Genomic DNA, 72089 nt, shown 5'->3' with positions numbered 1-72089 from the left:
TTATTCAAAAAGGGAAGGAGATAGAAATCGGGAGATCACAGGCCAGTTGACTCAAGATCTGTCATTCAGTACATGCAAGAAGCTAAACTTTTAAAAAGCTATAGCAGAACAGTTAGAAAAATTCAAGATAATAGGCAGAGTCAATATGTTTTAGGGAATGATAAAGCATTTTTAATCAACTTATTGGGATCCTTTCAAGAAGTATCATGTAGATAAAGGAGAACTGGTTAATCTATTGTACTCAGATTTCTGGGATGTATTTGATCAGATATCACATCAAAGGGTTTTAGCTATTCTCTCACAGTACAAGGCATATATTTATTGCCCATCCCTAGCCACGCTGGAGAAAGTGGTGGTGAGCTACCTTCTTGAACCTTCGCAGTACATGTGCTGTAGATAGACCCACAATGCCCTCAGGGAGGGAATTCCAGGATTTGATGCAGTGACAGGAAGGAACGGCGATATTTTTCCATGTCAGGTTGGTGAGTGGCTTGGAGGGGGAGCAAACCTAAAGGCTCATGGACTGGGATAACATATTGGGTAGAAGATTGGAAACAGAGAGTGGGCAAAACTGAGTCTTTCTTTGGGTTGGCAAGATGGAATATGAGGTGTATCATAGAGATCAGAGTTGAGGCCTCAATATTTTACAAAGTGATATTGAAATTACTCAGACGTAGGGACCAAGGGAGTATGGTTGCTGAATGTGATGATGCCAAGAAAGGTAGAATGACATGTTGAGTTAAGGAACTAAGGAGGCTATGAATGGATATGATGGTTATAAAGTAAGCTAGTCTGAAAACTCTGTAACTGGGAACATTAAGACACCATATCTGTCCTTTTTAAAAGCCATATTCTAGTAACAACTATGATCTCAATCTGCCATCATTCTATCTGTGCTCTCAGCTGGTCTGCTTTATTTGCTAAGGTCCTTGCATTGGATTGTAAATCCTTGACCATTGACAATGAGATCTTCTTGTGGTTAAATGAGAAATTCCTTCTAGAACATAGAACATTGCAGCGCAGTACAGGCCCTTCAGCCCTCGATGTTGCACTGACTTGAGAAATCAATCTAAAGTCCATCTAATCTACAGCATTCCAATATCATCCAGTTAAAGATTTACTATTTATAGTTGTTTCAAACAGATAGCAAAATGAAATTACTTTGTTAATCATTTTCTGAATGCGTTGCATTGGAATATTCAGTTCACAGGCATGCCAACTGTTGTAAATGACTCTGATATGACAAGCAAACCGCTGCATTTCATATCAAATGTTATCGACAATTAACACTTAGGAAGTGCCTCCAGGGTCAGTCTAAAACCAGCACAGAGAACAGTATCATTCTGCAGTTCACAGCTTCTGTCCATTAACAAGTGAAAATTCAATATGTTAGATATTGCTCCAACAGAACATCCATTGTCTATGTAACTTGAAATAAAGCTGCTTCCAGCTATGGCTCCCCACTCTCAGCCTTTACCAACAACATCTGCCTCACAGGTCCAAGTCTTAGCTCCCAGTTAATCACTTGATCGCCTTATTCTCAGACCTCAGGCCCTAATGTTTATAGTTATTCCTCCATTGCCAGAACCAACATACCCTGCTCACTGCTCCACCAACCACTGAATAACTGCATCAAACTAACCCCCAGTTAAATTAAAAAACAGAAAGAACTATGGAAGCTCTAAATCAGAAACAAAAACAGAAATAGCTGGAAAGGCTCAGCAGGTCTGGCAGCATCTGTGGAGAGAAATCAGAGTTAATGTTTTGGGTCGAGTGACCCTTCCTCAGTTCAGAGTTAACCCTGATTTCTCTCCACAGATGGACCCAGACCTGCTGAGCTTCTCCAGCTATTTCTGTTATTGTTTCTAACCCCAAGTTAGTACGTGTATCATGCATAAATGATGTAATAATTCCACAAATACCAACAAACCAATAATTTCAGTGTCAGTAAGGATGATAATATACAGAATCAATGGCTTTACAGATTCTATTGCCAATATTAGATTAGATTCCCTACAGTGTGGAAACAGGCCCTTCGGCCCAACAAGTCCACACTGACCCTCCAAAGAGTAACCCACCTGACTAATGCACCTCACAACTATGGACAATTTAGCATAGCCAATTCACCTAACCTGCACATCTTTGGAATGTGGGAGGAAACCGGAGCACCTGGAGGAAACCCACGCAGACACTGGGAGAATGTGCAAACTCCATACAGACAGTCGCTCAAGGCTGGAATCAAACCTGGGACCCCTAGCACTGTGAGCCACTGTGCCGCCCTATATTTGATCACACCTAATTACTTAAGTAATGAACAAAGATGTAGACTTCTGGATATTTTACTGCCTTCACATTGATCACCCACACGTGCACCAGTTGCTAAGAAATGTAGCGATCCTTGGACAATGGATATGCATTAACTATGTTTATGCGGGGAGTAGTAGATAGATAGTCCCAATATCTGTGTGAACGAATCAGGACTGACATATTTGGGATGGATAGAAAAAATTAACTTAAATCAGTTACTTTTCAGTAAAAGCTACAACAAACTGCATTCTTCCAAAGACAAAGATGACTAGGCATTGAAAGGTCAACTTCCTCCACAATGACGTGGTTGATAAACATAACAAGGGCTTAAACCCCATTATCTTGGGCATCCTTGGGATGAAACTAGTATTAAGGTGCAATACTAGTTCAGATAACTAAACCCCTACCTGATATAAGAACTCTGGGCTCCAAGTCTTATTTCTCACACTGGTTTCAGGGTCATTAACCAATATGACTATGATCCAGAACTGGTTTTCCAAGAATAACTTTTTAAAAAAGACATATTTTGCAGAATAAATAGACAACCTAATTATACTGGGAAGGCCCTCTCACCCAAAATGGTAGTGATTAGGAATGGCCTATCATTCAATAAATAGTATCCCACATCACTTTTTAATTAAACAACACAGGAAAAATGACTTAGAATATCTCAATATAACTTAAATGATCGGAAGAGTTATTGATCACCTCTGGTTGAGATTCATTCTGAAGCCTCTAATGGGTCTCACACTCAGGTTTTGAGGTAATCCTGCTTTGATGTTTGATGGATATCCTCGCTCTTTTTCAAAGTCTTGTAGCTGTATTATGTAGAGGTTGATGTTTGGACTCCCTCTTAGAAATAAGAACAAGTTATCTATTCTTTCCAGCTTATGATTTAACTTTGTGATTCACACTCTTCCTAGAAGCATCAAAACTGCATGATTTCTTATAATATTGAATTAACACATTTACTTAAAATTTTAATTGTCTCATTCAATCTTCTGAATCAAGATCTCAGCGAATCCAATTCCTATTTCCTTTAGTGGGGAACATTTTCTGAGGTCTCTCACTTAGACCCTTATGATCTCCCAGAAATTACAGTCTAGCTATAAACGGTCAGAAGAATCCTTGACTGGCTTTTCTCCTTTGTGTGGACAGATAAGTGGCTCAGCAGACCCAAGTTACATAGAAATTGAAGGAAACTGGTTCAGAAATCTTCCTGATCCTAATAGCTCCAATTAAGGAGTTACAATTGTTAAAAAAACTTACACAAATAGACTAATTTCTCTCAGACACACACATACACACGAGTATTCTCCCCTTTTTCATCTGAATTTGTTGGATCTTTGCTGGTTTCACACTTACTTCACTTCAGTGGACATTACATATCAGCAATCTTGATCAGCAATGCTTGCATAGAGGCATCAACAGCTATGTTCCATCCAACCCTTACCTAAATGCACTTATAACAGAAGTTGCTGAGCCTTGCTGAGAGAGAAGCCTCTCTTTCCTCTTTTCCTAATTTTGTCTGCTTTATGCACAATGGTGCAAAGGTGAATAGCACTCTAACCTACCCACTGCCCCAGACAAGACCAGATAATCTTGAACTGAACCCTAACGCAGCAAAATCTATAACTGGAACTGAGCGTTTCTCACATGTATAAGTTTAACTTATATGTATAAGTATAGTGTAAAAGTTTATACCATTGAGGAGTCTTTTTCATAACAACGCACTGATTATTCTACAATTTCTGACTCATTTTACTTAATTACTTGAAAAATGCATGTTTAAATTTTGTCTACAGGATGTGGGTGTCACTGTCGAGGCTAACATTTATTGCTCACTCCTGACTGCCCTTGAGAAGGTGGTGGTGAGCTATCTGCTTGAACTGCAATAGTCATTTGAATATAGGGACACCCACATTGCTAGTGGGAAGGGATTTCCAGAATTTGACTCAGCAGCACTGAAGATGACGTGTTTGCAATGCAGCACAGTGAGTGGGTTGGAAGGGCCCTTGCAAGTGATGATGTTCCGATATATCCACTGCCACTGCCCTTCTAGATAGTAACAGTCAAGGGTTTGGAAGATGCTGTTGAAAGAGGCTACTTGAATCTTCTAGATGGTATCTCCCAGAAAATAAGTTTGTCGGATGCAGTATGTGATTTGACTTGTGGCTGGGTAAAATGTTTAGAAGAAGCAGGTGACTTTCAATCTATGACTCCTAACCTCCTCACTACATTGGTTGCCTGATGGAATCCCTGAGTCTGACTAGACCAATTGCCAACAGATGATTGCTAAGATCAGTCAATGACTCCATTACCATGTGACCATGTGATGACAGGATAGTAGAAGATGGAATGGATGAACACTGTGCTCATCAAACTCCCTCTTCCTCTCCTGCTGCTGTTTACAATACTCCAAAGAAATTCCATCAACAACATGCAAACATTTAAGGCAGTGATCACGGAAGGCATTAGCATAGTGGTATTATCACTAAACTATTAATCCAGAGGCAAAAAACAAGGACTGCAGATGCTAGATATCAGAGTCTAGATTAGAGTGGTGCTGGAAAAGCAAAGCAGGTCAGGCAGCATCCCAGGAGCAGGAAAATCGACGTTTCGGACAAAAGCCCTTCAACAGGAAAAGAGGCAGGGTGCCTGCAGAGTGGAGAGATAAATGAGAGCGGGGTGGGGGTGGGGAGAAAGCAGCATAGAGGTCAATAGGTGAATGGGGGTGGGCATGGAGGTGATAGGTCAGAGAGGAGGGTGGAGTGGATAGGTGAAAAGGAAGATAGGCAGCTAGGACAGGTCATGGGGACGGTGCTGAGCTGGAAGGTTGGACCTGGGGTGAGGTGGGGGAAGGGGAAATGAGGAAACTGGTGAAGTCCACATTGATGCTCTGGGGTTGAAATGTTCCAAGGCGGAAGATGAGGCATTCTTCCTCCAGATGTTGGGCGGTGAGGGAGCAGTGGTGAAGGAGGCCCAGGACCTGCATGTCCTCGGCAGAGTGGGAGGGGGAGTTGAAATGTTGGGCCACAAGGCGGTGGGGTTGATTGGTGTGGGTGTCCTGGAGATGTTTCCTAAAGCACTCTGCGAGGTGGCGTCCAGTCTACCCAATGTGGAGGAGACTGCATCGGGAGCAACAGATACAATAAATGATATTGGTGATGTGCAGGTAAAACTTTGATGGATGTGGAAGGCTCCTTTGGGGCCTTGGATGGAGGTGAGGGAGGAGGTGTGGGCGCAGGTTTTGCAATTTCTGCGGTGGCAGGAGAGGGTGCCAGGATGGGAGGGTGGGTTGTTGGGGGGCGTGGACCTGACCAGGTAGTTACGAAGGGAACAGTCTTTGTGGAAAGTGGAAATGGGTGGGGAGGAAAATATATCCCTGGTGGTGGGGTCCATTTGGAGGTGGCAGAAATGACATTAGATGATGTGATTTATGCGAAGGTTGGTAGGGTGGAAGCTGAGCACCAGGGGGGTTCTGACCTTGTTACGGTTGGAGGGGTGGAGTTTGAGGGCAGAGGTGCGGGATGTGGACAAGATGCGTTGGAGGACATCTTTAACCAAGTGAGAAGGGAAATTGCGGTCTCTAAGAAGTAGGCCATCTGGTGTGTTCTGTGGTGGAGCTGGTCCTCCTGGGAGCAGAAGAATTGGGAATATGGGATGGCATGTTTGCAGGATGTAGGGTAGAAAGAGGTGTAATCCAGGTAGCTGTGGGAGTCGGTGGGTTTGTAAAAAATGTCAGTGTCAAGTCGATCGTTATTAATGGAGATGGAGAGGTCCAGGAAGGGGAGGGTGGTGTCAGAGATGGTCCAGGTAAATTTAAGGTCGGGTGGAATGTGTTGGTGAAGTTGATGAATTGCTCAACCTTCTCGCGGGAGCACAATGTGGCACTGATGCAGTCATCAATGTAGAGGAGGAAGAGGTGGGGAGTGGTGCCGGTGTAACTACAGAAGATGGACTGTTCTATGTAGCCAATGAAGAGACAGGCTTTAGAGACCGCAATTTCCCTTCCCACATGGTTAAAGATGCCCTCCAATGCATCTTGTCTGCATCCCGCATCTCCGCCCTCAGACCCCACCCCTCCAACCGTAACAAGGACAGAATCTCACCCGGTGCTCACCTTCTACCCTACACATAAACCACATCATCCGACGACATTTCCGCCACCTCCAAACGGACCCCACCACCAGGGATATATTTCCCTCCCCATCCATTTCCACTTTCCACAAAGACCGTTCCCTCCGTGACTACCTGGTCAGGTCCACGCCTCCCTACAACCATCCTGGCACCTCCCCTGCCACCGCAGGAATTGCAAAACCTGCACCCACACCTCCTCCCTCACCTCCATCGAAGGCCCCAAAGGAGCCTTCCACATCCATCAAAGTTTTACCTGCACATCCACCAATATCATTTATTGTATCCGTTGCTCCCAATGCGGTCTCCTCTACATTGGGGAGACTGGACGCCTCCTAGCAGAGTGCTTTAGGGAACATCTCCAGGACACCCGAACCAATCAACCCCACCACCCTGTGGCCCAACATTTCAACTCTCCCTCCCACTCTGCCGAGGACATGCAGATCCTGGGCCTCCTCCACCACTGCTCCCTCACCACCCGACGTCTGGAGGAAGAACGCCTCATCTACCGCCTTGGAACGCTTCAACCTCAGGGCATCAATGTGGATTTCACCAGTTTCCTCATTTCCCCTTCCCCCACCTCACCCCAGGTCCAACCTTCCAGCTCAGCACCGTCCCCATGACCTGTCCTAGCTGCCTATCCTCCTTTCCACCTATCCACTCCACCCTCCTCTCTGACCTTCATCCCCACCCCCATTCACCTCTTGTACTCTTTGCTACCTTCCCCCATCCTCCTCTCTGACCTATCACCTCCATCCCTACCCCCATTCACCTATTGTACTCTATACTACTTTCTCCCCACCCACACTTCCCTCTCATTTATCTCTCCACTCTGCAGGCACCCTGCCTCTACTCCTGATGAATGGCTTTTGCCCTAAACATTGGTTTTCCTGCTCCTCGGATGCTGCCTGACCTGCTGTGCTTTTCCAGCACCACTCTAATCTAGACTATTAATCCAGAGACCCAAGTAATGTTCTGACCACCTGGGTTTGAATCCCACTATGGCAGATGGTGTAATTTGAACTCAGTAAAATTTGGAATTAAGAGTCTGATGATGGCTGTGAATCCATTGTTGGAAAACCCATCTAGCTCATTAATGTCTATTAGGGAAGGAAACTGCCATCCTTACCTGGTCTGGCCTATATGTGCCTTCAGACCTCAGCGACGGGCAATAAATGCTGGCCCAGCCAGTGATGCCCTCACCCCATGAATGATTTTTTTTTAAAAAGTCAGGTGGTTTTATTTTCCTCATTGAGGGTCATGAATCTTTGGAACTCTCTTCCTCAAAAGGTGGTGGAATCAGAGTCTTTGAATATTTTTAAGAAAGAGCTGAATAAATTATTGACAAGCAAGGCTGTGAATGGTTATGGGGGATAAGTAGGAATGTGGTCTAATCAGACCAGCTAGGATCTTATCAAATGGCTCAGGGAATGAGTGACATTCCCCAGCTCCCGATTCAATAGTTTGCACATAGTTGTATTTGTTTGCCAACTGATTTATCTACTGTGAGACCGTGGAAATTTTCAATAAGGGGAAGCAGGCATCACCTTATCCAATTCTGCTAAAAGTCTCTTGTTTTCCAATTTTGTCCTTCACACTTGCTTATTCAGGCTGAACTGGAGATCTTTGGAAAAGCACCTAGAAGGGTTGGAGGATTGGTGTGGACTGGTTGGGCCAAAGGGCCTGTTTCCACACTGTAAGGAATCTAATCTAATCACCATGGTCATAATGGAGGCTGAATGGCCTAGTCTTGTACTTTTTCATGTAATTCCTCTGAGAAGGCACATACATTCACAGATAAAAGTAACTGAGGAGATTGGTCACTGTTCTATTGTGTCACTCACTTCAAGCATCCTTCACCCTTGTTTGCTCTAGGTGTACAGTTTATGAGAGCATTTCAGCTCGGGCTCAATAAATAGAGGAATGTCCTTCATTGTGTCTCGACAACTATGTGCTTTGTCCTCCCCCCACCCTATGATCATAATCTCATGTTCTATTTTAGATTTTTTTTTAATCAGTCTCTTAACTTCCCAACATGCCATTTAATTGTACTTTCTGTTTTACAAAGACCTTTGGCTTTGTGTGCATGTGGTCATGAATTTGGAGACCAAGGTCCAGACACTAAGTGAGGATCCTTGTCAAATCCTGTGCTCAGGTGTAGAGATGGAGAAGGTGTGGGAGCTATAAGTTGAATGTGACAGCAGACTGTAAACCACACTGGAGGTGGAGCAGGTTTTGGGGGAGAGAAACAACAGTAGCCACAGTGTGCAGGAAACTAGAAAGAAGCGAGAGATATAAGTTATGAGAACCACAAGCATAGCCGTGTGGTGGCCTTTAGAAATTCACAGCCAATGAGCTGCAGGCAACCAATAAATTGTGGGATTCATCACCTTGGTTTAGCTGCATTCTCTTCAATGGGTTTTTTTGTGAAACAATAGTGTGTGCAGAAGGTGACTGAACTGGAAACCGCTGTAAAGCATTAGATGACATGGAAAATGCAATAAAACACTTCATAAAGGGAAAATCTCTTTTTACTGTCTGTTGATTAGTGGCATAACAGTTTAGATGTTGATAAGCTATTGTTAAAATTGGATAAAGAACCTAGCAAGTTTTATCAATACTGTTTGATTTTATCAAACTATATTCAAGTCATCAATCTAACACTGTCTCTGTCTTGACAGATGTTGCTAAATTGTATTATTTCCAGCATTTTCAGTTTGTAAAGTAGAGGAAATGAGGCAAAGGTTTTGTTTGCAATAGAAGTGAGTTGTAACATTAAACTATGAAAAGGGAGGATATGAAAAATCTCTGCAATTATTCCTATGTCTTTGCTCTTTCCCCATAACCACATCATTTTTTTTTCCTCAGTATTTATTCAATTCCTCTTTGAAAGTTATTATTGGATCTGCTTCCATAATGATCTAGCTGTCAGGCATCACAATCTGTGTGAATAAAATTATCCTCATTTCCCTTTTTGTTCTTCTGTCAATTATCTTCAATCGATGTCATTCGATTAATGATCGTCCCAGCAGTGGAAACAATCTCTTAATATTTAGACTATTTAAATCTATTGTAACTCTGAACATTTCTACTAAATTTTCCCTGAAACTTTTCTGCTTTAAGAAGAGCAATTCCAGTGTTTCTATCTCCAACTAATTCTGATGCTTCACCCTCTGGACTTCCTCCAAGGCTTTGACACACCATCTATCAAGTGATGCATAAAATTGGACATAAGAGTCCAATTGAGGTCAAACTTGCATTTTATACAAATTTAGCATATCTTCCTTGCTTTTATATAATACACCTGTTTACAAACATCAAAGATTTTGTGTGCTTTTGTTTCAACTTGCCCTGTCACCTTCAAGTGTGTGCTTCCTATTAATCCTATTGGACTATAACCTGGGGTTGTGTGATGTTTAACTTTGTACACCCCAGTCCAACACCGGCATCTCCAAATCATGACCTTCAAATCATAGAATTGTAGAGTCCCTACAGTGTGGAAACAGGCCCACGGCCCAATAAGTCCACACTGACCCTCCGAAGAGTAACCCACCAGGCCCATTCCCCTCCCGTATTATTCTATATTTACCCTGATTATTGTACCTAGCCTTCACATAACGCATGTGAAGCCACAGTTCTCTCTACTCCTTCGTCCCTTTCAGTTAATTCTGCTGACTGTATCCCCAAATTACCTCATGTTTCATTCACAAATCACCCTCTGTATTCCCTGATTTACATTTGCTGCAGTCAAGAAAAGTGATTCTGAACTTTCTCTTTGATCCTTCACCCTTCCGTGTTATCTCCAACTCCAAATACTTCCCAGAATGCTGTGCTCCTCTAGTTCCACCCTCTTAATCAGGCCTGATTTTAATCAACCCATCACAAGCAGCTGTGCCTTCAGCTATCTTAGCCCTTATCTCTGGAATATTCTCCCTCAACCTCTGCATCTCCCTCTCTCCTGGGCTTCTTAAAATCTACCTCTTTAACTAAGCTGTTGGTTCCCTTCCATATTATCTCTTCATGTAGCCCAGTGTAACATCTTGAGTGAGTTTTGTGCCTGTGATCAACATATGAACATGGAAATTGAAGTAGGACAATTAGCCCAGCATATCAGCCCCTCATACAGTCATACAGCATGGAAACAGACCCTTCGGGCCAACTCATCCGCACTGACCAGATGTCCCAATCAGACCTAGTATTATTTGCGAGCATTTGGCCCCTATCTCTCTAATCCCATATCTTTATGTACCCATTCAGATGCTTTTTAAATGTTGACAAGTGTGGTGCTGGAAAAGCATGGTAGGCCAGGCAGTATCCAAGGAGCAAGAGAGTTGATGTTTCAGGCATAAGCCCTTCATCAGGATGCTCCTTGGATGCTGCCTGACCTGCTGTGTTTTTCCAGTGCCACACTTTTCAACACTGATCTCCAGTATTTGCAGTCCTCACTTTGTCTCAGCCTTTTAAATGTTGTAATCATACCAGCCTCCACCACTTCCTCTGGCAGCTCGTTCCGTACACACAACACCCGCTGCATGAAAGTTACCCCTCAGGTCTTTTTAAAAAACTTTTCCCCTCCCTGGACATGCAGGGGAAGAGACTATTTTCTATTCTCTCTTTCTGTGCAAGGAAAAATATTTTGGTAAACTGAGTGGCTGAGGGCCCCCCTGGACTTTCAAATTGGCACAGATTAATTATGAAATGTATTCCCCTTGACTTCCCTACAAATCTGGTGCACCGAAAGACCGAGTTATTTTATAAAATATGGCAGCCCTTCTTGAATTATATGAATACAGATATTTTGGTTATCCTAACAAGGGCTTTTATTTAATTGAGATTACGAACCTGGCTGGTCCGGGGCCCCTTGGGAGAGGAATCCCGCATGAATACGGGTTTTGTTACATTTGATGTTAACACATTCCGAGCATGTATCTCACTACCCAATTTCTATGTTATCTGCTGTTTTTTTTCTCTTTCTCTTATTTGAATAATGTAAGAGACTTAAATATACACTCTGGTTAGTTGTAGGTTAGATTAGTAGTTAGTTGAGTTTTGTTTATTTTTCTCGGTATTTTTCTTTTGTTAAATTTTAGTTATTATATATTTAAGATTTAATTGTATATCAATGTTTGTACTTGAGAGTTTTGTTTATTTTTGTAAACTTGTAAAAATTTTAAATTTCTAATAAAAATATCTATTAAAAAAAACTTTTCCCTCTCGTCTGAAATCTTTGGACTTCCCTACACTGGAAAAAGACATTGGCTATTCACCCCATCTGTGCCCCCCCAATGATTTTAGAAATCACAATAGGGTAACCTCCCAGCATCCAATGCTCTATGGAAAAAACCCCAGCCTATTTAGCCTCTCCCTAAAATGCAAACCCTCCCATCCTGGCAATGATCCTTGTAAGTCTTTCCTGTACTGTCTCTAGTTTAACAACATCCTTCCTCCTAATCATGGTTTGGGACCATGTTAAAGCCGCAAGTTAAGGCTGATAGATGAAAGGTAACACTAAATAAAATAAAATTTGTATTTACATAGCAGTTTTCAGTAACAATATTCATCTGAACACCTTACAGTCAATGAAGCACAGCTGCCTCCCTCAGAGTCAATGTCGATCAATCAGCAGATGGGATGGGAATTTGTGAAAGTTTAGACATAGGCAATAGGGTTATCTTAAAGGGTTTCAAGAAAACGGTTTCATATTTGAACATGATGAGACTTTGGAGAAGCAAATTAAATCATTAACAACAGACATGAAGCAATTAGGAACACTCTAACTCATAAATTTCACATCAACTCTAGAGCGGAAACCATGCGGCATTTTAAAAACCAATTTGTTGTGGCCATTTGCTGAAAACTGTTTCAAACCTGATCTTGTTCAAACTTTGTATCCAAATTAAGAAAAAAAATCTTAAATAGAGAATAATTCTTCAAAACTTATTTTGTGGGATGAGCATGCAATCATTGCCAATCCCTAATTGCCCTAGAAAAGGTGGGGTGGTGAGATTTGCTACACAGAATCTCGACTAGATGGAAACGTGCCTTTCAGTCCACACTGACTCTCCAAAGAGTAACCCACCCAACCCCATTCCCTTAACCTATATTTACGCCTGACCGATACACCTAACCTACACATCCCTGAACACTATGGGCAAGTTAGCATGGCCAATTCATCTGACCTTCACATCTTTCGACTGTAGGAGGAAACCAGAGCACCCCGGAGGAAACCCACGCAGTCACGGGGAGAATGTGCAAACTCCACACAGACAGTCGCCCGAGGTTAGAATCTAACCTGGGTCCCTGGCGCTGTGAGGCAGCATGCTAACCACTGAGCCATCCTGCCGCCAATCTGAGACAATCTTAAGGAAACCCAGGATCTGAGTTAGCTTGCACTGTCCACTTCTGCAGTGTTCCTAGTATCTGAGAATAGCTAAATCAACACCATTATTACTTTTCTTCTGAATAATAGTCCACTGCCTGGTTCATAAATGCAAGCCGGAAGGGCTCTTGAGGCAAAATCCCTCACTCTGGGCCAGGAGACCAAGGTCAAGTCCCACTTGCTCCAAGAGGTGTGTCATAACATTTCTGTACAGGTTGATTAAAAACATAAAAATGCAAGGGACTGCAGTAGCGAAATGGTTCTGTCTCTATTCTAAGAATTCCCACCTCCCCCAGACCTGTGTCTGAGCAGTTTGATTAAAAAACTATTCATGCCTTGACTCCAGCGGTTCTCGGCAGACCATGAGATTTTAATTGATTCTTTCGAATAGTTAATAGATTATTTTGAACTCGTGGCTGATTAGGCTCTGGGAATTCAACCGCGTGTATGAGAATTTTCCAAATTAACCTGATAAGATGTTAAAAGAAGGCATGCTATCTAAACTGAGACATTAGGATCAGGCTCATTCCTGATGAAGCAGCTTATTCCCGAAACGTCGATTCTCCTGCTCCCTCGGATGCTGCCTGTCCTGCTCTGCTTTTCCAGCACCACACTCTCGATTAGGATCATGCCAACAGAATCCTTCGCTGGGAGCCAGAGACGACTTAAACGTGTTGCAAAAGCAAATTGACGTTACCAGGGTAACCGTGACAAAGGCAACAACTCACAAGGACAACAAGAATCATATAATATACAAATGAATCCTGTTCACAGACTGGGGCTGAACTGTGGATTCAGGTTGGATAGGAAGCAAAAGAAATTACATTTATATAGCGCATTCCAATGCAACAAGGACATCTCAAACAGGGGCCATTTACTGAAGAGGAGTCCCTGTTACAAGGTGTAGCTTAGTGTGTCGGAATGAGTTCGGTCCCCATTGGAAAAAGCGTCCCTTCAACTTGAAATCATCGATGTTAAAACTTGCTCCAGAGACACCAACACTTCTCCCTGATATTTCCCAGAATCGAAAGGTGTAACACCTTGTTTCAGGTCGGCAGAGATCGTCTGGGACTTTTCTCCTGTGCACCTCAATTATGTGTCGCATTTAACAGCCGGACATCCTCAAACTAACATAACACTGAACTTACATGGAACTTAGAGTCAACTTCGAACAAACTTACCGTGATAACCGGACATTCCCTCACTCTGACTCTCCAAAAAACTGAGATATATCCGACCCCACAGTGCCACCGCCCAGATCACGGTACCGCCTCCCTCCCCGCACAGTCCGATCCCACAGCACCGCCTCCCTCCCGCACAGTCCGATCCCACAGCACCGCCTCCCTCCCGCACAGTCCGATCCCACAGCACCGCCTCCCTCCCGCACAGTCCGATCCCACAGCACCGCCTCCCTCCCGCACAGTCCGAGCCCACAGCAAACTCAATTAAGTTTGAGACAAGACCTCTCCCACATAAAGCTATGCCGACTGCGCTGAATAAAGTTTAAAAAAGCACAACACCAAATACACTATGAGGTGTATTTGGAAACACTAGCTCTCGAAACAATGCTTCCTCCTCAGGTGGTTGTGGAGAATAAGGTCATAAGACACAGAATTTATAGCCAAATGAGTACAGTGTCATGGAGATGTAATGACACACTAAACAATTTTAGATCAAGTCTTTCATCTTTTAGAATGGGATATGTCGGTTTCTGCTCTTTGATATGTCAATCCCAAAACTTCTTTTAAATTACATTCTCAGGAAAGGTCGAGCTTTTCTAACAACAGGTGCCATTCTCAGCTCAGACAATACATTAAGGTGTGAGGTCTGTCTGTGTGACAATGTTGAGTTAGACTGGTTCTATTTCTAAAGTGGGATTTACAGAGTTTAACATGGATTTGTGCAGTTTTTGAGCAAAACAAAATGTAATTCTGCAAAAACAAATTCACCCCGTAAACTTTTATGTGTGCGCATGTAGAAGAGACAATGTGTGCATGTATGTGTGCGTATGTGGGTGTGAGTGCATGTGATAAGAGTGCGTGCGTGTATATGTGTGTATGTGGGTTTGGTTAAGTGTGTATGTGTGAGTGTGATGGGGTATACGCCTGTAAGAGGGTGCGGGAGTGGATGTGAGTGTGGGGGGTGTATGTGTGTGCATATGAGAGAGAGCTTGTGTATGAGAGAGGGTCTGCAAGGGTGTGTGAGTATGTAGGAATGTGTATGAGAGAAAGTGTGTCGTGCAGTGGGGTCAACTGTAGTATGACATGAACCAAAGTTCCGGGTGAGGCCATCCCCATGGGTACTGAACTTGGCTAAGAGCTTCTGCTCAGCCACTTTGCGTTGTTGCATGTTCTGAAGTCCGCCTTGGAGGATTGTCACCCAAAGGTCCGAGGCCAAATGGCCGGGTCCACTGAGGTGTTCCTCGACTGGGAGGGAACACACCTGCCTGGTAGTTGTTGTGCAGTATCCATTCATCAGGTGTCATAGCACCTGCCTGGTCTCGCCAATGTGCTGTGTCTCAGGGCAACCTTACCTGCAGCCTATGAGATAGACCACGTTGGCCGAATCACATAAGTGCTTGCCGCGTACATGGTGGGAGGTGTCCCCTCATGTAATGGCCTTCACTCTGACACATCTTGCAGCAGCTGCTGTGACAGGGATTTACAGTGTTGTTGTCCTGAAGGCTGGGCAGTTTGCTATGAACAATGATCTGTTTAAGGTTTGGTGGTTGTTTAAAGAGGACAAATGGAGGCAGAGGGAAGCTTTTGGCAAGGTGTTCATCCTCATCGATAATGTGTTGCAGGCTGTGAAGAACATGGTGTAGTTGTTTGGCTCCTGGAAGTATTGGACAATGAAGGGTATCCTGTCGGTTGCATCCAGTGTATGTCTCCTGAGGAGGTCATTACAGTTTCTCACTGTGGCATGTCGGAACAGGTAATGAGTTGGGCATCGTACCCTATTCTTTTGAGGACATTCTTGAATACTTGCAAGTGTCCATCACGTTCCTTCACATCTGAACAGATCCTGTGTATGTGGAGGGCTTGTCCGTAGGGAATGGCTGTTTTAATATGTGTTGGGGGGAAGCTAGAGAAATGTAGCATTGTGACGCTATTTGTGGGTTTGCGATAGAGTGAGGTGCTGAGGTGCCCATCCTTTGTGGAGATGCATGTGTTCAAGAATGAGATGGATACTAAAGAATAGTCCATGGTGAGTTTGATGGTGGGATGAAACTCGTTGATATCACTGTGTAGTTGTTTCAGTGACTCCTCGCCATGGGTCCAGAGGAAGAAAATGTCATCAATGTACCTGGTGTATAACGCTGGTTGGAGGTCTGGCATAGAAAAGTCTTGTTTGACCTTGTGCATGAAAATGTTGGCATATTGGGGTGCAAATTTGGTCCCCATCACTGTTCCGTGTGTCTGGATGAAGGACTGGTTGTCAAAGGTGAAAATGTTGTGGTTGAGGATGAAGCTAATGAGTTGTAGAATGGTGCTCAGAGATTGGCAGTTGTTGGTGTTGAGTACTGAGGCTGTTGCTGTGATACCGTCATTATGGGGGATGCTGGTGTAGAGTGCTGAAACGTCCATTGTGATGAGGAATGTTCTCGGTGTGACTGGTCCATGGGTGCTGTGTTTCTGTAAGAAATCCGTAGTGTCACGAAAGAAACTAGGGGTCCCCTGTATAATGGGTTTCAAGATGCCTTCAACATAGTCAGAGAGGTTCTTACGCAGGGTCCCATTGCCTGATACAATGGGATGTCCTGGTATGTTGGCTTTGTGTATCTTCGGAAGGCAGTAGAAGTCACCTACATGAGAAATATGTGGGATGAAAGCGCGTAGGGAACTCTGAAGGACTGGATCCAAAGTCCTGATCAACATTTCTAGTTCATGGGTGTGTTTTTTGGTCGGATCGGCCAGTAGTTGCCTGTAGTGTTCCTGGTTGTTCACTTGTCGATACACTTCCTTTCAGTAATCTGTTCTAATCTGAATGACGATGTCTCCTCCTTTATCTGCTGGTTTGATGACAATGTTGTGATTGGTTTTGAGAGCATGAGTAGCATTGCATTGTGATCAGGTGGTGTTTTCCTCTACCTCACGGGTGCAGCTGACGAATCTGGCATTTATATATTCCCTGACAATTTGAGCATACATGTTAAGCCCAGAGCTGCAACCTTCTGGAGGGGTCCAAGTTGACCCCTTCTTTGGTCGTTCCACTATGGATCTCTGTGATAAGTGTTCTGGTTCATCAGTGGACCTATGGGGATCACTGCTGACATCTTGAAAGAATGGCTTTATGCGTAGGAAATCATGTCTCACAAACTTGATTGACATTTTCAAAGAAGTAACAAAGAGGACTGATGAGAGCAGAGCAGTAGATGTGATCCGTATGGATTTCAGTAAGGTGTTTGACAAGATTCCCCATCAGGGAGATTGGTTAGCAAGGTTAGATCTCATGGAATACAGGGAAAACTAACTATTTAGATACAGAACTGGCTCAAAAGTAGAAGACAGAGGGTGGTGGTGGAGGGTTGTTTTTCAGACTGGAGGCCTGTGACCAGTGGAGTACCACAAGGATCGGTGCTGGGTCCTCTACTTTTCATCATTTATATCAATGATTTGGATGTGAGCATAAGAGGCATAGTTAGTAAGTTTGCAGATGACACCAAAATTGGAGGTGTAGTGGACAGCGAAGAAGATTACCTCAGATTATAGCGTGATCTTGATCAGATATGCCAATGGGCTGAGAAGTAGCAGATGGCATTTAATTTAGATAAATGTGAGGTGCTGCATTCTGGGAAAACAAGTCTTAGCAGGACTTAGCAGGTCCTAGGGAGTGTTGCTGAACAAAGAGACCTTGGAATGCGGGTTCATAGCTGCTTGAAAGTCGAGTCGCAAGTAGTTAGGATAGTGAAGAAGGCGTTTGGTATGCTTTCCGTTATTCGTCAGAATATTGAGTAGAGGAGTTGAGAGGTAATGTTGCAGTTGTACAGGACATTGGTTAGGCCTCTGTTGGAATATTGCATGCAATTCTGGTTTCCTTCTTATCGGAAAGATGTTGCGAAACTTGAAAGGGTTCAGAAAAGATTTACAAGGTTGTTGCCAGGGTTGGAGGATTTGAGCTATAGAGAGAGGTTGAATAAGCTAGGGCTGTTTTTCCTGGTGCATTGGAAGCTGAGGAGTGACGTTATAGAAGTTTACAAAATTATGAGGGGCATGAATAGGATAAATAGGCAAAGTCTTTTCCCTGGGGTGGGTGAGTCCAGAACTATAGGGCATAGGTTTAGGATGAGAGGGGAAAGATATAAAAGAGACCTAAGGGGCAACTTTTTCATGCAGAGGGTGATATGTGTATGGAATGAACTGCCAGAGGAAGTGATGGAGGCAAGTACAATCCAAAATTTAAAATGCATCTGGATAGGTATATGAATAGGAATGGTTTGGAGGGATATGGGCCAGGTGCTGGCAGGTGGGACTAGATTGGTTTGGGATATCTGGTCAGCATGGATGGGTTGGACCGAAGGGTCTGTTTCATGCTGTACATCTCGATGACTCTATGATTCCCGGAGTCTCATCTGTCTGATGAGTTCCTCTGTGTCTGCTGCTAGACCCATGGGGTCCATTTTGGTGGTGGGGCAGAAATTGAGCCCTCTGCCAAGAACTTTGATCTCTTCCGGTTGAAGGGTGTGGTCCGATAAGTTGACTATTAATTTCCCTGTGGTGATAACATTTTCAACTGTGGTGCCAGGTTTGGCTGTTGTTGATGGTAATGCCAAATTTCTCCAGTTTCTTGATCTTGGTATGCATGTACGTGGTGTTTTTCTGTCACCTTGTCTGGCTGGCAGTGTCGTGTAATTGTAATGCTATATCTTGAGCGCAAGCTGAGACTCCATCTTGATTTCAAGGTTGTGGCGCCTGCTGTGCAGTTGGTGCACAAGACAATTGAAGAGTTTGCGGGAGGAGCAATAGCAAAGTCTCTCTGTGTAGTCTGTGTTATAGGTCAACTTGAGTGGGTTTGTGATCTGTAATCCTTTTGGGATCTCTCCTGCTTTTCTGCATTTCTGCAGAAACCTGATGTCTGTGTGGATATGTGTGATCGCCATGGAGATCATCTCCACTTTGAGCTGGCGGGTCGTGGTGTCGATGGTAGCCATGACGTGGAGGTGCCAGAGTTGGACTGGGGTGGACAAAGTTAAAAATCACATAACACCATGTTATAGTCCAACAGGTTTATTTAGAGACACTAGCTTTTTAAGTGATGCTTCTTCCTCAGGTGGTTGTGGACAATAAGATCCTAAAGATGCAGAATTTATATCCAAATGAGTATAGTGTCATGGAGATGTAGTGATGGGATGTGTTGGTTTCTGTTCTTTGATATGTCAATCCCAGATCTTCCTTAAAATTACCTTCTCAGGAAAGGTCTAGCTTTTGTAACAACAGGTGCCATCTCAGCTCAGCCAATGCATTAAGGTGCGAGATCTGTCTGTGTCCCAATGGTGAATTAGACTGGTTCTATTTCTAAAGTGGGATTTACAAAGTTTTCCATGGCTTCGTGCTGTTTTTGAGCAAAACAAAATGTAATTCTGCAAAAACAATTTCACCCAATAAACTTTATGTAATCATTGTCTACAGGAATAGTGCCAGAAGACTGGAGGATAGCAAATGTTGTCCCCTTGTTCAAGAAGGGGAGTAGAGACAACCCTGGTAATTATAGACTAGTGAGCCTTACTTCGGTTGCAGGTAAAGTGTTGGAAAAGGTTACAAGAGATAGGATTTATAATCATCTAGAAAGAAATAAGTTCATTAGGTATAGTCAACATGGTTTTGTGAAGAGTAGGTCATGCCTCACAAACCTTATTGAGTTCTTTGAGAAGGTGACCAAACAGGTGGATGAGGGTGAAGCGGTTGATGTGGGGGTACATGAATTTCAGTAAGGCGTTTGATAAGGTTCCCCATCGTAGGTTATTGCATAAAATATAGATGCATGGGATTGATGGTGGTATGGCGGTTTGGATCAGAAATTGGCTAGCTTAAAAAGACCGAGGGTGGTGGTTGATGGGAAATGTTCATCCTGGAGTTTAGTGTATCACAAGGATCTGTTTTGGGGCCTCTGCTGTTTGTCATTTTTATAAACGACCTGGATGTGAGTATAGAAGGATGGGTTAGTAAATTTGCAGATGACACAAAGGTCAGTGGAGTTGTGGATCATGCCGAAGGAACTTGCAGGTTACAGAGGGACATAGATAAGCTACAGAGCTGGGCTGAGAGGTAGCAAATGGAGTTTAATGTGGGAATGTGGAGGTGGTTCACTTTGGAAGGAGTAACAGGAATACAGAGTACTGGGCTAATGGTAAGATTCTTGGCAGTGTAGATGAGCTGAGAGATCTCGGTGTCTATGTACATAAATTCATGAAAGTTGCCACCCAAGTTGGTCGGGTTGTTAAGAAGGCATAAGGTGTGTTAGTTTTTATTGGTAGAGGACTTGAGTTTCAGAGCCACCAGGCCATGTTGCAGCTGTACAAAACTCTGGTGTGGCTGTAATTGGAGTATTGTAAACAGTTCTGGTCACCAGATTATAGGAAGGATGTGGAAACTTTGGAAAGGGTTCAGAGGTGATTTACTAAGATGTTGCCTGGTGTGGCAGGAAGGTCTGATGAGGAAAGGCTGAAGGACTTGAGGCTGTTTTCATTAGAGAGAAGAAGGTTAAGAGGTAACTTAATTGAGACTTATAAGATAATCAGAGGGTTAGGGGTGGACAGTGAGAGTCTTTTTCCTCGGATGGCAATGGCTAACACGAGGGGACATAGCTTTAAATCGAGGGGTGATAGATATAGGACAGATGTCAGAGGTACTTTCTTTACTCAGAGAGTAGTAGGGGCGTGGAATTCCCTGCATGCAAAAGTAGTAGACTCGCCAACTTTAAGGACATTTAAATAGTCTTTGGATAAACAAATGGATGAAAATGGAATAGCGTAGGTTAGATGGGCTTCAGATTGGTTCCACAGGTCAGCACAACATCAAGGGCTTAAGGGCCTGTACTGTGCTGTAATGTTCTATGTTCTATGTTATATGTGTGCGCATGTAGGAGAGACAGAATGAGTGTGTGCACGACTAAAGTAGAATTTACAGAGTTTTACATGGATTTATGCAGTTTTTGAGCAAAATAAAAATGTAATTCTGCAAAAACAAATTTGCCCCATCACACACACACTTAACCAACTCCACACATATACACACACACACACTATCACGTGTACTCACACCCACACTGTCGCTCCTACACGTGCACACATAAATGTTTATGGGATGAATTTGTTTTTGCAGAATTACATTTTGTTTTGCTCAAAAACTGCATGAATCCATGTAAAACTCTGTAAATCCCATTTTAGAAAAAGAACCAGTATAACTCAACATTATCACACAGACAGACATCACACTTTAATGTATTGCCTGAGCTGAGATGGCACCTTTTGTTAGAAAAGCTAGAGATATCCTGAGAATGTAATTTAAAAGAAGTTCTGGAATTTATATATCAAAGAACAGAAACCAACACATCCCATTCTAAAAGATGAAAGACTTGCTCTAAAATTGTTTAATGTATCAGCACGTCTCCATGACACTGTACTCATTTGGCTATAAATTCTGTGTCTTATGATTTTATTCTCCACAACCACCTGAGGAAGAAGCAGCTCTTCAAAAGCTAGCATTTCCAAATAAACCTGTTGGACTATAACCTGGTGTTGTGTGATTTTTAACTTTGACCACCCCAGTCCAACAACGGTACCTCCAAGTTATGCTACATGAAGCCATTCTTTTCCAAATGCAAGTAAATCCTGTCCCTAAGAATCTTCTTCAATAAATTCCTGACCACTGATGTAAGGCTGACCTAGTTTTCTGGACTGTCTCTGTTGCCCTTCTTAAACAAAGGAACCACATTGGCTACTCTCCAGTTTTCTAGGAACTCACCTGTGGCTAAAGTGGATACAAAGACCTCTGTCAAGACCCCAGTGAACACCTTCTTTGGTACCATCATGCTCTGCAGATTTATCCACCTTGATGTTTTTCATAACATCCGATGCCCCTTCCTTATTAATATTGACACATCCAAGAATATCAACATACTCCTCTCTTATCTTACCTTTAGGACCAGAAACTTGGATCATCCATGCAAAACCGATAACCTGCGTTCTCAGGAAATAGTCACAATCGGTGGGGGGGCTGGGGGCGGGGGTGCAGAAAGAGACCTCTCACTCTGGGGATGAGTGTAGGGAGATACCAGACTCCAAATCAACCCTGACCCTGAGAGAGCACAGACTCGGGGTTGGGAAAATGGGGAGACCCCAGAATTCAGAGGTGGCTGACCTCACACTCTTAGGGGAGGGGGGGGGGAGGGGAACCAGAGACTAAAGAGACAGGACGGTTCCTGGTGAGTGGCAATACCCCATAACTCACGTTGGCAGGGAATCCTTGGATTTGAGTTGGAGTAGGAAGAGACAATAGACAATAGACAATAGACAATAGACAATAGATGCAGGAGTAGGCCATTCTGCCCTTCGAGCCTGCACCGCCATTCAATATGATCATGGCTGATCATTCCTAATCAGTATCCTGTTCCAGCCTTATCTCCATACCCCTTGACTCCACTATCTTTAAGAGCTCTATCCAATTCTTTCTTAAAAGAATCCAGAGACTGGGCCTCCACTGCCCTCTGGGGCAGAGCATTCCACACAGCCACCACTCTCTGGGTGAAGTAGTTTCTCCTCATCTCTGTCCTAAATGGTCTACCCCGTATTTTTAAGTTGTGTCCTCTGGTTCGGCACTCCCCCATCAACGGAAATATGTTCCCTCCTGCCAGAGTGTCCAGTCCTTTCATAATCCTATACGTTTCAATCAGATCCCCTCTCAGTCTTCTAAACTCAAGGGTATACAAGCCCAGTCGCTTCAGTCTTTCCGTGTAAGGCAATCCTGCCATTCCAGGAATTGACCTCGTGAACCTACGCTGCACTCCCTCAATAGCCAGAATGTCTTTCCTCAAATTTGGAGACCAGAACTGTACACAGTACTCCAGGTGTGGTCTCACCAGTGCCCTGTACAGCTGCAGAAGCACCTCTTTGCTTCTATACTCAATCCCTCTTGTTATGAAGGCCAGCATGCTATTAGCCTTCTTCACGACCTGCTGTACCTGCATGCTTGCCTTCATTGACTGGTGGACAAGAACACCCAGATCTCTCTGAACAGCCCCTTTACCTAATTTGATACCATTGAGGTAGTAATCTGCCTTCCTGTTCTTGCCACCAAAGTGGATAACCAGACATTTATCCACATTAAACTGCATCTGCCATGCATCTGCCCACTCACCTAACTTGTCCAGGTCACCCTGTAATCCCCTAACATCCTCATCACATTTCACCCTACCACCTAGCTTTGTGTCATCAGCAAATTTGCTAATGTTATTGCTGATACCATCTTCTATATCATTTACATATATTGTAAAAAGCTGCGGTCCCAGCACGGATCCCTGCGGTACCCCACTGGTCACTGCCTGCCATTTCGAAATAGATCCGTTAATCACTACCCTTTGTTTCCTATTAGCCAACCAATTCTCTATCCAATCTAGTACTTTGCCCCCAATCCCGTGCGCCCTAATTTTACTCACTAACCTCTTGTGTGGGACTTTATCAAAAGCTTTCTGAAAGTCCAGGTACACTACATCCACTGGATCTCCCTCGTCCATCTTCCAAGTTACATCCTCAAAAAATTCAAGAAGATTAGTCAAGCATGATTTCCCCTTCATAAATCCATGCTGACTCTGTCCTATCCTGTTACTATTATCCAGATGTGCCGTAATTTCATCCTTTATAATAGACTCCAGCATCTTTCCCACCACTGAGGTCAGACTAACTGGTCTATAATTTCCTGCTTTCTCCCGCCCACCCTTCTTAAAAAGTGGCACAACATTAGCCGCCCTCCAATCCTCAGGAACCGACCCCGATTCTATTGAACTCTGGAAAATAATCACCAGCGCATCCACGATTTCCCGAGCCACCTCCTTCAGTACCCTGGGATGCAGGCCATCAGGTCCCGGAGACTTATCAACCTTCAGACCTAACAGTCTCTCCAACACCAAATCCTGGCAAATAGAAATTCCCTTAAGTTCAGGTCCTTCAGCCACTGTTACCTCAGGGAGATTGCTTGTGTCTTCCCCAGTGAACACAAATCTGAAGTACCCATTTAATTCCTCTGCCATTTCTTCGTTCCCAGTAATATATTCCCCTGCTTCTGTCTTCAAGGGCCCAATTTTTGTCCTAACCATTTTTTTGCCTTGGACATACCTAAAAAAGCTTTTACTATCCTCCTTTATATTCTTGGCCAGTTTACCTTCGTACCTCATTTTTTCTCTGCGTATTTCCTTCTTAGTAATCCTCTGTTGTTCTTTAAAAGCTTCCCAGTCCTCCGTTTTCCCGCTTATCTTCGCTAAGTTATACTTTTTCTCTTTTAACCTTATATGTTTCTTTACTTCCCTCGTCAGCCACGGCCGCCCATGTCTCCTCCTGGGATCTTTCTTCCTTTTAGGAATGAACTGATCCTGCATCTTCTGCATTATACACAGAAATATCCGCCATTGTTCCTCCACGGTCTTCCCTGTTAAGGTATTGAACCATTGAACTTTGGCCAGTTGCTCCCTCATAGCTCCATATTTCCCTTTATTCAACTGAAATATTGTCACTTCAGATTGTACCCACTCCCTCTCAAATTGCAGATTGAAGCTTATTGTATTATGGTCACTACTTCCCAATGGCTCCTTCACTTCGAGGTCACTGACCAATTCTGGTTCGTTACACAATACCAGATCCAGAATCGCCTTATCCCTGGTCGGCTCCAGCACCAGCTGCTCTAAAAATCCATCTCTGAGGCACTCCACAAAGTCTCTTTCTTGAGGCCCGATACCATCCTGATTCTCCCAGTCTACCTGCATGTTAAAATCCCCCATAACAACTGTAGTAACATCTTTGCGACAAGCCAATTTCAGCTCCTGATTCAACTTACCTCCAACATCCAGACTACTGTTTGGGGGCCTGTAGATGACTCCCATGAGGGTCTTTTTACCCTTAGTGTTTCGAAGCTCTATCCACACTGACTCTACATCCCCTGACTCTAGGTCCGCCCGCGCAAGGGACTGAATATCCTCCCTTACCAACAAGGCCACCCCACCCCCTCTGCCCTCTGAGAGATTCCAGACTCCCCAGAGTTCCAATTCTGATGTAGGTTTCGAAATCTGTCGGTCAATAAACTGGGAAAGTAGCCACTTGCAGTGTCTCCCGTGGACGCACTGAAGTCACCACCACCACCTCAGGGTCTGATATTCATTCAGGCATCAGGAGCTGTGAATACTGGCTGCCTATTCTCCGAGAGAGGGTCAGGAGGCCAGAGTTCATTCTGTTCTTTCAGTCCATTCAAATTCCTGATGAATCCATGAACCTACCCCATCCTTCCTTTTCGAAAAACACTCAACTAGCCATGGGGACTACTGGAATTATTTGAAAAGTAGGTTTTAAGCAACTTAACCTTATGTGCTTTAAAATGGATTTTAGCATATGGTTTACTGTTTAACATGTGCATTGACTCACAAGCTTTGCATGAGACGTCAAACCCAGAACCAAGCACATAGTCTACAGGACAGCCATGGTGCCCACCCTCCTGCATGCATCAGGATCATGGACCATGTACAGCTGACACCTCAAATCCCTTGAGAGTTAGCACCAGCACTGACTCTGCAAAATTCTGGAAACCCATCGGCAGGATTGGCATAACAATGCGAGCATCCTCTCTCAGGTGAAAAGCTAATACAAAAGATGCGGTTACAACATGACCAAGACTGAGAAGCATTCTAGGTCATTGAAAGCACCTTGTCATTGGGCCTGGGCTAGGAGATGACACCTTGCGCCAAAGTCATTAAAAAAAGGTTAGGTAAAATAGTAAGTAAAAACATTTTTTTTAAAGCATTGAAACAAAATAAAAAGTAGTGGATGGAGTAGACAAACTCTGGGCTCCTGACTGAAGAGCTTGCATGTTATGCTGTGACACCACCGCCATCTTGAAAAAAAGCAGCATGGAAACAGGATTGGGATCTTTTATTTTAGGAACCAGTAACAGACTAGAAAGCCAATGAAGAGGGAGAAAATTTATTATGAAAGTAAATTGCTAAGAAATACAAGAACAAATAACAAGACCTTCTATGAGTATATAAAAAACAGTAGCTGATGTAAGTGTGGTCCCCTTTGAGGATGCAGCTGGGAAATTGATAATGAGGATTTTGTAGGGCTTCCTGGTATTTTCCACAAAGAAAATCATTTAAACCAACAGTTTACATCGATCTTCACTATGGAGGGTGCTGTAAACATCCAAAAGGTACTAGATAAGCAAAGTGTTAATGAGAAGAAAAATCTTCCAACAGTGTCCTTCATGAGGGACAAAGTATTTGATAAACTAACAGGACTAAAGACAAACCAGGTAGTCAGGACTGGTGGCTTGCATCCAAGGGTTTCAAAGGAAATGCAAACAGAGACAGACATTCGGGATTAATGGGTCTTTTTCAGGTTGGAAAAGTGTAACTTGTAGACCCCCACTAACCAAGGGCTTCAATTATTTCAAATTTATCTTCATGACTTGGAGCACGGGGCAGAGTGTAATTTATCCAAGTTTGCCCACGGTGCAAAAATAGGTAGGAGGGCATATTGTGAGGTCATAAAAGATCTACAAAGGGATTTGGACATGAGTGAGTGGGCAAAAAACTTGGCACATGAAATGAAGGAAAGTCCAAAGCCATGAACTTTGATGGCAAGAATCAAAAAGTAGACTATTATTTACATGAATTGATGTTCCAAAAAACTGCAGCACAGAGGTATCAGAGTGTTCTTATGCATGAAACACAAAAGGTTTGCATTAAGATGCAACAAGTAATGAAGGCAGCAAATGCAATTTTGGCTTTTGCTAAGGGGTTGGAGATTTAAAATAAAGTCTTGTTACCACTGCACAGAATTTTGGTGACACTGCAAATGGAGGACTGAGATGAAGGGGTGACTTGGCAAAAATGACCAGGTTAGGCCTTAATTTTTTGATTTTAGAAGAATGAGGAATGATCATATTGAAACATACACAATTCTTTTGTTTTATAGATATTTTTATTAGAAATTTAACGTTTTTACAAGTTTACAAAAATAAACAAAACTCTCAAGTACAAACATTGATATACAATTAAATCTTAAATATATAATAACCAAAATTTAACAAAAGAAAAATACCGAGAAAGAAAAAAAAAACTCAACTAACTATTAATCTAACCTACAACTAACCAGAGTGTATATTTAAGTCTCTTACATTATTCAAATAAGAGAAAGAGAAAAAAAAACAAAAAAACAACAGATAACATAGAAATTGGGTAGTGAGATACATGCTCGGAATGTGTTAACATCAAATGTAACAAAACCCGTATTCAGATCCACCAATTGTCTAGATCTGGGAGATACTCCTGCAGTACTCTTGGGAATCCTATCTATTTCTGGATCCATAATACAATTAAAGTCTCCCCCTATAATTGTATGACGGGCACCAAGAGCCATCAATTTTGAGAAGGCTTCCATTATAAATTTAAAGGGGCGTGCCGGGGGGCAGTACAAATTTAAAATCCTATATTCCTCTCCATTTATAAGGGCTTTAATCAGAATATATCGTCCAGATTTGTCTTTTATCTGATTTAGGATTTTGAAAGGGAAATTCTTCCAAACAAGAATAATAACTCCCCTATCTTTTGAGCTATAAGAAGAAAAAAAGGCCTGATCAAATCCACCCTGTCATAATTTCAAATGTTCTTTATCCAACAGGTGTGTCTCCTGTAGGAGAGCTATATCAACTCTTTCTTTCTTAAGATTTGATAATATTTTCTTCCTTTTGACTGGTGAATTACTCCCCTTGACATTCCAGGTGCACCACTTAACCGACTGATCAACCACAATCATCCGGGCAAATCCGAGACCCCTCGGGAGGGGAAACCCTATCCAAAACATCCCGAGCATAGAGCATAGAGCATATAAAATTCACAAAAATAAAGGCGCTCTAATACACTCACAACAGTATAATAAAAAACTATTTCTAAATTATAAAAAAAAACTATTTAAATGGAGATTTTCCCCCTTGTTCCCAGGGGGTGTCACTTCCTTTCCAAAAGTCCATCATATCCTCTCCCAACCAATGCCCCACCCTTGACCCAGGTGCTCCTCAATAAAATGAGGAGAATTCAGATATAATACAAAGCTAGAGTTAACAGTGAGCACCCTACCCCCACCCCACCCACACCAACACCTGGATATATTTGGGAATGTTAATACCGTGTATAAACATATATAACTATAAAATTCCAACCTCAACAAATAATAATTAAATATAATAATACAAAATAACAAGGGAAAACAACCCCGCTCCTCGAGACAGAGGTAAAATAGAATAAAGTAACCACCTCCCCCCACCAACATTAACTAAACTCCCCTGGCTTATATATATAAATAATATATACACATACATACACATATATATACATACACACATACATTCATAGAATAATAAAAAAAACCCCAGGGGGGGGAGAAAATCGTTAAATAGAGAACAAATAAATAAATCCCTCTCCCCACCCCCCCAAGATAATATTAAACAGTAAGGTAAGAAAAAAGAAAAAGGGGGGGGATATAAACCGGAGTGGGGGAAAGGCAAACCAACATCCATTATCTCTTACAATTTATCTAAGAGAGTCCAAAAATTCTTAGCCTTTTCTGGTGATCCGCAGTTATACACGGATCCTTCATGGTTAAAGCGTAGCGTCACTGGGTAGCGTAAGGAGTATTGAATATTTAAGTCCCTTAAACACTTCTTCGCCTCATTGAATGCCTTCCTCTTTTGGACCAGAGCTGGAGAAAAGTCCTGGAATAACATGATCTTGGATCCTTTATAGATCATGTCTTGGGAATCGTTTCCAAGATTTCTAGAGGCTTCTAGGAGTATCTGCCTCTCCCTATAGCTCTGCAGCCGGAACAGGACCTGTTGGGGGCGCTGGTTCGAGCCGGGTCCGCGTATTGCGACCCTGTAGGCCCATTCCACCTTTACCTGGCCTGATCCAGCCTCCAGATTTAAAAGCTGCGGCAGCCACTGCTCGAGAAATGCTGTAAGCTTCCTGTTCGGGAAGGCCCAACAAACAAATCGAGGTCATCAATATGATTCTCTAAGGTCTGGACTCTCGAACAGCGAGTCTGGACCCGATCCACGGCCGATTGCGCTGTGGTTTCGGAGGTCGCGGCCTTTAGCTCCGCCCCTCCGACTAGGCGCTCGATTTCTTTAATGTCTCGGTTGTGCTTTTGCAGCGCGGCCGAGAGTGAGTCCCATCGGCTTCGGGATTCTTCAATGAAAGCGTCGATCTTCACATCCAGTTTGGAGATCATTTTCACGAGGCTTGCCACCGTAGGTAAGTCCCTCGGGGCGGCCGTGGATGCCTCTGCTGTAGCTGGAGAAGGTGGGGGAGAGGTTCCTGCTTGCTGAGAGCTGCGGGCTCCCTTCCCTTTAGTCATTTTTACTGAAGATTAAATTGTTTAAATTCAACACTGAGCAACTAATTAAATTAAACAGCTATTTTAAATGATTTGGTGAGTGTGGTGGGGGTGGGTGACCCACTTTGCCCAAGTCTTGGGAGGAGCACAATAGACTTGCTGGGTCGCCGCCATCTTGGATCCCCCTAAACATACACAATTCTAAATGGGGCTTGAAAGGTTTGATGTCAAGATGATGATTCTAGTCTCAAACTAGGGATCATAGTTACAGAATAAAGGTTGGCTCATTTAAAACTGGAATGCAAAGGATTTTTTTCTCTCAGTGTAGTGAATGTCTCAATTTCTCTCTGCTAAAGAGTTGGGGAGGCAATATCACTGAAAATATTGAAGGAAGAGGTAAATTTTTGAAATATCACAGAGTTGAGGGTGATGATGCTGACACAAAAGAGGAGTTGAGCCCTGGGAAAGATCTTATTGAATAGGGGCTTAATGGCTTACTCCTGTTCTATTTATTACGCTCTTGATTATCTGCACATTTCTCCCATCACAGTCATTACAGAACTGACTTGAGAAATCAACACAATCACATATAAACATTAAGGCTCATTGAACCCCTGCCAGCTTTCTGCAAGAGCAACTTGCCCTGTCCCACCATCCTGACTATTCTCAAAAGTCACAATTTTGTTCCCTTTCAGGTGATTATCAAACTTTCTCTTGAAAGCCATCACTTACCTCCAGGCACTGCATTCCAGATTGAAACCATTTGCTGTGCAATGATGATGCTGTGCAAACTTGTTGTTTCTTTTTTAGCTGATTATCTTGAATTGGTGCCCTCTGGCTCTCGACTCTTGCAGCAATGAGAAATATTTCTATCACTGTAACGAATTAGCTCGAAGGTGTGCAACTGTTTCCTTTTCTACGGCCACTCCGCTGTTGGTCACAACAAATTTTTAATGTAATTAGGTTGGTGATATGGTTAATTTTACAGGCCTTGAACAATGTTACCTTCAGTATTAAGAACAAGTCAGTCGGGTTTCTTCAGAGAAAAAAATAATTGACTTATTACCAAGAACAAATTTACACAAAGATGCAAAGATTATGGACAAACAGTTTCAATTATGCAAATATATGTCTATCCTGCAAAAATAACACAACACATGCCCAGATCTGAGAAGAAACAATAAAATGAAAAGTTTGCACAATAATTGATCAAGTAGAGGGTTCAGAAAAAAAAATAACTGGGATGTTGCCGGGAATGGAGGTTTTGAGTTATAAAAATAGGCTCGATGGGCTGGAACTTCTTTTTGAACTGGAGTGTAGGAGATTGAGGGATGACCTTATACAAGTTCATAAAATCATCAGGATCATAGATAAGGTGAATAGCAAAGGACTTTTTCCTAAGGTGGGGAGTTCAAAACTAGGGAGCATGTTTTTAAGGTGAGAGGAGAAGAAAGATTTAAAAGGGACGAGGGGGAACTTCTTTTCAGAAACACAGTGGTTTGTCTGTGGGATGAACTACCAGAGGAAATGGTGGATGTAGGTACAGTAATACCACTTAAAAGACATTTGGATAAGAACATGAATAGGAAAGGTTTGGAGGGATATGGGCCAAATGCAGGCATGTGGGACAAGTTTAGGTTGTGAACATCGTTGGCACGGAACAATTGGATCAAAGGATCTGTTTCTGTGTGGCATGACACTATGACGATGACTTATTAAAAAAAATGCCTTGGCTCATCTCAAATATAGTGTTCTGATTCTAAAGCTATTCTGAACAGACATAACCTGCTGGTACTGCACTTCCTTCCTGGAACAGATGGCTGACATCCTTCTACTAGACATGGTGGAGCAGCTTCCAATAAATCCACTCCAGGAATCCTCTACAAATGGCAAAGATAACATTTAGTGGGTTTTCAGCTTTTGCACGTCGCTGAGAGGAATCTATCCCTCACTGTTCAAAATGCAAGGATGACGATCCATGTGATTTTTCTTTCTCAAAGTTTTCCACTGTGATAGTCTTCATCCAAGCTTCCCAATCCTTGCAGGTACAGCATTATTGCTGCTATATCCAATGCCATCTGCTTTGTTAAAGGTCCTTTGTTTAAAAGTTCAAGTCATAAAAGATTAAGTAGGCCTATGTATACTTAAAAATTAATATTTGGATCTCTTCACAACACTACTCCATCAAAACTGTCATGACTTATACTTTAGTAAACCATATATTAGTTGTGTATGCAATATATTAACATACTTCTTGTGACACTCCTCATTCATATTTAATCATTGTTAAAGGTTCTCTATCCAGTTATTTCTTTCGACTCATTTGGTGAAGCTTTTGTCTGCACTGCCTTGACTAGACCAGGTTAAGGAGAAAGTTTATCATCAGCTTTTAGGGAGTGACAATGTCTTTGACAGGAGAATACAAAAAAAATGATAGAACAGAAAACACATTTTCAGATTAGCAGCACAATATATTTGTAATTTATTCATTTAATTTATGCAAGCAATGCCACAGCAGATCCACATATAGCACGCCTTTGCCATCATTGTTTGCCTTTCAATTGTTACGACTTGGACAGGAAAAGTGTGATCAAGTCCCACTACTCCATGAGTTCTACCAAATATGTAAATGCTATTTTTAATAATCAATGTGTTTCTCTATTTTGTTACTTCAGAGTAAAATGGACTTGCACCATGTTTCTTCAATAAATTCAAAAAACTCACTTTTTAAGAATAAACTTAACATTTAAACTAAGATACTATTTAGACTTGAGCTATACCCCCTTTATTATGTACACACAGACAGCAATGCAGCTCTGCAGTGATATCATGAGTTTGAAAGAAAAAGACAAGCAAGGAACAACACAAATGTAGATCAAGGGTTCAACCCAGGGTATTCATTCAAGAAGATCAGTATCTTTTAATTGTTGGCCAGCCCCTGCCACCAAGGAAGGCTGTATATTGTCTCTAGTGTTTGCCATATATTTCTCATCTCTGCTCTAGTATGCACTCAAAAAACATTTTGACATGGAGTATACATTAAATTCAGGACAGACAGCAACCTCTTCAATTTACAAAGATTCTAGGCTTGCAGAAAGGTTAGTGAACATCAGCTGAGTACACACCTTTTCGCAGGTGAGCGCACTGTGTTACCAAGTTAAAGATGTTGTTATACACAGAAGTGTTCTGTTTATTTTTCTAGTCTCATTCCCCCACTGGTCAGAATACGTTTTAAATTTAACCAAGTTGACGCTATGCCTAACTTTATAAGCATCAGACTGTGCCAGGTTTAGCATTATGAATTAGTTAGCCAGGTTTCGTTTGTCAACAAGTAACCAAAACAAACTTACTCAAACAATGTTGCAATTATTATTGATTATGCAAATACGCACATACTGTTTTAAAGAAGCTGATACATGTCTGTGGAGAAACAAAGAAATAAAAACTCTGCCGAGTGTAAATTTAAGACATTTTTGCCACAGTTAAACTTGTGATAAAAGACTCTCTTCCTGGAACAATTGTTGGTTGAATTCGCCTGGTTTCAGACGGTGTGGTAGTTTCCAAGAAAATCCAGTTCAGAAGTCCCCATCTCCAGGCAACCTACAACTATTGCATTAAACAACTTTAAGCATTCCGCTATTATTCTCTGAACTCTCTTTGTGCGTTTTTAAATCCCCAACACTGAGGTCCCTCCAAAGCACAGCCTAACCATTGAATACATGTTCAGCAGAGCTAGCTTTGCTGAGTTAGTCAGATGCATTGCATGTGAGATTCCCATGTACCAAAGACAATGGTCTACAGCCAACTGTGGGGAAACGCAAACCACTGGACTTCCCAAACTGAGATGTAAAGACAGTCTAAAAACCAACCTCAAAAGGTTGAAAGCTGAAACTCAATACGTAGGAAAAAGCAACCTTGGACACACCCAAATGGAAAGGTTTTGATCATCAAGCAATTTTAACATTTGATGAGAATATAGTCAAGTGCCTTCAGAATGAACAAGTGCACTGGAAAGCCAATGCTTCACTTATCCCTTCAATGCTACTTACAATTGCCTATGCAAATCAAAACTTAGCCCAACACCACACAAGATGCCATTAATCTTCACTTTTAAAAGAGTTGACTTTTCTGCTGAACACTCATCCAAAGCAATGGAAGAATCCATCAACTAAGACAACAATGGGTCTTCAGTCATCATAATTAATGTTCTGGTTTCCTCCCATGGTCCCAAGATGTGCAAGTTAGGTGGATTGGCCATGCTAAATTTCTTAGTATTCAGGTTTAAGGCGGCTAGGTGGATTAGCCATGGGAAATACAGGGTTGCAGGGAAAGGGTAATCTTCAGAGGGTTGGTGTGGAATTGATGGGACAAATAGCCTGCTTCCAGACTGTAGAGATTCTGTGATCCAAGGATTAAATTCAAGACAGCAAACTAAAGTGCATCATGTAGTCTTAAAGGGAAACACTTTGGCAAAGTAATATCTTGTGCATTACATGATAACTGAATCCTTAACTGACTCAGAAACAATTCCTCTTCATCTCAGTTTTAAATCTGCCATCCCTTAGCCTAAAACTATGAGCTCTTATTCTAAATGGCTCCAAAAGGAGAAACTCTGTTCCACATAATTCCCTTATATACCTCAATTAGATCTCTCATTCTTCTAAATACTGGTGAGTGTAGGCATAAACTGTTCAATTTCTCCTTGTAACACAAGCCTTTCATATCTGGAATGAATCCAGTGATCCTTCTCTGAACTACCTCCAATGCAATTGCATTCTTCCTCAAGTATGGAGACAAAACTGGATGCAATACTCTCAATGCTGTCTAATCAATGCTTTGTACAGTTGCACCAACACATCCCTACCTTTACACTCTTATCTCTTTAGCAATAAGCACCAAAATTTAATTTGCCCTAATTATCTGCTGCATTTGCATATCAGCAATAGCACAGGGCTGGTTTTCTTTTGCAAAAGCACTAAATTTACATATGCTTTAAGACCGCTGCTGATCTTACTTTTTGGTATCACATTATAAATTGTAAAGGCATAATGATGAAAACCCATGCAAGTTGAAATCGTGTCATCATCAATCAAGGCTGATGCCTCTACCACCCTTACAGGTAATGAGTTGCAGACTTGCACCGCCCTATGTGTAGATGTTGTTGCCCACTCACATTCCCTTTAAACCTCCTGCCCCTTAACATAAATCTATTGCCCACTGGTCATTGATCCCTCCACCAAGGGGAGCAGCTTTTCCCATCTATTCTGCCTATGACACGAGTCAAAATCCTAAATTCCCTCCCTAAGGACATTATGGGTCTACCTTCAGCACATGGACTGCAGCAGTTCAAGAAGGCAGCTTATTTTCATCTTCTCAAGGGCAACTACAGATGGGCAATTAATGCTGGCCAGCCAGTGATGCTCACATCCCATGAATGAATTTAAAAAATCATGTCCCTCTGACTGAGTCTATCCAATCACTTTTCATAACTAAAGCACACCAATCCAGGCAACATCTTGGTAAATGTCCTCTGCACCTTCCACAGTGCAACCACATCCTTTCTATAATTTGGATTCTAGAACTGCACATAAAACTCTAGCTGTGGCCTAACCAAATGTTTTATACGGTTCCAGCACCACCTACTTACTCTTAAATGATCATTCACAGGATGTTCTATCTAGCGAGCTTTGCTGATGGAATATTCTTGATTAGTCTCTCATTTTCATGAGTGGTTTTCCTTCATCATCATTCAAAGAAAATGCAGAAGAGTCATTTTAAAAACTTTATTAATATTAATTTCTGAAAGTTAGGAAATACTTTTGAAAAGGTATGACTAAATATACAAAAAAAATCCATCATTAATTACATAACTATTGTTATAGCTTGTTTATGTTCATAAAGTTGAATCAGGTTAGACAGATAAGCATAAGCAAAAACAAGGAAAGTTCTGTCTGTTTTTTAATGCTCATGTTAGGTTAATTTTCAACAAAACTTGAATGTGGAAGCAAATTAATTCAACCATGTTTGTTAACATTTAGAAAAATGAAATGCTAATAATTTCTGTTCAAATAAATGTTTATTGCTTCCAGAATCTTTACCACCATCAAGATTAAACTGATTGGCTTGTAGTTGCTAGGTTTATCCTTATCCCTTTAGTGAGCAAGATATTCGAACATGGGAAATATCTTTTGCTTAATCCCCTCCACATTCACTAGGTGGGCTCTTTCTTCAAAACTCAAAAAAACATAGATGTTGAACATAGGAAAAAACTGGGAAGGTAGGAACTAAGAGAGATAATGAGAAAAGACAAGCACCCAAAATTTAAAAAAAAATTTAAGAAATATTAAAATCCAAAGAATTGCTCAGGTAGATGTGCCTGTACATGAGACTGCGCAAACGGTGAAGATTTTTAAAACAAAAGTATTATATTGTCAACAGGAATGTGGGAGCCAATCAATCGGCCCTACTGGAAATATGAACTTAAAGAAAGCCATATTAAAACAATAATGGATTGCAAAGTAGATGGTAGGCATCCAAGAATATTGAGGGATATTGAGATGAATTTAATGGAGCTACAGGAGTAAGCTTACACCAATCCTACTGCCCAAATTTGTCACTGTATCTCAGTATCCTCTCCTCAATACACTCATCCAATATTCTTTCAAAATGCATGAGTCTCTGCTCAACTGTTGTCTATTCCTTTGATGCCTCTACCTTATTTTTATTATTTGTAAACTGAGAGTGGGAAGTTACATAGTCTGTAATATGTCATAAGATACAACGCTGTTACTTCAGGAAGTGTACAATATGAGCAGCCAGCCTGAGGCCAGGGATGAGAATAACCGCTTTTAGGAGCTGTTAAAAAACACTAGGATTATTCAGGCTGGATCGGAGAACGGAGTACCACAGCATTTGAAGGAAGGCTACATAAAAATGTGAAACATAACAGAAGGATAGAATGGAACAGAGAGTTAGTCAAAAATTACTCTAGTACCTCCAATAAAATCACCTCAATCCCGACCATAAGTATTCTTCAACACCCGACTATCCAGGCCTGCTGGCATTTCTACTTTTAGTTGCATTAATGTTTTACAATTCTAGCAGCTGGTCAACAGGATGTATTGTGGTTACCAGTGAAAGCATGAGCAGACTTAACCAGAATCATGATTCTTCTCACTTTGATTCAGGGCTAAAGGGGGTTTTGGGGGTCTGTGGGACAGCCATCTCAAGAATTGCAACCAGAAGTTCTTCAAGTTGAAAAGTTGTGAGTTCTTGTACCAATCTAGAGACCTGCACTGAAGGAATTGAAGAACTGCACAATTAGAGTTGCTGTCTTTTGGCATTAAGTCAAGGCCCTTTCAGATGGATGTACACAATCCCATGGCACCAGTTTGCAGAGGGCCATTTTGCAGGTGGGCGGCATGGTGGCACAGTGGTTAGCACTGCTGCCTCACAGCGCCAGAGATCCGGGTTCAATTCCCGCCTCAGGCGACTAACTGTGTGGAGTTTGCACATTCTCCCCGTGTCTGCATGGGTTTCCTCTGGGTGCTCCAGTTTCCTCCCACAGTCCAAAGATGTGCAGGTCAGGTGAATTGGCCAGGCTAAATTGCCCGTAGTGTTAGGTAAGGGGTATGGGTGGGTTGCGCTTCGGCGGGGCGGTGTGGACTTGTTGGGCTGAAGGGCCTGTTTCCACACTAAGTAATCTAATCTAAAAACGGGCCATGGAGTTATCCTTATTATTAAGGCAAATATTTATGCTCCAATGAATACCACTGAAACAGTTTATCTGATCGTTATCACATTAGTATTTGTGGGAGCATACTGTGCACAAATTATCTGTGACTTTCCAAAAACAGTGATTACATTTCAAAAGTATTTAGTTGTCCATAAAGTGCTTTTAGATGTCCTACAGTCATGAAATATAAGATGTTAAAGGCAAGCCTTTCTTTCCTAGACCATTGAGATCGTAGATACATTAATAGTGTCAAGTGTCCTAAGGCAGTTTACCCTCTTTGGAATAGCAGGATTCCCAAAGGATGATCAAGCAATAGAAAAGGTAGGATTAGTGGAGATTGGAGGCTGTTCCACAGTGGGGAGGAAATGTGGGATTCAACATCACCCCCCGCCCTGCCCCCAATTCCCTTAGTTGGCAAACTTCCTTTACTCACATTTCTCCAAGCTCTACTGAGCACAGTGAAGTGGCAATGTCAGCTAATCAACTCCACCGGCATTCACAATGTCACCAAGGTTTCATGTATATGGTAGGGTGCTTAGCTGCAGAGAGTCATGAGTTGCCCTTACTCGATTCAGGTAGCTGCTTTGACCATGCAGCAGGAAGTTCCAACATTAAGTCCACCATTTCTGCAACCATTCCATGACCAGAACATACTGACAGGTTGGGCTGTCAAAATTAGCCTTGACAGCTGAAGAAATTGTTACATTTATAACATAATTCAATTGATTTCATTTTATTTATTTTCCTGTCTCTGAGCAAGAATTGCTTAAGTTGCAATTACGTAAATTCAATTAGGTATTCTGGATAAATGTGGTTAGAGTCAAATATAACAAAAATCTTTGGATTCTCCATGTTATCGACACAGCTGTCGTACAAGTTCACCAGACTTCCATCTCTTGAAGGAGGCCGAGTATATTTGGGATCTCCAGTGGTATAGTCACCCACAAGAACTCGGGCGAGGAACATCGTCTTAAAATTCGATCGCCAGCGATGTGGTGCAGATGAGGATGGTATTTGTAAGAATGGCTCAGTCATTTCGGTGGTACGGCAATAACGGCTGGAGTATGAGGCATCACGGGCAAAATAAGTCCCTGTGTGAGGATTAAAAATATACCTCAGTACATTCCTTATATAAGAATTCATCAATTAAACAACAATTCACGATTAAAGTGGAAATTCTTATGAAATTTCCTGATATAATTGCTGCTTACCTTTTCCATAGACTGTAGCATGCAATCCATTTAATCTCCAGTCAAAATTCTGTAAACATATTGCTTCGACAAATTCATTGCCTGTACCATGAAAGAGCATTCTCTCATTCAGCTCTATCCCATTTCTCATCTTTTTCAAGTGAATTTTTTTTCTGAATGTGGAAAATTAAAAGTCAAAACATCAATTTGAAAAGATAAAGCAAAGGATGTCTGCATCTTTACCATTTTATTCAATTCCCAGTGGAGTTTAGGCATTGGGGTCTGAACCATGGGCATAACAGACACTAGAATATAATGCATGCAGAGAGAAAAAAAATACTCGATTGTGGTACAACAACGATAATTACAAATTCTCTAAACGCATGCTTGGAGTTCAATAGGGGGTATTTGAAATCATGTGCATTAGTGCCAAATAGCACTCCTTTATTAAAAGTTTTGTATGACAAATTTAATAGAATATTTTGAAATGATCAATTTTATAAAAGGATCGCAGTTGTGGATTTTCAGGTTTTCAACAAAGTCTTTCTCTCTCTCTTGCTTTGAATTCAAATAGAGATCTGGGGTTTTGGGTCCACCCAGGGTTTGGAAACAGAGGTAATCCAAGTCAACACACTATCCTGACTTGGAAATACACTACCATTTCTTCACTGTGGCTGGGTCAAAATCATGGAACTCCCTTCCTAACAATATTGGTGATGTCCCTACTTCCTCTGGCAGCTCATTCCATACACATACTACCCTCTGCATGAAAAACTTGCCCCTAAGGTCTTTTTTATATCTTTCCCCTCTCATCTATGCTCTCTAGTTCTGGACTCCCCCACCCCAGGGAAAATATTTTGTCCATTTGTCCTATCAATGCCCCTCACGATTTTATAAAGCTCTATAAGGTCACCCTTCAGCCTCCAACGTTCCAGGGAAAACAGCCCTAGCCAATTCAACCTCTCTCTATAGCTCAAATCCTCCAACTCTGGCAACATCCTTTTCTGAACCTTTTCAAGTTTCACAATATCCTTCCGATAGGAAGGAGACCAGAAATGCACGCAATATTCCAACAGTGGCCTGACCAATGTCCTGTACAGCCGCAACATGACCTCCCAACTCCTGTACTCAATACTCTGACCAATAAAGGAAAGCAGACCAAACGCTGCCTTCACTATCCTATCTACCTGTGACTCCACTTTCAAGGAGCAGTGAACCTGCATGCCAAGGTCTCTTTGTTCAGCAACACTCCCTAGGATCTTACCAGTAAGTGTATAAGTCCTGCTAAGATTTGCTTTCCCAAAATGCAGCACCTCACATTTATCTAAATTAAACTCCATCTGCTACTTCTCAGCCCATTGGCCCATCTGATCAACATCCTTTGTAATCGGAGATACTTCTAAGATTAATTACCATCTGAGTGAAGAAATACCTCATCACAGTCTGTGATTCTTCTGTCCTCATTCTGAGACCTTGTCCCTTAATTCTAGATGTCCCCACTCCTATCCCTATCCCCTAGCCAGGGGTAACACCCTTGTTATATCTAGCCTGTTCAGCTCTGTTAAGAACTCTGCATGTTTCAATGAGATTCGCTCATTATTCTTAATTCAAGAGAATTTAGGCCCAGTTACTGTTATCTCGCCTTATAAGACAATCTTACCATCCGAGAAAGCAAACTAATTAAACTTGTAAATTAAAATTAAACAAACATTTTCTGGCAAGTCTCAATGCAACTATGGTCTAGAAGTGGAATTCTGCTGTGTTTTCCAGGGGAGATTCACACCAGGTTTTTGTCAGCTTTCCAAAGGAACAGTGGTAGTTTCAAATTCCCTCATTAACTTGCACCATCCCACTGAAGTCTTTTCAATTCTCTCACTAAGTTGATTAGTAACCTTGCTGCAAAAGTACCAGACAAATCATATTTCATGAATGCATTCTGAGCTTTAGATATAGTGGTCACAAGTTCAGAGATCTCGGCATTTTTAAACGTGTTTTGCTGATATGTGCACTGTATTCCCTATATCTTAACATCTTTAATGCTCCAAAACTAAAAGGAGAATATCTTCAACAACCACATTTTCTTCAACATGCTGTTTAATTTGCGTGAATGATGCTTCAGCAACTTAAAACATAAATTAACCAGATCTGATTGATATGGAAAAAATGGACAGAAAAACTCCTCAGGTTGACCTATTGACAGGAAGTTGCTCTCACTTTACACAGGCTTTCATACATCTTGTCTGATGAGATTCTTGGAGAAATTCGGACGAAAGCAGCCATTCTCAAGATGAACAGTGAAGCTGGGGAATGGGGGGGAAAGCAGCTCAGCTTATAGCTAAAACCCTGAGGAGCAGAACACAGACAATCACAGGGAGGGGAGCAGGAGAGGGGCAAACAAAACTCAGTGTAGACGGTCCGGGAGAGGAGCGGATCGAGATCAGTGGATGGGGAGCGGGAGAGGAGCAGATCGAGATCAGAGTAGGGGGAGTGGGAGAGGAGTGGATCGAGATCAGTGTAGGGGGAGCGGGAGAGGAGCAGATCGAGATCAGTGTAGGGGGAGTGGGAGAGGAGTGGATCGAGATCAGTGTAGGGGGAGTGGGAGAGGAGTGGATCGAGATCAGTGGATGGGGAGCGGGAGAGGAGTGGATCGAGATCAGTGGATGGGGAGCGGGAGAGGAGTGGATCGAGATCAGTGTAGGGGGAGCGGGAAAGGAGTGGATCGAGATCAGGGGAGGTGGAGTGGATCGAGATCAGTGTAGGGGGAGTGGGAGAGGAGCGGATCGAGATCAGTGTAGGGGGAGTGGGAGAGGAGCGGATCGGGATCAGTGTAGGGGGAGCGGGAGAGGAGCGGATCGAGATCAGTGTAAGGGGAGCGGGAGAGGAGCGGATCGAGATCAGTGGATGGGGAGTGGGAGAGGAGCGGATCGAGATCAGTGTAGGGGGAGTGGGAGAGGAGCAGATCGAGATCAGTGTAGGGGGAGTGGGAGAGGAGCAGATCGAGATCAGTGTAGGGGGAGTGGGAGAGGAGTGGATCGAGATCAGTGTAGGGGGAGTGGATCGAGATCAGGGGAGGTGGAGTGGATCGAGATCAGTGTAGGGGGAGTGGGAGAGGAGCGGATCGAGATCAGTGTAGGGGGAGCGGGAGAGGAGCGGATCGGGATCAGTGTAGGTGGAGGAGGTGGGGAGCGGATCGGGATCAGTGTAGGGGGAGTGGGAGAGGAGCGGATCGAGATCAGTGGATGGGGAGTGGGAGAGGAGCGGATCGAGATCAGTGTAGGGGGAGTGGGAGAGGAGCAGATCGAGATCAGTGTAGGGGGAGTGGGAGAGGAGCTGATCGAGATCAGTGCAGGGGGAGCGGGAGAGGAGCAGATCGAGATCAGTGTAGGGGGAGTGGGAGAGGAGCTGATCGAGATCAGTGTAGTGGGAGAGGAGCTGATCGAGATCAGTGTAGGGGGAGTGAGAGAGGAGCAGATCGAGATCAGTGTAGGGGGAGCGGGAGAGGAGCAGATCGAGATCAGTGTAGGGGGAGAGGAGTGGATCGAGATCAGTGTAGGGGGAGCGGGAGAGGAGCAGACTGAGATCAGTGTAGGGGGAGCGGGAGAGGAGCGCATCGATATCAGTGTAGGGGGAGTGGGAGAGGAGAGGATCGAGATCAGTGTAGGGGGAGTGGGAGAGGAGCGGATCGAGATCAGTGTAGGGGGAGAGGAGAGGATCGAGATCAGTGTAGGGGGAGTGGGAGAGGAACGGATCGAGATCAGTGTCGGGGGAGCGGGAGAGGAACGGATCGAGATCAGTGTCGGGGGAGCGGGAGAGGAACGGATCGAGATCAGTGTCGGGGGAGCGGGAGAGGAACGGATCGAGATCAGTGTAGGGGGAGCGGGAGAGGAGTGGATCGAGATCAGTGTAGGGGGAGCGGGAGAGGAGCGAATCGAGATCAGTGTAGGGGGAGCAGGAGAGGAGTGGATCGAGATCAGTGTAGGGGGAGCGGGAGAGGAGTGGATCGAGATCAGTGTAGGGGGAGCGGGAGAGGAGTGGATCGAGATCAGTGTAGGGGGAGCGGGAGAGGAGCTGATCGAGATCAGTGTAGGGGGAGCGGGAGAGGAACGGATCGAGATCAGTGTAGGGGGAGTGGGAGAGGAGTGGATCGAGATCAGTGTAGGGGGAGCGGGAGAGGAGCTGATCGAGATCAGTGTAGGGGGAGCGGGAGCGGAGTGGATCGAGATCAGTGTAGGGGGAGGGGGAGAGGAGTGGATTGAGATCAGTGTAGATGGAGTGGGAGAGGAGTGGATCGAGATCAGTGTAGATGGAGTGGGAGAGGAGTGGATCGAGATCAGTGTAGGGGGAGTTGCAGATGAGCAGATCGAGATCAGTGTAAGGGGGAGCAGGAGAGGAGTGGATCGGGATCAGTGTAGTGGGAGCGGATCGGGATCAATGTAGGGGGAGCAGGAGAAGAGCGGATCGAGATCAGAGTGGGGGGAGTGGGAGAGGAGCGTCATCGAGATCAGTGTAGGGGGAGTGGGAGAGGAGCGGATCGAGATCAGTGTAGGGGGAGCAGGAGAGGAGTGGATCGGGATCAGTGTAGTGGGAGCGGATCGGGATCAGTGTAGGGGGAGCAGGAGAAGAGCGGATCGAGATCAGTGTGGGGGGAGTGGGAGAGGAGCGTCATCGAGATCAGTGTAGGGGGAGTGGGAGAGGAGCTGATCGAGATCAGTGTAGGGGGAGTGGGAGAGGAGCGGATCGAGATCAGTGTCGGGGGAGTGGGAGTGGAGTGGATCGAGATCAGCGTAGGGGGAGTGGGAGAGGAGCGGATCGAGATCAGTGTAGGAGAGTGGGAGAGGAGAGGATCGAGATCAGTGTGGGGGGAGTGGGAGAGGAGCGTCATCGAGATCAGTGTAGGGGGAGGGGGAGAGGAGCGGATCGAGATCAGTGTAGGGGGAGCAGGAGAGGAGCGGATCGAGAACAGTGTAGGAGAGTGGGAGAGTTGTGGACCGAGATCAGTGTAGGGGGAGTAGGAGAGGAGAGGATCGAGATCAGTGTAGGGGGAGCATGAGAGGAGCAGACTGAGATCAGTGTAGGGGGAGCGGGAGAGGAGCGCATCGATATCAGTGTAGGGGGAGGGGGAGAGGAGAGGATCGAGATCAGCGTGGGGGAGTGGGAGAGGAGCGGATCGAGATCAGTGTAGGGGGAGCAGGAGAGGAGCAGACTGAGATCAGTGTAGGGGGAGCGGGAGAGGAGCGCATCGATATCAGTGTAGGGGGAGGGGGAGAGGAGAGGATCGAGATCAGTGTAGGGGGAGTGGGAGAGGAGCGGATCGAGATCAGTGTAGGGGGAGCAGGAGAGGAGCGGATCGAGATCAGTGTAGGGGGAGCGGGAGAGGAGTGGATCGAGATCAGTGTAGGGGGAGTGGGAGAGGAGCGGATCGAGATCAGTGTAGGGGGAGCAGGAGAGGAGCGGATCGAGATCAGTGTAGGGGGAGCAGGAGAGGATCAGATCGAGATCAGTGTAGGAGGAGTGGGAGAGGAGCAAATCGAGATCAGTTTTGGGGGAGCAGGAGAGGAGCAGATCGAGATCAGTGTAGGGGGAGCGGGAGTGGATCGGATCGAGATCAGTGTAAGGGGAGCGGGAGTGGATCGGATCGAGATCAGCGTAGGGGGAGTGGGAGAGGAGTGGATCAAGATCAGCATAGGGGGAGTGGGAGCAGAGCGAATCGAGATCAGTGAAGGGGGAGCGGAACGGATCGAGATCAGTGTAGGGGGAGCGGGAGAGGAGCTGATCGAGATCAGTGTAGGGGGAGTGGGAGAGGAGCCGATCGAGATCAGTGTAGGGGGACCGGATCGGGATCAGTGTAGGGGGAGCAGGAGAGGAGCGGATCGAGATCAGTGTAGGGGGAGTTGCAGATGAGCAGATCGAGATCAGTGTAAGGGGGAGTGGGAGAGGAGCGGATCGAGATCAGTGTAAGGGGGAGCAGGAGAGGAGTGGATCGGGATCAGTGTAGGGGGAGCAGGAGAGGAGCGTCATCGAGATCAGTGTAGGGGGAGTGGGAGAGGAGCAGATCGAGATCAGTGTAGGGGGAGCGGGAGAGGAGCGGATCGAGATCAGTGTTGGGGGGAGTGGGAGAGGAGCGTCATCGAGATCAGTGTAGGGGGAGTGGGAGAGGAGCGGATCGAGATCAGTGTAGGGGGAGCAGGAGAGGAGCGGATCGAGAACAGTGTAGGAGAGTGGGAGAGTTGTGGATCGAGATCAGTGTAGGGGGAGTAGGAGAGGAGAGGATCGAGATCAGTGTAAGGGGAGCGGGAGAGGAGCGCATCGATATCAGTGTAGGGGGAGGGGGAGAGGAGAGGATCGAGATCAGTGTAGGGGGAGCGGGAGTGGATCGGATCGAGATCAGTGTAGGGGGAGTGGGAGAGGAGTGGATCGAGATCAGTGTAGGGGGAGTGGGAGAGGAGTGGATCGAGATCAGTGGATGGGGAGCGGGAGAGGAGCAGATCGAGATCAGAGTAGGGGGAGTGGGAGAGGAGTGGATCGAGATCAGTGTAGGGGGAGCGGGAGAGGAGCAGATCGAGATCAGTGTAGGGGGAGTGGGAGAGGAGTGGATCGAGATCAGTGTAGGGGGAGTGGGAGAGGAGTGGATCGAGATCAGTGGATGGGGAGCGGGAGAGGAGTGGATCGAGATCAGTGGATGGGGAGCGGGAGAGGAGTGGATCGAGATCAGTGTAGGGGGAGCGGGAAAGGAGTGGATCGAGATCAGGGGAGGTGGAGTGGATCGAGATCAGTGTAGGGGGAGTGGGAGAGGAGCGGATCGAGATCAGTGTAGGGGGAGTGGGAGAGGAGCGGATCGGGATCAGTGTAGGGGGAGCGGGAGAGGAGCGGATCGAGATCAGTGTAAGGGGAGCGGGAGAGGAGCGGATCGAGATCAGTGGATGGGGAGTGGGAGAGGAGCGGATCGAGATCAGTGTAGGGGGAGTGGGAGAGGAGCAGATCGAGATCAGTGTAGGGGGAGTGGGAGAGGAGCAGATCGAGATCAGTGTAGGGGGAGTGGGAGAGGAGTGGATCGAGATCAGTGTAGGGGGAGTGGATCGAGATCAGGGGAGGTGGAGTGGATCGAGATCAGTGTAGGGGGAGTGGGAGAGGAGCGGATCGAGATCAGTGTAGGGGGAGCGGGAGAGGAGCGGATCGGGATCAGTGTAGGTGGAGGAGGTGGGGAGCGGATCGGGATCAGTGTAGGGGGAGTGGGAGAGGAGCGGATCGAGATCAGTGGATGGGGAGTGGGAGAGGAGCGGATCGAGATCAGTGTAGGGGGAGTGGGAGAGGAGCAGATCGAGATCAGTGTAGGGGGAGTGGGAGAGGAGCTGATCGAGATCAGTGCAGGGGGAGCGGGAGAGGAGCAGATCGAGATCAGTGTAGGGGGAGTGGGAGAGGAGCTGATCGAGATCAGTGTAGTGGGAGAGGAGCTGATCGAGATCAGTGTAGGGGGAGTGAGAGAGGAGCAGATCGAGATCAGTGTAGGGGGAGCGGGAGAGGAGCAGATCGAGATCAGTGTAGGGGGAGAGGAGTGGATCGAGATCAGTGTAGGGGGAGCGGGAGAGGAGCAGACTGAGATCAGTGTAGGGGGAGCGGGAGAGGAGCGCATCGATATCAGTGTAGGGGGAGTGGGAGAGGAGAGGATCGAGATCAGTGTAGGGGGAGTGGGAGAGGAGCGGATCGAGATCAGTGTAGGGGGAGAGGAGAGGATCGAGATCAGTGTAGGGGGAGTGGGAGAGGAACGGATCGAGATCAGTGTCGGGGGAGCGGGAGAGGAACGGATCGAGATCAGTGTCGGGGGAGCGGGAGAGGAACGGATCGAGATCAGTGTCGGGGGAGCGGGAGAGGAACGGATCGAGATCAGTGTAGGGGGAGCGGGAGAGGAGTGGATCGAGATCAGTGTAGGGGGAGCGGGAGAGGAGCGAATCGAGATCAGTGTAGGGGGAGCAGGAGAGGAGTGGATCGAGATCAGTGTAGGGGGAGCGGGAGAGGAGTGGATCGAGATCAGTGTAGGGGGAGCGGGAGAGGAGTGGATCGAGATCAGTGTAGGGGGAGCGGGAGAGGAGCTGATCGAGATCAGTGTAGGGGGAGCGGGAGAGGAGTGGATCGAGATCAGTGTAGGGGGAGCGGGAGAGGAGCTGATCGAGATCAGTGTAGGGGGAGCGGGAGAGGAGTGGATCGAGATCAGTGTAGGGGGAGGGGGAGAGGAGTGGATCGAGATCAGTGTAGATGGAGTGGGAGAGGAGTGGATCGAGATCAGTGTAGATGGAGTGGGAGAGGAGTGGATCGAGATCAGTGTAGGGGGAGTTGCAGATGAGCAGATCGAGATCAGTGTAAGGGGGAGCAGGAGAGGAGTGGATCGGGATCAGTGTAGTGGGAGCGGATCGGGATCAATGTAGGGGGAGCAGGAGAAGAGCGGATCGAGATCAGAGTGGGGGGAGTGGGAGAGGAGCGTCATCGAGATCAGTGTAGGGGGAGTGGGAGAGGAGCGGATCGAGATCAGTGTAGGGGGAGCAGGAGAGGAGTGGATCGGGATCAGTGTAGTGGGAGCGGATCGGGATCAGTGTAGGGGGAGCAGGAGAAGAGCGGATCGAGATCAGTGTGGGGGGAGTGGGAGAGGAGCGTCATCGAGATCAGTGTAGGGGGAGTGGGAGAGGAGCTGATCGAGATCAGTGTAGGGGGAGTGGGAGAGGAGCGGATCGAGATCAGTGTCGGGGGAGTGGGAGTGGAGTGGATCGAGATCAGCGTAGGGGGAGTGGGAGAGGAGCGGATCGAGATCAGTGTAGGAGAGTGGGAGAGGAGAGGATCGAGATCAGTGTGGGGGGAGTGGGAGAGGAGCGTCATCGAGATCAGTGTAGGGGGAGGGGGAGAGGAGCGGATCGAGATCAGTGTAGGGGGAGCAGGAGAGGAGCGGATCGAGAACAGTGTAGGAGAGTGGGAGAGTTGTGGACCGAGATCAGTGTAGGGGGAGTAGGAGAGGAGAGGATCGAGATCAGTGTAGGGGGAGCATGAGAGGAGCAGACTGAGATCAGTGTAGGGGGAGCGGGAGAGGAGCGCATCGATATCAGTGTAGGGGGAGGGGGAGAGGAGAGGATCGAGATCAGCGTGGGGGAGTGGGAGAGGAGCGGATCGAGATCAGTGTAGGGGGAGCAGGAGAGGAGCAGACTGAGATCAGTGTAGGGGGAGCGGGAGAGGAGCGCATCGATATCAGTGTAGGGGGAGGGGGAGAGGAGAGGATCGAGATCAGTGTAGGGGGAGTGGGAGAGGAGCGGATCGAGATCAGTGTAGGGGGAGCAGGAGAGGAGCGGATCGAGATCAGTGTAGGGGGAGCGGGAGAGGAGTGGATCGAGATCAGTGTAGGGGGAGTGGGAGAGGAGCGGATCGAGATCAGTGTAGGGGGAGCAGGAGAGGAGCGGATCGAGATCAGTGTAGGGGGAGCAGGAGAGGATCAGATCGAGATCAGTGTAGGAGGAGTGGGAGAGGAGCAAATCGAGATCAGTTTTGGGGGAGCAGGAGAGGAGCAGATCGAGATCAGTGTAGGGGGAGCGGGAGTGGATCGGATCGAGATCAGTGTAAGGGGAGCGGGAGTGGATCGGATCGAGATCAGCGTAGGGGGAGTGGGAGAGGAGTGGATCAAGATCAGCATAGGGGGAGTGGGAGCAGAGCGAATCGAGATCAGTGAAGGGGGAGCGGAACGGATCGAGATCAGTGTAGGGGGAGCGGGAGAGGAGCTGATCGAGATCAGTGTAGGGGGAGTGGGAGAGGAGCCGATCGAGATCAGTGTAGGGGGACCGGATCGGGATCAGTGTAGGGGGAGCAGGAGAGGAGCGGATCGAGATCAGTGTAGGGGGAGTTGCAGATGAGCAGATCGAGATCAGTGTAAGGGGGAGTGGGAGAGGAGCGGATCGAGATCAGTGTAAGGGGGAGCAGGAGAGGAGTGGATCGGGATCAGTGTAGGGGGAGCAGGAGAGGAGCGTCATCGAGATCAGTGTAGGGGGAGTGGGAGAGGAGCAGATCGAGATCAGTGTAGGGGGAGCGGGAGAGGAGCGGATCGAGATCAGTGTTGGGGGGAGTGGGAGAGGAGCGTCATCGAGATCAGTGTAGGGGGAGTGGGAGAGGAGCGGATCGAGATCAGTGTAGGGGGAGCAGGAGAGGAGCGGATCGAGAACAGTGTAGGAGAGTGGGAGAGTTGTGGATCGAGATCAGTGTAGGGGGAGTAGGAGAGGAGAGGATCGAGATCAGTGTAAGGGGAGCGGGAGAGGAGCGCATCGATATCAGTGTAGGGGGAGGGGGAGAGGAGAGGATCGAGATCAGTGTAGGGGGAGCGGGAGTGGATCGGATCGAGATCAGTGTAAGGGGAGCGGGAGAGGAGCGGATCGAGATCAGCGTAGGGGGAGTGGGAGAGGAGTGGATCAAGACCAGCTTAGGGGGAGTGGGAGCAGAGCGAATCGAGATCAGTACAGGGGGAGTGGGGGAGGAGTGGATCAAGATCAGCATAGGGGGAGTGGGAGCAGAGTGAATCGAGATCAGTGTAGGGGGAATGGGAGAGGAGCAGATCGAGATCAGTGTAGGGGGAGTGGGAGAGGAGTGGATCGAGATCAGTGTAGGGGGAGCGGGAGAGGAGCGGATCGAGATCAGTGTAGGGGGAGTGGGAGAGGAGCAAATTCGAGAACAGTGCAGGGGGAGTGGGAGAGCAGTGGATCGAGATCAGTGTAAGGGGGAGTGGGAGAGGAACGGATCGAGATCAGTGGAGGGGGAGTGAGAGAGGAACGGATCGAGATCAGTGTAGGGGGAGTGGGAGAGGAACGGATCGAGATCAGTGTAGGGGGAGTGAGAGAGGAGCGGATCAAGATCAGGGGAGGTGGAGCGGGAGAGGAACGGATCGAGATCAGTGTATGGGGAGCGGATCGGGATCAGTGTAGGGGGAGCAGGAGAGGAGCGGATCGAGATCAGTGGATGGGGAGCAGGAGAGGAGCGTCATCGAGATCAGTGGAGGGGGAGTGGGAGAGGAGCAGATCGAGATCAGTGTAGGGGGAGCGGGAGAGGAGCGGATCGAGATCAGTGTTGGGGGGAGTGGGAGAGGAGCGTCATCGAGATCAGTGTAGGGGGAGTGGGAGAGGAGCGGATTGAGATCAGTGTAGGAGAGTGGGAGAGTTGTGGATCGAGATCAGTGTAGGGGGAGTAGGAGAGGAGAGGATCGAGAACAGTGTAGGAGAGTGGGAGAGTTGTGGATCGAGATCAGTGTAGGGGGAGTAGGAGAGGAGAGGATCGAGAACAGTGTAGGAGAGTGGGAGAGTTGTGGATCGAGATCAGTGTAGGGGGAGTAGGAGAGGAGAGGATCGAGATCAGTGTAGGGGGAGCAGGAGAGGAGCGGATCGAGATCAGTGTAGGGGGAGGGGGAGAGGAGAGGATCGAGATCAGTGTAGGGGGAGCAGGAGAGGATCAGATCGAGATCAGTGTAGGGGGAGCGGGAGTGGATCGGATCGAGATCAGTGTAAGGGGAGCGGGAGAGGAGCGGATCGAGATCAGCGTAGGGGGAGTGGGAGAGGAGTGGATCAAGACCAGCTTAGGGGGAGTGGGAGCAGAGCGAATCGAGATCAGTACAGGGGGAGTGGGAGAGGAGTGGATCAAGATCAGCATAGGGGGAGTGGGAGCAGAGCGAATCGAGATCAGTGTAGGGGGAATGGGAGAGGAGCAGATCGAGATCAGTGTAGGGGGAGCGGGAGAGGAGTGGATCGAGATCAGTGTAGGGGGAGTGGGAGAGGAGCGGATCGAGATCAGTGTAGGGGGAAGGGGAGAGGAGCGGATCGAGATCAGTGTAGGGGGAGTGGGAGAGGAACGGATCGAGATCAGTTTAGGGGGAGCGGGAGTGGAGCGGATCAAGATCAGTGTAGGGGGAGTGGGAGAGCAGTGGATCGAGATCAGTGTAGGGGGAGTGAGAGAGGAGCGGATCGAGATCAGGGGAGGTGGAGCGGGAGAGGAACGGATCGAGATCAGTGTATGGGGAGCGGATCGGGATCAGTGTAGGGGGAGCAGGAGAGGAGCGGATCGAGATCAGTGGATGGGGAGCGGGAGAGGAGCGGATCGAGATCAGTGTAGGGGGAGCGGGAGAGGAGCGGATCGAGATCAGTGGATGGGGAGCGGGAGAGGAGCGTATTGGGATCACTGTAGGGGGAGCGGGAGAGGAGCGGATCGAGATCAGTGTAGGGGGAGCGGGAGAGGAGCGTATCGGGATTAGTGTAGGGGGAGTGGGAGAGGAGCTGATCGAAATCAGTGTAGGGGGAGTGGGAGAGGAGCTGATCGAGATCAGTGTAGGGGGAGGAGGTGCGGAGCGGATCGAGATCAGTGGATGGGGAGCAGATCGGGATCAGTGTAGGGGGAGCAGGAGAGGAGCGGATCGAGATCAGTGGATGGGGAGCGGGAGAGGAGCGGATCGAGATCAGTGTAGGGGGAGTGGGAGAGGAGCGGATCGAGATCATTGGATGGGGAGCGGGAGAGGAGCGTATCGGGATCAGTGTAGGGGGAGCGGGAGAGGAGCGGATCGAGATCAGTGTAGGGGGAGCAAGAGAGGAGCGGATCGAGATCAGTGGATGGGGAGCGGGAGAGGAGCGGATCGAGATCAGTGTAGGGGGAGTGGGAGAGGAGTGGATCGAGATCAGTGTAGGGAGAGTGGGAGAGGAGCTGATCGAAATCAGTGTAGTGGGAGCAGGAGAGGATCGGATCGAGATCAGTGTAGGGGGAGTGGGAGAGGAGCGGATCGAGATCAGTGTAGGGGGAGCGGGAGAGGAGTGGATCGAGATCAGTGTAGGGGGAGCGGGAGAGGAGCGGATCGAGATCAATGTAGGGGGAGGGGGAGAGGAGTGGATCGAGATCAGTGTAGGGGGAGTGAGAGAGGAGCGGATCGAGATCAGTGTAGGGGGAGGAGGTGCGGAGCGGATCGAGATCAGTGGATGGGGAGTGGGAGAGGAGCAGATCGAGATCAGTGTCGGGGGAGCGGAGCGGATCGAGATCAGTGTAGGGGGAGTGGGAGAGGAGCTGATCGAGATCAGTGTCGGGGGAGCGGGAGAGGAGTGGATCGAGATCAGTGTAGGGGGAGTGGGAGAGGAGTGGATCGAGATCAGTGTAGGGGGAGTGGGAGAGGAGTGGATCGAGATCAGTGTAGGGGGAGTGAGAGAGGAGCGGATCGAGATCAGTGTAGGGGGAGTGGGAGAAGAGCGGATCGAGATCAGTGTAGGGGGAGTGGGAGAGGAGCGGATCGAGATCAGTGTAGGGGGAGCGGGAGAGGAGTGGATCGAGATCAGTGTAGGGGGAGTGAGAGAGGAGCGGATCGAGATCAGTGTAGGGGGAGTGAGAGAGGAGCGGATCGAGATCAGTGTAGGGGGAGTGGGAGAAGAGCGGATCGAGATCAGTGTAGGGGGAGTGGGAGAGGAGCGGATCGAGATCAGTGTAGGGGGAGCGGGAGAGGAGCGGATCGAGATCAGTGTAGGGGGAGTGGGAGAGGAGCGGATCGAGATCAGTGTAGGGGGAGGGGGAGAGGAGCGGATCGAGATCAGTGTAGGGGGAGGGGGAGAGGAGCGGATCGAGATCAGTGTAGGGGGAAGGGGAGAGGAGCGGATCGAGATCAGTGTAGGGGGAGTGGGAGAGGAGCGGATCGAGATCAGTGTAGGGGGAGTGGGAGAGGAGCGGATTCAGCTCAGTGTCGGGGGAGCGGGAGCAGATCGATATCAGTGTAGGGGGAGTGAGAGAGGAGTGGATCGAGCTCATTGTAGGTGGAGCGTGAGAGGGGCTCACCACCAGAAAACTATTTCCCTCCCCCACCAGCACCAGCGTTGCACAGGGACCATTCCATCCATGACTCCCTCGTCAGGTCCTTTCCCCCCCCCCCCACCCACCCCCAGCTCGCACCGCACTCCTGGCACTGTCTTCTGCCACCACAGGAATTGCAAAACCTGCACCTTCACCACTCCCCTCACCTCACCTCCCCCCAAGGCACCAAAGGATCCTTCTACATCCAACAGAAATTTCCCTGTACCTCCACCAATGTCAGCTGCTGTATCTGTTGCAACCATTGTGGTCCCCTCTACGTTGGGGCAATAGGATGCCTACTTGCAGATTGTTTTGGAGAACATCTCGTGTTCACCCGCTCCAACCAACCCTACTGCCCTGTAGCTGAACACTTCAACTTCCCCCAACCCCCACTCCGTGAAGGACATGCCTCCTCCATCACCAAACCCTTCCCACCCAATGTGTGGAGGAAAATCGCCTCATGTTATTCCTTGGGATCCTGCAACCACATGGGATCAATGTAGATTACAACAGATTCTTCATTTCCCGTCCCTCCGTGTTATCCCAGTCCCAAGCCTCCAACTTGGCACTGCCCTCCTGACCTGTCCATCACCTTTCCCACCTATCCACTCCACTGTCCTCTCTGATCTATCATCTTCTCCCTCACCTTCATCTACCAATCGCATTCTCAGCTCCTTCCCACCAACCCCAGCCCCCTCCCATTTGTCTCTCAGCCCGCCGGCCCACAAGCCTCATTCCTGATGAAGGGCTTCTGCCTGAAACATCGCTTCTCCTGCTCCTGGATGCTGCCTGACCTGCTGTGCTTTTCCAGCACCACACTCTTGACTCTGACCTCCAGCATCTGCAGTCCTCACTTTCTCCTTCATTAGTCAGCATGTAGACTCTCGGAGCAAGGGTGTCTCATTACAACTTTATCAAACATTGGTTACACCACAGATGGAATACTGTGTGCAGTTCTGGTTGCCACACGATCAGAAGGATTTGATTGTACTGGAGAGGGTGCAGAGGAGATTCACCAGGGTGGTGCTTGGGATGGAAAATCTTGGTTATGTGTACAGACTGGATTGGCTGAGGAAGAATCTGATTGGGGGATATAAAATAATGAGAGGTATAGGAAGTGTAGATTGTGAGAATCATTGCCCCATGGCAGATGCGACGAAGACTAGAGGGTACAAATTTAAGGTGAGGAGCAAGTGGTTTCCAGGAGATTGGAGAAAAAAAAACACCCAGAGAATGCCAGATATATGGAATGTGCTGCCTGAGAGGATGGTGGAGGCAGGAATTCTCACAACATTTAATAAAAATGCCAGGGCAGAGTAGGCTATGGACCAAGTGCAGTTAAATGGAATTAATGTAGTTTGGTATTTATTAGTCAGCATGGATGTGGTGGGCTGCTGTGCCTGCTTCTATGCTCTATCTATGACTCTATGAGAAATCAGCATAAATCAGCACGGGATAGAGCAAAGAAACTCGAGCCCCAAATATAGGAAATATTAGTAAGTACTTTTATGCACAATCCTTAGATAAAAATGACTTAAACCCATTCTAATGAATCAAAGACAGGTAGAATTCTCTCATACTGAAAGAATCAAAACAAGATCTTCCTTATGTATTACCTGCAATAGAATTCCCATAAGTCTAGATTCTGAATTCTTTGAATTTTCTTGATTCGATTTTGGTCAATTGAGTGGCCAAAGAGTTTTGCGACTTCCACATATTCATTTGAAGATTTGTGCAATGGGTTGAGCTAGAGACAAAGTTGATAATTTAGTTTGGAAAGTTATGATGCACTTGTGAGCTTTTGAAATAAATTGCCTGAACAGACCTACCTGATAAGGTTTATCTTGCTCTATACTGTCCCAATGTACAGGTACCGGAATTTCTTCATTTCCACATATGAAACTTTTAAAAAGATGCCAAAACAAACAGACATCAAAAAGTTACCATTCAACAGTATAAACTGATAAATATAACACAGATAATGCTAACCGCACACATCCACTGTTAGTGGGAAGGAGCTGACATAGTGTTTGTTCAGGCAGGATGATGGCCTGATGGGACACCATCACCTTTGTTGTAATTCTGGGGCAGGAAGTCTCCAGGTTCTTAATGTTCACTTAAGAGCTTTGTTCTGCTGCTGCAGGAATTCAGCAAATGGAGGGAGGGGAGGGTAGGGCAGTTACCAGGTGGGAATTCTAAACATCACACCCTGTCAGGGCTACATGTGGGCATGGTCCCCAGATTCAGAAGCATTCAGTGCTTGCTCTGTGTGTGTGTGCGTGCATGCGTGTGTGTGTGTGTCTATCTGTCTGTCTGTGTGTATGTGTATATGTCGGTCCTCGATGTTGCGCCGACCGAAGCCTACCTAACCTAACTAGCCCAATAACCTCCATATGCTTATCCAATGCCCGCTTGAATGACCATAAAGAGGGAGAGTCCACCACTGAGACTGGCAGGGCATTCCATGAACTCTCAACTCGCTGAGTAAAGAATCTACCCCTAACATCTGTCCTATACCAACCTCTCCTTAATTTAAAGCTGTGTCCCCTATTAACAGCTGACTCCATACGCGGAAAAAGGTTCTCACTGTCAACCCTATCTAAACCCCTAATCATCTTGTACACCTCTATCAAATCTCCCCTAAACCTTCTTTTCTCCAATGAGAACAGCCCCAAGTGCCTCAGCCTTTCCTCATACGATCTTCCTACCATGCCAGGCAACATCCTGGTAAACCTCCTCTGCACCCGTTCCAGTGCCTCCACATCCTTCCTATAGTATGGCGACCAAAACTGTACACAATACTCCAGATAAGGCCGCACCAGAGTCTTATACAACTGCAACATGACCTCAGGACTCCGGAACGACCTCAGGACTCCGGAACTCAATTCCTCTACCAATAAAGCCCAGTACGCCATATGCCTTCTTCACAGCACTATTTAGCTGGGTGGCAACCTTCAGAGATCTGTGTACATGGACACCAAGATCCCTCTGCTCATCCACACTACCAAGTAGCCTACCATTAGCCCAGTAATCCATCTTCTTGTTACTCCTACCTGTGTGTGTCAAAGCCCTTTTCCCCACTCACTCACCCATGGCCTGCGTCCCTGTCTAATTCGAGGCTGTTCTCTGGATGTATTGTCAGCAGCAGTCAACACTCCCCTGAGGACGCTGCCTGCACTGGACAGCTGCTGCCCTCTGATTGACCAGCACCAGTTGCATGGGGAATGGATGTCCACCCACAGGGTCCTTGATCCTGGAGAAGATCTGTCGTTGCCAACTGAAAAGAGTTACTTAATTCCAGAAAGCCTTCCCCAAAGGTGGTGATGCAGGGCTCTTACAGACAATAGACAATAGGTGCAGGAGTAGGCCATTCAGCCCTTTGAGCCAGCACCACCATTCATTATGATCATGGCTGATCATTCACAATCAGTATCCTGTTCCTCCCTTATCCCCTTGATTCCATTATCTTTTAGAGCTCTATTCATCTCTTTCTTGAAAGTATCCAGAGATTTGACCTCCACTGTCCCTTATTTTAAACTGTGTCCTCTGGTTCTGGACTCACCCATCAGCAGAAACATGCCTCCTGCCTCCAGAGTGTCCAATCCTTTAATTATCTTCTACGTCTCAATCAGATCCCCTCTCATCCTTCTAAACTCAGGTGTATACAAGCCCAGTCACTCTGGTAAATGAAACTCTTGTTGCCTGCTCTGCACGCTGACATTTCATTTAGTTATTTAGATGGGGCATTTTAATAGAATTCTCTGCATTTCTATATCGACTGGTGCCTACAAAAATGAATGCTTGTTGCAGCACGAAAAGCTATTGTATTTCAGTGTGAGCTCGAATTGGTCAGTAACTCTGTCACTTCTGCGGCAAAAGCAATTTGGACCAGTGTGCCTCAAACCATGGACCATAAAGATTTTAAGAGAGTTGACAAAGGTTGCTCGGCAGTCTTGTGAGACTGTAAAACTGAATTACAGCTGGGAGTAGAGTTTGATTGCCTCATGCAAAGTGAATTGGTTGTTTCACCTCCGAGAAAAGCTCTCACGGAGGAGTGTGGAAGATTACTAGGTCGATTTCAGTTAGCAAGGTTAATGGGCAGACTAACACGGGGAGATCAGATGTGTCTTATAGAGCGAGATTTTGTTTCAAACTCAAACTTCTATTAAACTCAAAGATAGGGTGGTTAAAATACAAATCCAGGTATTGGTCCATACCCTTTTCTTTTACAGTACGTATCTAATACCGTTTTGTAAATTACTATCGAGTCTGCCTCCACTACCTTTTCAGGTAACAAATTCTAATTTCTAATTCAGTATTTTGTTTCCTTATCTCCATTTCTTTTACATTATCATAAAGATGCCTCTCCTGCCAATGAAGAGTTGTCCCATTAAGATCTCTCTAAACTTGGAAATACCACTGCTAAATGGGATCTCTTGACCATTCCTGCTACAAGAGAACCAATCTTCCACCTGTCCAGATAACTGGAGTTCCTCATAACACACTAGAGCAAAAGTAGGCCATTTGCTCCCCCATCCAATGAGATCATGGCTGATCTCATAATCCTCAACTCCATTTTCCTGCCTTTTACCCATAAATCTTGATTCTCTTACTGATAAAAAATTTGTCCATTTCAACCTTGAATATTCTTAGTTAGAAATCACGCGACACCACATTATTGCCAACAGGTTTATTTGGAAGCACTAGCTTTCGGAAAGGCATCCCTGCCTGCAGCGTATGAGATAGAAAACGTTGGCGGAGTGCACTGCAAGATGTGTCACGGATACCACCATTACCCATAGGGACACCACCCACTGTGTACCTGGCAGGTACTTATGTGACTTTGCCAACGCTATCTATCTCATATGCTGCAGGCAACGATGCCCTGAAGCATGACACATTGGCAAGACCAAACAGACACAACAACAGATGAATGGATACCGCACAACAATCAACAAGCAGGGTGTTCCCTCCCAGTTGGGGAACACTTCAGCAGTCAGGGACATTCGGCCTCAGATCCTCAGGTGACCATCCTCCAAGGCAGACTTCGGGACAGGCAATCACGCACAGTGGCCGAGCAGAGCCTGATAGCCAAGTTCAGTACCCATGAGTATGGCCTCTACCAGGATCTTAGGTTCATGTCACACTACAGGTGACCCCACTACACTATACATCCTCACACTAAGCGCACACTCTTGCATACTGATGTAGACCTTTTCTCATGCACGCACGCATGCACCCTCACACTGGCTTATACTCCATCACACCCACACAAACACTTTACCAAACTTTCACATGTGCAAACACACACTCTCTCACGTGCACTCACAAGCACACACTCACGTGCACATGCTCACTTTCTCTCTCTCTCATGCATGCACACACATAAGTCTATGGGATGAATTTGTTTTTGCAGAATTATATTTGCAGATACATTCTATTTTACTCAAAAAATGCACAATCTGCAGTCAATCAATCCATGTAATATTTTGTAGATTCCACATTGGAAATAGAACCAGTCAGACTCAAGATTGGGATATAGACAGACTCTGACCTCACACCTTTAATGCACTGTCTGAGCTGAGATGTCATCTTTTGTTATAAAGCCTTAAGTTAGCTCAAGAAAGTGACTTAAAATAAGTTCTGGAACTTACATGTTAATGAACCAAAACCTCAACCCATTCTAAAAGATGAGACTTAACAATTCACGTTTGTTCAATGTATCACTGTATGACACTGTAACCTTTTGCTATAAATTCTGTGTCTTATGATCATATACTCCACAATCACCTGATGAAGGAGCAGCGCTCTGAAAGCTAGTGCTTCCAAATAAACCTGTTGGACTATAACCTAGTGTTGCGTGATTTTTAACTTTGTCCACCTCAGTCCAATACCGGCTCCTCCACATTTTGAATATTCTTAATGACCCAGCTTCAACAGCTCTCTGCAATAAAGAATTCCATAGATTAACTACCCTCAGAAAAGAAATTTCTCCCCATCTCTGTTTTAATTAGGTGATTCCACACTGCGATTATGCCCTCTGGTCCTACAAACTCCCAACAATAGAAACAGACTCTCAGCATCTACCCTGTCAAGCCCTTTCAGAAGTTTACGTTCAAATGCAATTTGCTGAAGTCACTCTCAAAGGTTTCACATCATTCTGAAAGAACAGTTTTCAGAAGAACTGAACACAACATGCCAACTGAGGTCTTACTACTGATTTATAAAGGCTAAGCAAACTTAACTGACTCTATATCATAGTCATCTATTTATAAAGCCAAAACTCTTACGTGCTTTTTTGAAATGGTATTTTCAACTTGTCCTGCCATCTTCAAATAGTCCTGCGCAAAAATATTCAGGTGAACCTGTCCTTGAAACTCCTTCAAGATTTTGCCATTTTCATTTCTCCTGCCTCTCCATGTAATTCCTTAATTCTTGACAATGTTTTCGCAGGCCTACCTTGGTTATCTTTTAAATGCTAGGGTGCCAACAAAAGACACTTACATTGCCCATCATGTTTTATATGAATTTTCCTTAAGATTGCTTGTCACCCTTTCTAATCCCCCAAATTTTCAGGTTTGTAGACATTTTTAAAATGTTTTTGTTGCTTAATTAAATCCTCCTTTGTAAACCTGACCTATCTCAATTGTCCTAGTCTTCAAAACATTAACTTGCAATGATCTATCTACTGTTGATCAAGGCTCTGTTTCCTTCTAATTAATTCAAAGGCTCTTCTCTTTACTCCATGACAGTTGACAATGTTCACATAATGGCTTTAAAAGACTGAGATGATCAATATAGGTTTATAAGTTAGTATTTTGCAATCAATTATTAGGAAAGCTTCATCACATTTCGATAAATTCTTGCTGTCAGATTTTACCAACCTGAAAGCAGTGACCGTGAAGGCTGCACGTTTCACTGGTCGTTGTCTCCCTGTTGCTTTATTGGTTTGTGTCATTGCTGCAAAAGAAGGATATTCCTATCACTGGCACTTGCAATTAATCTGACAATTAATATATCAAAACAACAGGTCTATCTCCAAAACTTTGGTTTGGCTGAGAGACTCAGAACAAAGAATCATTGTAGATTGAATTTATTTAAATAAAATATTAGGAATAAATGAACCTGTCCTTGATTTAATTTGCTATTTCAATTATTTTTTACACTTACTGTCAAAATTTCATACATTGATTGCAAATGCATTTGTCCATGGTTGATCTGATAATCCTCAACTTCACTTTCCTGCCTTTTCCCCATAATCCTTGCTTTCTTTACTGATTTAAAGTCTGTCTATCTCAGCCTTGAATATACTAACAGGTCTGATCCAGTCTCAATAGCTTTCTGTGGTAAAGAATTCCTATACACCAAGCAATTTTGAAAGATCCTAACCTCAGATCTACAAGCAGCAGCTAACTAAATATATTAATCTATAAGAACATAACATCAAAGCAAGTACGTAAATGATTGAATAAAAGCAGAAAATTCTCAGTAGATCAGGCAGCATCTGTGGAAATAGGCACAGAGATAACGTTTCAGGTCAATGAAATATCATCAGGAAGAGAAGACGTTCAGAGATATAACAGGCTGTGAGCAAATACAGAGGCAGAGGAAGATGGGAACGAGAAGAAAACAAAAGGGAAGCTCTGTGATGGGTTGGAAAGTAGGAAAAAAGTGAAATGAGAGAAGTCGATCAGCAGCACAAACAATCACAATAATAGAAAAGCAAAACCCTACAGATGCTGGAAATCTAAAATAAAAATGGGTTGAAGACCCATCACCAGAACCAGACCTGAAGTACCGAAATGTTTCCTGGTTCTTATTGAATGCTAACTCCTATTGATTATTTCAGGAATTTTCTGCCTTTATTTTTGATTTTCAGCATCTGCAGTACTTTGCTGTTTTAAAACTACAGAACATGTGTGAAGAGAAACAGAAGTTAAGAAGTAGGACATTTTGTCAGCGAAACAATATAGGAGGGAACCTAATGTGAAGAGTTAGAATGTAGCACACTGCAGTTCAAGTTATGCTGCAAATGAAGTGATGAAATATGGTGCACATACAGTTATATGGGTTAAAACATCGGCATAGTAGGAAGTGGCTTCCATCTTGCAGAAGTAGAACTGTTAGAGGCAGGGAAAAAGAATAAATGACTCAGCTATCAGAGGACAAGGATTTAATTATACCTCTGGACTCTCAGTTACATTTATATACCTTTCAAGCTTTACCTTTACAGTAGTTTGTCAGGATCATAATTTACTTTTTGCCACATTCCATTACTTCATGCAGCCTAAATATAAAACATATGCATTTCTCTCCTCAGCTACTGAGCTGCTGACTTTATTGGAGCAGCAAGTCTTCTAGTACCTCGTTTATTTAGATTACATTCTTCATTCTTGTTACTGGCACCAAACCAGATGATTCACAACATCCTGTCTGATCTTGAGCTGACCCTCCAACTCCATAGCCATTTCAATTCTAAGATTACCTACTTTGCAAGTGACCCAACACCAGCCCAACTCAGTTTTTCTGCAGGAGAACTCTCATCAGTGCCTTTATCACTTCGCGGCTTGACTATCCCAAAGCACTCCTGGCTGGCTTCCTACATTTGACATTCCGTGACTAATTCAAAACATTGTTACTTGTATCCTAACTCTCATCCTCCAGTTCACACATCACATTTGTGCTCCCTTACTTTCTTGATCATTTGGTCCATCAATGCTTCATACTTAAAACTGCCATGTTCAAACACATCCGCAGCCTCTTACCCATCTTTTTGACCATCTTCAGCCCTACTATTCTTCAAGACCTCTACATCTGTCTATCGCACAGCCTGGATTTTAATTGCTGCATCACTGGCAGTAATACCTGCGATTGTCAGAGTTCCAAGCTCTGGAATTCCCTCCCTAGACCTTTCATTCTTCATGTAAGTTGTTCCTGACAACAATCTTCTTGGACCAAGCTTTTGATTATTTGCCATAATATTCCCTACATAGATGTACCAAATTATGTTTGGCAACACTGTGGTGCTTTACTATGTCAAAAGTGTGATATAAACATAAGCTATTGTTGATTCATGCGGCAAACCTGAACTGTGTATAAAGACTGAGTATATAGGTTTGTAAAACTGCACAGCAAAACAAACGCTGCCTATCCTCAGCAAAACATTGGAGAACCATCAGCAGTGGGAATGTGACCTACTCTCCAAACCTCAGCTTGGCAGTTCCTCAAGCAGAAAATGCTTCAAGTACCAGTGGGTCAGGTAGTATGGAGAGAGAAACAGAGTTGTGTTTCAGGTACACAAGCTTTCCACAGATGCTGCCAGATCTGTTGAGTACTTCCAGTATTTAGTGCTTTTATTAAAGATCTTCAGCATCTGCAATATTTTAGTGCAGATATGAGATGAAACTGGGATCTCTTCAGGCTGTAGATTTTCAACAATATTATATTTAAACCACCAATCTTACAATGACACCGAATCAATTTTCATTTGCACCAGCCACTGCTGCAATCCATGAAGAGAAACAGATTAATTAGATGAACATTCTTACCTTGGAAATCTAATGTGTAGTTGAATTTTGCAGTGGAAAACGAAAGACAACCTTGTGGATTCATCCTGTACATCATTTCAATATCTTCGCTGCTCATAGAACTTGAGATATTTGGGTCCCTCTGAAATAAACATAGAAAATGCAAGAAAAGATAACTGATTTTTCACACCACCATGTCAACTTTGGGAAACAAACAAAAACAAACCTTTCTGCAGTGACAATATCTGTTCATAGTGCCACGTGATTGGCAGAAAATGACCTTTGAAAGCTGAAGTTTCTATTCTTAACACTATTTTGAAAGAAAGGTAGATCTTAATTTATTTGTAACACATGTTTAGGATAGAATGTAAACAAAAGTTAAGGTATGACTTGTAAATGGAAGATGAAAAATCACAGGAAAAACAGGTTCTCAAACATTTTGACCCTTGCTATGGTATAATTCCATAAACCCCAGAATGATTAACCCTTTCTAGAGTACAGACTACATATTAATTGTATCAATTGATATGTATAAGGGCATCGATAAAGGTTACATGGGCATCTATAAAGAGATACTTATTGATATAGAACTAGATTTGAGTTTTATATTCTGTTTATTCACAGAGTAAAACCTCACAAGTTAAAGACTGGTACTGGTTTCTTCCTTCGCCAACTCACTGTCAGGAGTTAATAGCACAGACCCCTTGGGATACTTAGCCTTGCTGGGGTACTGACTAATGCTTCTAAGCGTTATGTCATGGCATAACGTTGTTTTTTAAATTCACTTTCAGGATGTAGGCATCTCTGGCTAGGCCAGGAATTAGGGCCCATCCCTAATTGCCCAGAGGGCAGTTAAGAGTCAACCACATTGCTGTGGATCTGGAGACATGTGTTGACCACACCAGGTAAGGAAAGCAAAAGAATGCTTGGATGGCTGTTCACAGCACACACGCCAAAGACAAACTGAATGAGATCACGTGGGGCCAGAGAGCTTTTGTGTTCAACAAGCACATAGCAAAGCAGAACAATGAAACTACGTGGTCGCACACAGGCTTTTTGCGTTTGTACCTTCGTTCGTACCTTGATTTTCGTACGTATGTTGAAGCAAAATTTTACATACAATCCTGTTCGTAAACTGATTTGCTCGTGAACGGGAACATTTGTATGTCGAGGCGCTACTGTATTTGCATGCATAGAGCATTGACTAGTTAACATGAGACAGAGGCTAACAATAAAGGAGGACATTTCCAGGATCACAACCTCAGGGCTTAGCACTGGGCCATAATTATTTACAATAAATATGAAAAACTTGGATGAGGAAAGAGAAAGTACTATTGCCAAATTAGCAAATGACATACATAGTGAGAAGATAAATAGTGAGGATGATCCAAAGAAGCTACAGAGCAATATAAATAGATTAACTGAGTGTCATAAACTTGGAAGAAGGACTATAATTTGGGAAAATGTAAGGTTATGCACTTGGGCAGAAGGAATAAAGGAACTGGATATTAAGCAAATAGAGAAAGGCTGCAGTAAGCTTCAGCTATGAGAGTTTTGGGAAGGGTCTTCATGCATGAATCACAACAAACTTTCATTTAAGTTCATTGGGTAATAGGAAAGGCAAATGGAATCTTGGCCTCGATATCAAAGGAAATGGAGTATAAAAATAGAAACTCTTGCCAAAATTATACAAGGGGCTAGTTAGGCCATACCTAGAATACTGTCCCCATATCTAATCAAACATATATTGTCATTGAAGGCCAGAGAAGGTTCACTGTATTGATTCTGAAAATGGAGGAATTTTCTTGTGAAGTGAGTTGGATGTGCATTCATTTTAATTTAGAAGAATGAGCCAAACTTAGTGAAACATACACATTACGAGTGGTCTGAGTCTAGAATGCACTGCCTGGAAGTGTGGTGGAAACAGGCTCAATTGAGGCAGTCAAGAGAGCATTAGATAATTATTTGAATACATATAATGCGCAGGAATTTGGGGAAAAAAAGCAGTCAAGTGAGACTATATTATAATACTCATTGGAAAGTCAGTGCAGACATAATGGCCTCTCAATGACCATAACAACTGAGAGAGCCTGAACTGCGTGATTCTATGTAATACATGAGAATTACTCAATGCTGTCCTCTCAAAAGTATTAATAATTCAGTTAATTCACCTTAATCAAGTATTGAACCAGATACTGTTAAAAAGATCTTGAATTTATAAGATCAGTAATATTAGCAATGAATATTTCAGTGATTTTAATATTGTTTCAGCATGTTACAATGTATAAAGTGAAAAACAATATTCATTTCAAGGAGGCTTTTCTATCCTGAGCTAAGGGCAATTCAAGGATTAAGCAGAACATTACAATTGTTTGATATTTGTTTTGCTGTCTAATTTTACAATGGTTCTCATTTCAGAACCATAACATATTACAAAATGAAATTTCCCTTTGATTAAGTGAAATCCACTATTCTAGGAGCACTGTGAAACTAAATTGAATAACTTGTTGGTTATTTGAAAAGCTCATTTAAAAGTTTAAAGCTTGACCTAAGAAGCTTAATGAGATGCGATTGACAAATCAATAATGCTGCAACATCAATAACCACTCACCAATTTTTTTATTTCATAAACTGGTAAAACTCAGTCTGCGACTCCCAATATTATGACATTATATTGAAGAAAATTTATCTGCATGTGAACAGGAATGGTATGCCTATTTATTAGTGAAAATATGCTCACCCGACACACTTCACAGGACATAAAACAAAATATGATACCGATCCACACAGGGGGATATTAGATCTGATGCTCAAAACTTTTAAGACATGTCTTAAGGGAGAAAAAATAGAAGGAGAGGTTTAAGGAGTTCCTGAGCTTAGGACCCTTTTGAATTTATTCATAGAACGTAGGGTGTTGCTATCTGGGTTAGCATTAAATGACCTCTTCCTAATTGCCCAGAAGGCACTTATGAATCCACCACATTGCTATGGGTCTGAGTCATATGGAAGCCAAGGGAGTTTGGTAAATTTCCTTTCCTTAAAGCAATCAGATGGGTTTTTACAACAATCAACAGCAGTCATCATGAGGTTAGCTTTTTATTCCAAATTTTTACTGAAATCAAGTTTCATCATTAGCCCCTGTGGCATATCAAACCACCAGCTTGAGGATCTGGAATACTAGTCCAGTGACAATACCACCACAGCAATGCCTTCCTGGGTAGCCAAAGGCATGGACTATGAATAATGGAACAATAAAACTTAGGACGGAGAAGAAGACAGAATTAGATGAGCACCGGCGTCTTGGGACGGTTGTGAGGTTGGCAATGATAACAGAATTGGGAGGGATGAAGCCTCAGAACGAGATAGAAATAAAAGGCTTTTAAAATCAAGGCAGGCAAACAGGACTTCCCAAAATGTAAGTTGAGACCCCAAGTAGGGTCGCACATGTAATTTTGATGTAGTGAGCTCCATGGCAGCAATGATTGACTTATGACAGATAGGCCCCCACTTCCACAGCCCTCATCTCACTCTAGCAGGTCTACAATCCTTCTGGTAATTCTCATTTAAGGGTTGCAATGATTTTCAAACTTCAAAGTGAGGTCATAGGGAGGAAACCTTTTGGGAAGAACAGGCCTAAAGCAAGCAAGTCAGTCTGCGGGAACTGGGTGAATGGGAATTAGTGCTTTTAAGAAACAGGGACATTTTTGGATGAGTTCAAGTTCATGCAGAATAAAATGGGAGACCAGGCCAGAGACTAGAACTTCTTTTCCACAATTTTTGATTGTGCATATTGGCTTACATTTCTTCTTTTTTAAAATATTTGCTTAGCAAGTAGAGGAAAGGAACAAAATAATAGCACACCTCAAAAATGTGCCATTTTCCACATTCACCCAAATAGTACCAGTTCCACTGTGTATCAGATGTGTCCATCTCCTCCACACTGCCCTCCTCCATCATTGAAGCATATTCCTCTCCAGCCATTGTTTAAATTACTGTCTGATTGTTAGCTGCAATTCAAAATAATGAAAAAATTACTGAGCTATTTATACATGCCCTAACGTCAATATGTGGCTCAGTAACAGAGTAGATGCACAGACATCTATGTAGTGCTGCTAAAATAATAGCGGAGCTGAGTGGGGGAGCTCTGGGCTTCCAAATTTTGCTCCAGTATCTATTCCATCCCAGTCTGCTAAAAGTGCAAACATTTTGAGGCAGCTGCAATTTAATAGGTCAGCTCCCTTCCTTAAAACCGAGTCCCTTTCAGGATCCTGTTTTCAGTTTCAATTTGTTGAATGCTCCTTTTACCTATTCGAAAACCCATTCACAACTTCTGGAGAAAAGTGACTGGGAGAGATGTTGGTCTGATGTTTAAGGAACTCCTCACCTTCGACAAAGATGAGTACCAGTTTAGTCTGTTTTTAGATTAGATTCCCTACAGTGAGGAAACAGGCCCTTTAGCCCAACCAGTCCACACTGACCCTCCGAAGAGTAACCCACCCAGACCCAGTTCCCTCTGACTAATGCACCTAACACTATGGGCAATTTAGCATGGCCAATTCACCTGACATGCACATCTTTGGATTGTGGGAGGAAGCCGAAGCATCTGGGGGAAACCCACGCAGACACAGGAAGAATGTGCAAACTCCACTTAGACAGTCACCCAACGCTGGAATCAAACCTGGGATCCTGGTGCTGTGAGGCAGCAGTGCTAACCATTGAGCCACTGTGCTGCCCCAATGGGTTATTCCATTTCTGGCTGAGGTGGCTGCAAATATTTTGGTGGTTAGTGAGGGGAGGGTGGGTTGATGAACAAGGGGAGGGTGGGGGTGGATGTGCGTGTTGGTGCTCAGAGATAGTTTTTGTACGCAGAGTTCTTCACAAACTCTGATAGTGTGCTGTTAAACATAGCCTGTGCATACATGTTCTGTTCACTCTGTTTGTTGGGGGTCTGAAGGATCAATAGGAGGAAAAAACATGGTGAACATTAAGTTTGGAGACTGCAAGGAGATGTGGCTGGAGGGAGACTAACAGGTCTTACCTCATGTGAGTTTAGAGGTGCCACTGTCAAAGGAAAAACAAGTAATCTCTGCCTGCCCTGCTTCACCAAGGAAGCTGTTGCATCATCTGCTACAACATCAAGTCTCAAACATCACAGCCTAAAAAGTTAACAAAGACTGCCAGCCACAATTTCCACATATTCCAGCCATTAAAGGTCACAACACTGACAACTTCTGATGAAGGGCTTTTGCCCGAAATGTCAATTTCCCTGCTCCTCGGATGCTGCATGACCTGCTGTGCTTTTCTAGCACCACACTCTCAACATAACACTGATAATGTTCAGTCAAATATGTAGTACAAGCAAGCATCAACATTAAGATAGGCTCTCCACCAAAGCAAAAAACTTCACCTGCTTTGTGGGTGAAGTGATCAAGCTTTGGCTTTGGTCAGGGTTGTGCACTTGTCCCACATGCAGAACCTATTTATTGTATCCACATCAAAAGACTCCTGAGTATTAATGAACATAGAGTCTCCATTCACTGAACACAAAGCACACTGTGCAAGTCTATGCCTAAATCTCCAGAATATTATGGGCAAGCTCTAAACTGGAGTTAATTCTGACATCATCACTGCATCATCTCCTCCTTCCTTCATTCTTTTCATTTATTCATAGGCCCTGGATGTCATTGGTTGGGCTAGCATTTATTGTCCATCCCTAATTGCCTTTGAGATAGTGGTGGTGAGATACCTTCTTGAACAGCTGCAGTCCACTTCCTGATAAATTCCAAATGTTTTTGCCAAGAGAGAAAATGTTTTTCCTTTACTACAAATTCACGACAAAATAAAGCAGAAACAAATACACTTGAGGTATTATACCAGGCAATATATATAGGGTGAAAGTGAGGACTGCAGATGCTGGAAATCAGAGTTTAGATTAGAGTGGTGCTGGAAAAGCATAGCATCTGAGGAGCAGGAAAATCGACGTTTCGAGCAAAAGCCCTTCATCAGGAATCATATATATATTGGACAAGCAAACAATTCTAAGCCATGAGCCCTGCCAGAACTCCAAGTCCTTTATCTAAACGCAGCTGTGAGTGCAATCATTCAAGATGCTAGTCTTCCACACTGATATCAACTTACAGAACAAAACATCTGGAGGACCAAGTACAGTTCTGGGCATTGTACTTTAGAAAGGTTACCCTGATCTTGCAAGGAGATACAGTGTGCGTTCTCTGGAATGTTGGCAGAGCTCCAGTATTGAACTGTGATGAGAAATTACAAAGACTAAACTTGTACATCACAGAATTTAAAAGTTTAAGATAATTTCATTGGGGTTTTTATGATTTTGAAAGGGATTGATATGGTAATTATCTTACTGTTGCTGAGGAAGTCTAGATCAAGGACATATTACCTTAAAATCAAAGTCAATTCCAGAAACATTTCTTCAAACAAATGGTGCTGGAAGTGTGGAATCTCTCCTATAAAAAATAGCAGATGAGGCTAACTAAATTAAGAATTTTATATCTGAGATTGATAAGATTTTTTGATAGTGGAGGGTAATAAGGAATACAGAGCCAGCGAAAGTAGATGGACTAAGGATACAGATCAACTTGTGTTAAGACTTCAATAAACGTTTTAGGATACTGTAAATGCAAATAAAAAGACTGGTTTGCAAAGAATGGTGTTATCCCCTCTCAGTGTGTACATGGATGGCTCAATCAAGCATCACATTTATAAAAACACTAAACACAAGTTCCAGCTTATTTCCTAAAAAAAAAGAATAGAAGGCTGGTGAAACACTGAAGCTGATGTACAGTAATGTCTAACTGAGAGGCACTGTGTTTTTACAATGTACTGAAGACTGATTATGGACAGCCTATAATGGCCTTGGCCCTTATTCTATCTGCTGATGGAAATGGGGTAATTCCTGTGATTGCAGCTGTAAGGGAAAGGTGACACGAACATATCACTAAGCTGCTAAACAGAGTGGTTGCATCATATCGAATATTTGGCTGGGAAAGGCAAATCTCTTCCTCATTCCACTGACAAAGAAACGAAACCAAGGCAAATTGCAGCAGCGATTTGTAAATGTAGTATTACAAAGTTTGTTAACAGACCTATAGAGATCTTCAAATGTATCTGGCAGCAGGTCCTCACGTTTGTCAATATTGTCCACATTTAAGAGTGGAAAGTGTCCAAAACCGTTTGCAGCAACTACTGAGGAAAACATCTTCCGTCAAACACAGTTTTATTAAAACTTCAAAAGACAGTATGTAAACCATTCTACAGACAATCTAAAATTGGATAAGCAGGCCATGCCACTTCACCTGACAGCATTCCGAAAGTTTGTGATTTTATAGTGTTGGACTATAACCTGGTGTCATGAGACTTCTGATGATGCCTATCTTCTGGAGAATCAGCCCCAGGAGAAATAAGCATAATGCTGGTCAGCACAAGCATCACAAAGATACTCGAAACAAAACAACTTCCTGCTTTGCTGACTGCCTCCCCTTGGAAGAGCTGACAGACCAATGAGGAAGTCAAGCCCCAGGAATCGGACTCCCGCGTGAGTTGGAGGCCCGCACAGGTCAAACTGGCAATGCCCTCCACGGCCTGAGGAAGGGGAACCGCCCTCCACCATGAACACTGACCGAGCGCCCACCCTGCCTGTCCAGTCATGACAGGTGCCACAGGAGAGGAGGGCAGTGACCCATAACTGTGTGACATGGCACAACAGAGAGGAGGTCACCGGTGATCCCGGTGAGGGGAGGGGGGGGGGGGGAGGGGACAGTGGCTGCTCCTGGTAGAGCGAGTCCACTATGGGCACCATCCCCATCCCCAGCCCCCACCCCCGTCCATCCTGTGCCTGGGAACTCCTGAGGAGAGAGGCTCTCCCACTTGGGGGAATACGCTCAATCACTCACCCCGGGCTCCGCCTCTCTGTCCGATTGGCGCTCCGCCAGGCCGGGGGATACCGGCTCCCCCGCCCCCTACCCCAGCTGGGGCCGCCAGGGGGAGGGGCATGGGCATGGGCCCCAGGCCCGGCTTCGAGCGACAAACCAACCGCTTCTCGCTCGACGGTTACCCGGACAACGCGACCTCCGCCGGATGTTTTCGCGGAGGGGGAGGGGGAGGGGGAGGGGGGGGGGGCCGTGTGGCTGTGACGTTTCGAGCGAACATCCCCCTTCAGCGAGATCCCGCCTCCCCGTTTTCGGTCCGCCCGTTTTTAGGCACCTCTGCAATGCCCCGCCCCCTTTCTGCCCGCCCACTGACGTAACATCACGGCAGAGCCCCGCCCCCTTTCCGGAGCACCCCCTGCAATGCCCCGCCCCCTTGCTGCCCGCTCACTGCCACACACCCCTCCGAAATGCCCCGCCCCCCTTTGGCCCACCCACTGCCCCGCCCCCAACCATGCCCCACCCATTCACCAGGTGCCCCCCACCCATTCACCAGGTGCCCCCCACCCACCCCCCTCCTTTCCCTCCTGCACCTACACAAGTTTACAGGTGTGAAAAAAAGTCTTGCAACACCAGGTTTATAGTGCAAAAGGTTTGCCCAACTAGCTACCGGAGGAAGGCTCCGAAAGCTTGTTCTTTCAAATAAATCTGTTGGAGGTATAAGCTGGTTTGGTGTGACTTTTGTGTTCTGTAATTTTTAAATCTTTGTCCACCCAGCCCAACACAGGCACCTCCACAGCAAAGGTTCCAGGTTGATGGCTCCCTACCTCCTCCATAGTCCACCCTAACAAGACATTTCTTAAATATCAGCCCACCGCTTCTACTAGCCAAGCAGTCATTATTCCAATTTAGATGGGAGTTATGCCTGGCAACCCTAGGAAATTGGACAGTAGACTAAATACACCCCTGGATCCCAATCTTTGACATCTACAAAGCATAGAGTAGTAACTGGTGGGCACAAGGCAGAGAGTGGGGGATAAATGATGGAATTCCAGAGGTCCCTTAGGACCCCATTATTCATTATCAATCTGGCCAGAAGGAACGGAGGGCATTGTTGCTAAATTTGCAGATGACACAAATATAGGCAGAAGGACAGATAGTGTTAAGGAAGTGGGGAGGCTGCAAAAGGACATGGATATGCAAGGCAAGTGGCCAAAGTAGTGACAGATGGGCTACAACATAGGAAAGGTTATGCATTTTGCTAGGAAGAATAGAAATATGGTCTACTTTCTAAATGGGTAAGTCTTTGGAAGCCTTAGTTCAGGGGATTCTCTTAAGGTTAACACAAACATTCAATTGCCAGTTAGGTGGGCAAATATAATGTTAATTCATTTTGAGAAAACTAGAACAGAAGAGCAGGGATGTACTACTGAGGCTGTAAAAACCTTTGTTCAAACTACATTTGGAAGATTTTGGGGGGAGGGGGGGGGTTGGGCCTCATACCCTAAGAGTGAATGAGTTAACCTTGGATGGGGTCTCGAGGAGGGACACAAAAATGGTCCAGGAAAGAAGCGCTTTACATACAAGGAACATGAGGATTCTGCGTCTTTAATCAATGGCCTTTAAAGGAGGCTAAAGGATCTCATTTAAACTTAGAATATTGAGAGCCCAGGATAGAGGGGAAGTGGAGATGATTAGGACCTGAGGGTATAGCCTCCGTTCTAAAGGGTCGTCATGTAACCTATAACCTCAGTTCTAAAGGGTTGTCCCTTCATTTCAGATGAGGGGGAATTTAGTCAGCTGGAGGATGGAGAATCTGTGGAACGTACAGCCAAAGAAGGTTGTACAGACCAAGTCGTCATTCAGTGTCAAGACAACGAGATATGTTCTTAAAAATAAAACTTGCTGGAGCAAATCAGCTGGCCTGGCAGCATCTGTGGGAAGATAAGAGTTAATGTTGAGCCCAATGATAGTTCTAACGAAGAGGCACTGGACACTAAATGTTCATCACGGCTTCCTTTCCATAGATGCTGCTAGACCAAAGCCTCCCCAGCATTCTCCATCTGCAGTTCTTTGTTTTATTATATATGTGTTCTTGATTACTAAGAGGGGATCAAGAGTTAGAGAGAAGACATGAGAATGGGGTTGACAACCACAATTGAAAAGGCAGTGCAAATTCAATGCCCTGAATGACCCATTTATGCTCCTACACCTCACTACTTCACTCCACTCCAATTCCATCAGAACTCAACACTCCCATCCCCCACTCACTGCAGACCCAACCTGCCTCAGCAACCTGGTCCATGCTTCAATCAAACACCACCCCCCCCCCCCACCACCCCAACTCTGGAGCCACTATTCACCATTCTCCACCCTCCATCCCATCCCAAAAGAACCCAATCTTTTACCAACTCTTCCCCACTAAACCTGTTCCTCCATTTGCACCAGTTCATTTTCTGGATGTCAGCCTCAGGGTTGATAGCTAGGAGGTCAGCTCTGGTAAA

The 72089-nt window shown here is 45.0% G+C and overlaps 2 protein-coding genes across 8 annotated transcripts in view; both read right to left on the bottom strand.

The window, feature by feature from the left end:
- LOC140457930 (EF-hand calcium-binding domain-containing protein 4B-like) overlaps positions 1–14066 on the bottom strand; it is a 100601-nt gene extending 86535 nt beyond the window's left edge. Inside the window, exon 1 of the mRNA XM_072551767.1 lies at positions 14005–14066. The gene's annotated coding sequence lies outside the window, so the exon portion shown is untranslated. The remainder of the gene's footprint in view (positions 1–14004) is intronic.
- A 23802-nt stretch (positions 14067–37868) lies between these two features.
- Positions 37869–69813, bottom strand: parp11 (poly(ADP-ribose) polymerase family member 11). Of its 7 annotated transcripts, none has more exons than XM_072551760.1 (9): positions 69613–69813; positions 68806–68905; positions 65552–65697; positions 61712–61832; positions 59048–59123; positions 53993–54065; positions 53780–53910; positions 38358–38509; positions 37869–38237 (listed from the first exon to the last, which is right to left on the bottom strand). In XM_072551760.1, exons 3-9 carry the CDS (start codon positions 65669–65671, stop codon positions 37924–37926), a joined length of 987 nt encoding a protein of 328 aa, XP_072407861.1. In that variant the 5' UTR covers positions 65672–65697; positions 68806–68905; positions 69613–69813; the 3' UTR covers positions 37869–37923. The 7 variants fall into 7 exon arrangements, with proteins under 7 accessions (XP_072407861.1, XP_072407860.1, XP_072407864.1 ...); XM_072551759.1 differs by having other exon boundaries at positions 68806–68902; XM_072551763.1 differs by having other exon boundaries at positions 65592–65697; positions 68806–68902.
- Positions 69814–72089: the final 2276 nt, after the last annotated feature.

This window comes from Chiloscyllium punctatum, chromosome 32 (assembly GCF_047496795.1).
Source record: "Chiloscyllium punctatum isolate Juve2018m chromosome 32, sChiPun1.3, whole genome shotgun sequence".
NCBI classification, from domain to species: Eukaryota; Metazoa; Chordata; class Chondrichthyes; order Orectolobiformes; family Hemiscylliidae; genus Chiloscyllium; species Chiloscyllium punctatum.
Note: the sequence above shows the minus strand (reverse complement) of the source record. Positions and strands in the feature narration are given on the sequence as shown.

Bases quoted from the DNA above. Each gene is read 5' to 3' on its own strand.
- parp11 (XM_072551760.1), bottom strand. From the start codon at position 65,671: ATGGCTGGAGAGGAATATGCTTCAATGATGGAGGAGGGCAGTGTGGAG. The intron at 54,066-59,047 runs GTTGGTAAAATC...TCTTTTTAAAAG, and splicing joins TTCACGGTCACTGCTTTCAG to TTTCATATGTGGAAATGAAG. The intron at 38,510-53,779 runs GTAATACATAAG...TTCCACATTCAG, and splicing joins TTATGGGAATTCTATTGCAG to AAAAAAAATTCACTTGAAAA.